The 72,089-nt window shown below is 41.3% G+C and overlaps 1 protein-coding gene across 1 annotated transcript; it reads right to left on the reverse strand.

The window, feature by feature from the left end:
• Nucleotides 1-6,841: 6,841 nt before the first annotated feature.
• On the reverse strand, nucleotides 6,842-41,423 carry klhdc8a (kelch domain containing 8A). Its single transcript, XM_034236555.1, has 7 exons — nucleotides 41,243-41,423; nucleotides 39,193-39,403; nucleotides 28,633-28,797; nucleotides 24,859-25,074; nucleotides 11,720-11,821; nucleotides 10,349-10,497; nucleotides 6,842-8,746 (listed from the first exon to the last, which is right to left on the reverse strand). The coding sequence occupies exons 1-7, from the start codon at nucleotides 41,405-41,407 to the stop codon at nucleotides 8,693-8,695; spliced, it is 1,062 nt and encodes a 353-aa protein (XP_034092446.1). The 5' UTR covers nucleotides 41,408-41,423; the 3' UTR covers nucleotides 6,842-8,692.
• Nucleotides 41,424-72,089: the final 30,666 nt, after the last annotated feature.

The following is a 72,089-nucleotide window of genomic DNA, read 5'->3' on the forward strand; positions in this document are numbered from 1 at the left end:
TAGTGCTAAATGCTGTCGGACGTGCACCGGAACGAACGTCACCAGAGGCGGATTTAGGATTGTAGGAGATCCGGGGCTTAGCCCAGGAGTCGTTGGGTTGGGGGGGGGGGGGGGGGGGGGGGTGCAGGGGTACAGTGCTATTTTTTACAAGTGGGGGGTGGACCGAACATCCTTTAGGGGGGTCGCAGGCTAATGTCCCACAGTGGCTGCCTCTCTGGTGGACTCCGGTACTGCACATTACTCCCGAGACGTTATAAATTATTTTTTTTACATTTTTAAATTTTTTTTTTAAGTGAAACATCCGGGGCTTTTCAGAAAACATCCAGGGCTCTATTTATAGTGCACTGATGATGAAGACTTCTAGACATGAGGAACTGCCGCCAACACTGAATACGTGATGTGGACCATAAATATATCAACAATTAAACAACATCTTCCATTTCTTTTCACACAATACGTCTCCTTGCAGTATCAACACTAATTCGGCTGACTTTTATATTTGATCCAATTAGTAGATAGTCTGTATGTACACCATAATGGTGTACAGCTGATAGAAAGGGACTTTTTTGTAGTTTTTAAAGATATTACTGATTTTCTGAACTACCTTTCCAACTCCTCATGCAGTTGACTGTTACAGGTCTATACAAGTTCATGGTACAATGCATAAGCTTCACATCGAGAGACTGAAACTGTATTTTCCTTTACCGTTCTGTTTTAATTTCACAATAAAGTGAATAGTCATATTATGTTTGATATTATTATGTTTTATTAACTAGACCACTGGTTTTTTAAACCGCACCTCCTAGTGGTTAAAGTACGTTATTGAATTTAGTTGTTGAATAAGTTATATTTGATGAAAACATTTAAATATTAAGAGTAGCCTACATACAAAATAGGGGTCAATGATAGAAATATAGAATAGAAAATATTAAGAAGATACTGTAGTGATCTCTACAATAAAACAGTTTAGTGCAGGACGTCCAAAGATATTAACAGGAGGATGTGCAAAACAGACAAACCGATAAGGCTGCATTTTTACTCAGGTGTAACTAAAGTCTGATTTAAGGGTTGTTTATATTTCACATCATTAATCAGAATCTGCAAAATAACACAAATAAATGTAGTGGAGTAAAAATACCAGGTTAACCTCTGAATTGTAGTGGAGTAGAACAAAGTAGTACATGCTGCTGTAACAAAAACATTTCCCAACTTGGGATCAATAAAGTATCTTATCTTAAGATGATCGATGGCTTCTGCCATATTTGCTAAATGTGCATCTGAACCTTGACAAGTGCATGTTTCAGGCTTATCAATTAACAACAGGAGGGGTCACAGACATAAGACCAGCTGTTAAATAAAGCTCTTCTGACCTTCGCTGTCATGTGGGTATATTAATGCTGCCCATTATGGACACAAGCAATTTTCACCCATGTATTAATTATATGTTTTAAATTTGATAACACCAATATGTTTCGTATCCCCTAAACCTCCAGGGATGTATACAGTTTAATACTGGCAACTTCTAATTGTGGGAAATACGAAAACGTCTTTTACAACTACAATTCCCAGTAGAGACGTGCCATAGAACATGTTGCGAAACACACGCATGTGTAATTCTGGGGGGGGAGGGGCTGGGCTGGACCCGTCCAAGTCCAGTTTTGGACAGTCTGGCGTGGTTCCATTCCATTTCAAAGAGCTGTTTGACACTCGGCGTAACCTTGTCGCACTGCCACTCCAACATCCAATCACAGAGCTTGAGGGCTAATCACGGGGTTTGTAAAGCAAGGCGGATGTTGTAGTCCCAAACGATAGCTGGGGATTCTGGGTAGTGTAGTGTCTTCGGAAACTCTGTAGTGTCTAAACTCCGAAAAAACTATTTGTTTCTCCGAATCGAAGGTTAAAGACTGTATATAATGACTATTTTGCACATCCCTTTCAAGATTTCAAGATTTTCTAAGGTTTATTGACATATCATATAGGCACACAACTATGGTGTAGTTATGCATTGAATGAAAAACTTGGGTCGCAGGTTCCTCAATAGTGCATTACAAGACATCTATCAATATTTGTGCATACCTCCAGCAATGTTAACTATGTTGAAGCACTTATTTTAACTGATATTATACATATGTATTATACTCTTATAAGATGTATGTAGATATTTCATCTCCGGCCTTGTCAGGTATTGAACAATCAATAAATAAAGAACACAGAATTATTAAATATAAAACACAGAATTTGTGTGATTATACTAAATGATTTACAAATAAACACCACTGCATATTTACAACTGTTACACATGCTGATGTAACGCAAATGTTTCCAACTTGGGATCAATAAATATATCTTATCTTAAGCTGATCGATGGCTACTGCCATATTTGCCTCTGAACCTTGACAAGTGCATGTTTCAGGCTCATCAATTAACAACAGGAGGGTATGCTAACGTAGGCTATCTATGCCACAATTTTAGATGCAGATTTTGTTAAACTAATACGTTTGCGCTGTGGACCAACACTATACATTGACGGGGAAGGCGGTAGCAATAAAGATAACACCATTAAACAGTTACACAACATAACAGAAATAATATCGATAGCAGCGTCCCTAGCAACAAGTAGTTAATAATAATAAAAGACATTAAGAAAAAGGCATTTAAACAGTCATTAAAAAGCAACACAATATACCTGCATTGCATTACTCTAAACGTGTAATAACGTGCTTTAACCAGTAGGTGGTTTGGGTTAAAAAGCTGTCAAGTTTACAGTGTTAACAAAATAAAATATACTGCTGTTTCTGGTTTAGTTTACGACGGATATATGTAGTTATTGTTTTGATATTTGTAACACAAAAGCGATGGAAAAACCCCACAGCAACACAGAAAAGAAGGTCTTAACATGACCCAGCGGTCTAGTAGTTAATAAAAAACAATAATAACAAAACAAAATATTACTACTAACTTTATTGTGAAATTCAAACTGAACGGTAAAAGAATAGTTTCCGGTCTATTCTGAGCCCGATCTCTGTAGATAAATAAAAATAAAGAACTACGACAGATGTGTAATATATTTAATGCAGCCGAACCATTTATTACAATGCATTCATGTGATGACTTTCAAAGAGTAAAGCAAGCACTGCTGAATAAAGTATGATTTGATCTTTTACGAAACGTTTTTTTCCATATGGAATGCAGTTGGAGGTCAACCAATCACAGAGCTTGAGAACTAATCACGGGGTTTGTCAAACAGAGCACATGGTGTAGTCCTAAACGATAGCTGGGGATTCTGGGTAGTGTAGTGTCTTCTGCCAACCTTTACTCCGAAAAAATATTTGTTTCTCCGAATCGAAGGGGAAAAATACATAAGCATTGCACACAATTTAAACCAATCAATGTTGTGTAATTAACAAGGATAATCTGGTGTTTTTGAGTCGATGAGTAGTGCCAGATATCACTGTAAAATCAATCGACAGTAAGGGGAATACTTACTTCCGGGTGTACAATTCTCCGTTATCCAATGGGAATGGACGCTCACATTGCCTTTTGGGCAGCCGACACAAACGAATGCCGTGCTTCCATGAGCGTCAAATCTCGCCGCAGATGGGAATACATTGCAATCAGTTGAAAGCTATTTGCGTCCCTTTATGAAGCTGAAGGAGCCTAGGAGCGTCACAACTGCACGCCACGGGACCCTGACCAAACGTCGCTCCTGGACGATTATGGAGTGAGAGTGTGTTGTACAAATGAATTTTAGTAAAGAAATCAGCTGGGGAAGTTTGATGGTAATACCTATTGAGCCATACATCTACACTTCAGTAGCACACCAAACTTTCCAAATGTGTTACTGAGTATATCAGACCGAGGGTTTCATTCAGATTGTATTCATAGCCAGATGTATGTAGCATCTCATCATATAAACTCGGAAAGAAATGTATTTTTTTATGAATAAAGAAATGTCCCTCCCAACAACAATATTGAACTTGATTTCATTCAGATTACTGTAAGAAATTCTAGTAAATTAGCATACATTTAATAAGATAATGCGTCATCTGCATATTTAAACTTTAAAAAAAAACATGAATAAAATAATTATCTTAATGGTGCGATATCAAAATATCCATAATTTATTTGTCTTCTGCCTCATTCAGATGTACTGCCTCCCCATACACAACTCACATATTGAATACAGTTTCTTCTATGTAATGCATAACCAACAGGTGTTCACTGTTACAGTGTAACATAGTGCTATCTCAGTGTGATCAATACAATACACTAGAAATGATTGAATTTAAAATCAAGTCCCATTCAGTGTTAATTGCTTTAGTACAAATTGTGTTACAGTACATTTTAACCACACATTACTCATTTGTTGTGAGTTTCTGCTAATGTTATTTAAGTATATACAAATATTGCAGTCTTGTCATTAAACTTAATTAAAATACAATGTTCAAATCACACTTTTTACAAATGCAATCACAAAGATAAACACACGAAACGAGGGATGCACGATATACATGAGCAGATAATACAAAATCAATATTACTGTGAACGAGCAAGATTGCTTTCATTATCTTAACAAGCGTTGATAATTAAAGGTCCCCTATCATACTGTTTTTCATCAATATATTAAAGGTCTCATATATATACAGAACCTGTCTCTGAAGTGTTTGGCTCCAAACACCAAACAGATCATTGCAGCATTACCCATAATCCCCTCTGTTTCAGCCCTGTTTCCAAAGTGCTGATTCTCTGTCTGTTACTTTAGATGAAAATAAGGAGCCCCTCCCCACGCCCCTCTGAGAGAGATTTGGTTACAAATAACTCAATGGTGCTCTAGGAGGAGATTCAGGTGATAAGGGGGGGGGGGGGGGGGGGGGGGTTACCTTGGTTGCTGACTGGCTAATGGTTACACAAGACAACACATCGTTATGACATCATAAAGTGGCCAAAATCTGATCAGCTCGTTTTCAGAAAAGGTTTTTATAGAAATGGATCAAAAAGAGAGAGAATCTTTGTTCCTGAAACTTTCAGAGTCTCTTTCCACAGAGAAGAGACATGAAGAAGGGGGCAGATGTTGATGTAGAAGAGACATGAAGAAGAGGGGACACATGTTGATGTAGAAGAGACATGAAGGGGGAGAAGAGGGGACACATGTTGATGTAGAAGAGACATGAAGAAGAGGGGACACATGTTGATGTAGAAGAGACATGAAGAAGAGGGGACACATGTTGAGTAGAAGAGACATGAAGAAGAGGGGACACATGTTGATGTAGAAGAGAACATGAAGAAGAGGGGACACATGTTGATGTAGAAGAGACATGAAGAAGAGGGGACACATGTTGATGTAGAAGAGACATGAAGAAGAGGAGGACACATGGTGATGTAGAAGAGACATGAGAGAAGAGGGGACACATGTTGATGTAAAAGAGACATGAAGAAGAGGGGAGGACACATGTTGATGTAGAAGAGACATGAAGAAGAGGGGACAAACATGTTGATGAAGAAGAGACATGAGAAGAGGGGACACATGTTGATGTAGAAGAGACATGAAGAAGAGGGACACATGTTGATGTAGAAGAGACATGAAGAAGAGGGGACACATGTTGATGTAGAAGAGACAGAAGAAGAGGGGACACATGTTGATGTAGAAGAGACATGAAGAAGAGGGGACACATGTTGATGAAGAAGAGACATGGAGAAGAGGGGACACATGTTGATGTAGAAGAGACATGAAGAAGAGGGGAACATGTTGATGAAGAAGAGACATGAAGAAGAGGGGACACATGTTGATGAAGAAGAGACATGGAGAAGAGGGGACACTGTTGATGTAGAAGAGACATGAAGAAGAGGGGACACATGTGATGTAGAAGAGACATGAAGAAGAGGGGACACATGTTGATGAAGAAGAGACATGAAGAAGAGGGGACACATGTTGATGAAGAAGAGACATGGAGAAGGGGACACATGTTGATGAAGAAGAGACATGAGAAGAGAGGGGACACATGTTGATGTAGAAGAGACATGAAGAAGAGGGGACACATGTTGATGTAGAAGAGACATGAAGAAGAGGGGACACATGTTGATGTAGAAGAGACATGAAGAAGAGGGGACACATGTTGATGAAGAAGAGACATGAAGAAGAGGGGACACATGTTGATGTAGAAGAGACATGAAGAAGAGGGGACACATGTTGATGAAGAAGAGACATGAAGAAGAGGGGACACATGTTGATGTAGAAGAGACATGAAGAAGAGGGGACACATGTTGATGAAGAGAAGAAGAGACATGAAGAAGGGGGACACATGTTGATGAAGAAGAGACATGGAGAAGAGGGGACACATGTTGATGAAGAAGAGACATGAGAAGAGGGACACATGTTGATGTAGAAGAGACATGAAGAAGAGGGGACCATGTTGATGTAGAAGAGACATGAGAAGAGGGGGACACATGTTGATGTAGAAGAGACATGAGAAGAGGGGACACATGTTGATGTAAAGAGACATGAAGAAGAGGGGACACATGTTGATGTAGAAGAGACATGAAGAAGAGAATGAAGAAGATGGGGACACATGTTGATGTAGAAGAGCCATGAAGAAGAGGGACACATGTTGATGAAGAAGAGACATGAAGAAGAGGGACACATGTTGATGAGAAGAGACATGAAGAAGAGGGGACACATGTTGATGTAAGAAGAGACATGAAGAAGAGGGGACACATGTTGATGAAGAAGAGACACTGGAAGAAGAGGGGAACATGTTGATGTAGAAGAGACATGAAGAGAGGGGACACATGTTGATGTAAGAAGAGGACATGAAGAAGAGAGGACACATGTTGATGTAAGAAGAGACATGAAGAAGAGGGGACACATATTGATGAAGAAGAGACATGGAGAAGAGGGGACACATGTTGATGAAGAAGAGACATGAAGAATAGGACTTTGCATAATAGGTGACCTTTAATACTTTATTCTGATTTGGACATTTAAGAGGTCTGCTAATATTCGCTAGCAGACAGTTAAGGATGTTGCCTGAGGGACTACAGTATGTGCAGTCATATCAATCCGCAGAAAGAAGTCCGGTCAATTTAATGTCAGCTGTGGACAACAAACATTAGTTTACTCACAGTGGAATACTTTGTGAATACACATCTTTATATTCGTGGAGGGGCTATGGCTGTGGCTCTGTCTCTCAGCCTAGGATGGATATTTGTATATATTTCTCATGGTTGATTGTAATCAATCCTATGATATATTACTTTAAAGGTGTCTTCTGTGTTGTATTTGGGTCACTAGTGACATTTGTTAGCCCCATAGGGCAACCTAAGGGTGGGCGATAAACTGTCCTCAGTTGAGAAAACTAAAACAGAACAAGAGAAGATACTGGTTTTAAACTCACTATGTACATTTTACACTTATATTTAATTAAAATGCCATTCCTCACACACTTAATGTACACAATATCCTGCTTTATATTGTGCTTAATGCAAACTGGTATTTCAACATGTATATTTTCAACTTTTTTATTGCCGTTTTATTTCTATTTTGGGACGTTTACATTTCTTATTTTAATTTCTCTTATGTGCAATGCCTTGTTTTTGTGTTGCTGCAACGCAAGCATTTCCTAAATCGGGTTCAATAAAGTATTTCTAATCTTATCTTAAAACAGCGAGCTAGACGTCAGAGAAATCTGCAGAAGAAGACAGTCAGGAAGTCTCTCCCTTGATCTTCCTTAGCAACGGTCATTATTTTGCCTAGCAGCGGTGTTATATCGAGTATTAACAACCTCTGAAACGTCCAATTGGCCAATCAGAGTCGAGTATTCAACTAAGCCGTGTAACAATACAAAGTAACTGAATCAGGACTTGTTAGATATGGTTATGTCAGAGCTTTCTAATCTTAAATCACTCGTCTTTGCTCACTACATCTTAGCCTTTCTAACCCTCTTTGTGTGCATTCACTACACTTCATGCTCTTCTTTAATGATGTAAATAAAGTCACCAGTCATGAGAAAACAGGTTATCATTAGTATTGGCTGAAAACGATCGTGCATCCCTTCACAAAACCAAACATGAAATGCATATTATTCCGTCAAACAGGTCTTCTGTGTATTTTCTGTCTACAACACTAGACATACAGGCTACAAAATAGTTGCAGTGGCTCAGTCAGTGGGGGCTTGGACTGTGAGCCGTAGGGTCGCCGGTTCAAGTCCCCGACCAGTCCTAAATATGGAGTGTGGACTGCTACTTGGAGAGGTCCCAGTTCACCTCCTGCCCTGCCGTGGTGCCCTTGAGCAAGGCACCGGACAACCCCCTTCACTCCGGGTGCTGTACAATAGCTGCCCACTGCTCCTAGTACTAGACTCCTGGCACTGGATGGGTTAAGAGCAGAGAACAAATGTCACTGTGTGTGCTGTGTGCTCTGCATGTGTGACCATTACAGAGGGGTTCATCCCTCCCAATTCTATTCTATAGCTCCTCCTCCATGTGCACTGCAACGTACATCGTAGAAGTACTCAAAGTATCCGGAAACAACTCGTTTGAAGAAAGAGCCAGCTCCTCCATTGTGCATGTGTTTGATCCAGCAGCGGCCAGCAGGGGGCGCTGTCACCTCTCATATTACCGACACTCCCTCCATGTCTCTCTCCGTGCTTCCCATGCGACCAAAGACAGTCTGATGGCTGGTGTCCATTACGGCAGGCTACAGATACTCTTCTTCCTTTACATACAGGATCTCATGGGCTGAGCTGGGAACCTGGACGAGAGACAGAGAGATCATTCAGAGAGGTTTAGGGAGTAAGGGATCACATGTATTGGGATTATGTCATTCAAAAAAGGTAGCTGTAGATGTAATCAGATTATATATTTGAAATGGGGTTTACTAGCAGGATTACAGTCTGAGTAAAAACCAGAGAGCAGATAGTGTTTGTTGTAAAGGATCAGATGTTCTCTCTTCTCTGTGAGCTGTTCTGTTCTGTAGGAAAATACTTTCAGTCTGAATCTCTACTTCTACTTCCTGAATCTGCTTCATGGTTTCCACTTTCTTTAACCATTCATTTGGCCTTCTTCATGGATCATCATTAGTGACCACTTGTAAACCACTTTCCTCTGTGTCATCACAATTAAGATATCCAGAGGGGAGTATTGGATTACATGTAACGGTTTTATGTAATCAGGATACAAATAAGCAACTGTATTCCCTTTTAACTAATCAGATTACTGTTATACTTCCAGACATTGGGGACTATTAGCAGGCTTAAAATGTTAGTCAAACCTAAAAAGACCATCTAGTGTTTGTTGTAAAGGATCAGATGTTATCTCTTCTCTGTGAGCGGTTCTGTTCTGTAGGATAATACTTTAAGTGTGAATACTTCTACTGCCTGAATCTGCTTCATGGTTTCCACTTTCTTTGCTTCATTTGTTCTGTTTCTAATTCAGCAGGTGAACCTACATGTTCATAAAGTAGTGTGTGTGAGCTTAACTGTGTGTGTTAAACTAAAACGGAGCATTTTCTGTCAGCTCAGATTTTAATTCTGCTTTTTTAAACTAGTATGTGCTCATGTTTCAGTGTTGGTGTGTCGGCTTCATGAGAGGCAGGTTTTCTTTTTAAATAATGACATTTTTGATCCTAAATATCTCGGTTTCTTCTTTTCTAAGGTCACATTGTTCTGTTGTCTTATATAATACACTATATATATTTGTTATATAATATTACATTGGCTCTTCTTTTTCAGGGGTGAGCTTTAATATAAATGTAACTCCCGTTCTTCCTGTGTTGTCTGGAGAGGAGCGGGTCATAGGTCAAATGTGGCCGCTCTGACCTGTGAAGTCTAGTAAAGCAAAACAACAGAATCCAAGTTCAGCGAGCCATCTGCAGTTCATCTAAAGACCTTCAGAGACTCCTGGTGTACTTGTTTAAGTAAGTGTGGCTGTAGTTGTGTGTATGTTGTAGCAATGAATTAAGAACAGCGTCATATAAATGCCTGTTACATTACATTTGAGCAGCAATGATAATTCAACTTATATTGATAATCACCAACTATTTTGATTCATCTTCAAAGTGATTTATTTTTTCCAAAATGGCACAAAATGTTTTTTTTCATTGCATTTGACATTGAGTTAATCCAAAAGTAACGCAAAGTTACATTATTTTTATATTTTGACACTTAGATTGTAACACAGTAACCCTCCTAACCCTGCTCAGTGCTCACAGCTGTGGATTGATGCGACAATATGAATAAAAGGTCAACTGTGGGACACACTGAGCAGGAGCACCTGTCGTTGGTGATATCTTTGAGTAAGTATGAACTGCTAATGTGTGAGTAAATATTTAATATCTGGGAGCAAATGTATATACCTGGTTGACGCCCCCCACCACCAGCAGGCGGTCTCTGATGACGATGGAGGAGGTGGAGCATCGGGGGGAGTTCATGGGAGACAACGTCTCCCACTTCTTCTTCTGAGGGTGGAAGGCCTCCACTGTGTCCAGGGCCGAGGGCTCGTGACCTACACACACACACACACACACACACACACACACACACACACACACACACACACACACACACACACACACACACACACACACACACACACACACACACACACACACACACACACACACACACACACACACACACACACACACACACACACACACACACACACACACACACACACACACACACACACACACACACACACACACACACACACACACACACACACACACACACACACACACACACACACGTACTTTTAAAAGTGAAACATTGGAGGTGTCCTTGCAGGTTGAAGTCAGCAGAAGTCAGCATTGACCCGTTCACACACATTGTAACACTAACACACATTCACACACACTTTTGGGTTAGGTATCTTTCCCTAGGACACATCAACATGTTGTCTTCAGTGGGGATCAACCTCTCTTGTAAATGTACGACTTTAATCATGGTAATTCTTTTTTTTCAGACAGACGTCACATTACACACTTCCCCCGGCTCCTTAGATTGTCCCTTATAGGCTGTGGTAGTTTACTGACTGGGATATAGGGTATTTCTCAGGTGTCTCTTTCAAAGGAGATCTTACAACAAAAAGGCATCCGTTTTTATTTAATGCTGCAAACCTTCCCACTGGACTCAGATGTTGCATTTGTTATCACATACATTTACTCGTTAAGATTAGACAAGATTGAACTAGAATCTTTATTGATCCCAAATTGGAAAATTGTTTATTTGGGATTTGTTTTAATCTTACATTAACCTTCCTGTTGTCCCGGGGTCAAATTTGACCAATTCCTGCATGTTTTTATGTCAGAAAAAAGGGTTATTTCATATAATTGCCACACAAATACTTTGGTATCCTACTGCCTACTTTGTAAGATCATTTATTTCATATAATTATGTGTTTTGTTTAAATATATACAGCATCTGGTGTCATTTTGTGCTGCCAGTAAAGAAATGAAAATGGTTTCAAAACAGTATTCTGACTACATCTTGTAATATACCAGATGAGTCATCAAGAAATGTTCATAACATTCCCTTGTTTGGCTTTAACTAACCTAAACATTTAGGTTTGGTTCTGTATGAATGAGATCTATCGACTATTAATTCCAAAAAGAGAAGTTAACCTTGTGTTATTGAGTTGGAAGAAAGTTGGCTTTAATGTCCCAACACAGAAATGGGGGATGATTTATTCTATCATCTTAATAAACCGTCAAAGTATCTCTCACCCAGTCCTCCCGCCACCACCATGCGTCCTCGCAGGAAAGCAGAAGCAAAGTCAGCTCTCTTCGTCTTCATCGCCACCGTCTCCTCCGACTTCAACCAGCAGCCTGCGGAGGATCACACACCACAGCTGAAACGAGCAGGAGTGTGTGTACTGTTGTAGTATGTATCATTAAGTCTCATTTAAGTATGTAAACGTCCTTCTTTTATTTCCTGCAGTTTGAATGAACCAGTCCTAACGTAAACTAGGGCTCGTTCCCAGGCTTTAATACAAAAGACTGGCCACCTTCTGTTCTCTTGCACTCGACAGACAGGAGGACCGTGGTCAGGCAAATGATCATCCGGATGTTACCTGTCTTATGTCCCCTTTGTTATCTGCTCTCATCGGCATAAAGTCATTGCTTTTCTGTGTAACGGGGTCAGATTCTGCTACATCAGTGGTACAGGATAGATAAGTCCACCACTTTGGTCTAAGCTTGTATATTTGATCTTTTCTTACCAGAAGGTGATTAAGTGTGGAATTTCCACCACAGGTACAAGCTCATAAAGTTAGCGAGGTCAGAGGAACTGTGGAGCTGAGCTTGTTTTCAGAGAGAAATGAACACACAGGCCAGCTGCAGCTAGGACACTACACACGCACACACCTGGCAAGGACACAGGAAGGGTATACCGAACACTGAGCAGCAGCAGACAGAGAGGGGGCAGGCAGGAGTTGGAGTTAGGGTCAGAATATTACAAGACTAATGTTGGCTTGTGAGTGAACTTTAATCTAAATGTTACTGTAGTGCATCCTGTGTTGTCTGGAGAGGAGCGGGTCATAGGTCAAATGTGGCCACTCTGACCCGTGAAGTCTAATAAAGCAAAACAACAGAATCCAAGTTCATCTGCAGTTCATCTAAAGCCCTTCAGAGACTCCTGGTGTACTTGGTAATTATCAGACTGTGAGTGTAGTTGTATGTAAGTTGTTGTGTTGATTTAAGCACAGTGTAATATAAATGTTACATTTCAGCAGCAATGACTATTCGATTTATATTAATAATTGCCAACTATTTTGATTCATCTTCAAAGGAATGTATTTTGCACAAATGGCCCAAAATGCAGTTTTTAGCTTCTCAAACATACCATTTTAAAATGTGCTTTGCTTTCTATAATATTAAACTGACTTTTTGACTGACCGCTAACCAAAGTGATTGTTGGTCACAGCACCAGCGGAACCTATTTGGACTTTCATTTTGAAAGGTACATCAACACACACACACACACACACACACACACACACACACACACATCACACACACACACACACACACACACACACACACACACACACACACACACACACACACACACACACACACACACACACACACACACACACACACACACACAAAGATAGTAGAAATTCTTAGTGTCAGTGACGGCTTTTGGTTTTTGTGTGCTGGCATTGATCGTAAAGTGCTGGGTGTTGATAGTGTTTGCTTAAAAGTTAGGTTATAAAACAACGCCACATGTAGTTTTTGTAATTGTTATAGTATTTCAAGGTATCAGATTGCGTTTCCATCTTTGTTCTATACTTTGACTGGAAAGGGGATAGCAGGAATGCACCCGGTGCTCAACGTTCACAGCTGCTCACTGACTAACCCTTTCTAATACTTTAAGACTTGGCATTAGTTTGAATCGCCAAAACAAGAAAGATCCAGCAAAATAAGTTGCACCAAAACATTTTCTGATCCCCCAGCAGCTGATAACAGCCAATAAGGAAGCTCCACTGCTGGGAATTGAACCACACAGGTGCAGGGGAGAGCAGGTGCCTCTTCTTATCCACCACAAAACAGCTATTGGCAGTTTTAATAGCAAAATATCCAAAGCCAAAAAATCAGTCAAGTCGCAGGTGTGGAAGCCATTTCAATTTAAATGTTATCTCTCTAATTACCTGACGCTTATGACCCACATGAAAGACGGTTCTCCAAAGACCTAATGCGGTCAGAGTGAAGGTGACATTTCCCTTTATATCCAGAGCTGAAGCAACCGAGGTGATACAAGGGAAATTGAGAGAGATATAGTCGTTCTCTTTCCCGAGCAGACTCTGCAGAGGTTTTTTTACTTCTAGCTTTTGTTGCTGCCAAGTGTTGTTTATCTGAAGTGAGACCGGAGAAAACCATGACACGGGAAGAAAGATAACTTAATTAGGGAGCGAGGGAGAGAGAGGGAACAAGAAAGAGAAAAGAGGAGAGAAAAAGCACAGAAATGTCTCTCGTTATCTTCCTCTCCTTGTTATTCATCCTCATTTATTTCCAATCCTTTTCTTAAACAAAGGCAGAGACAACAAGGTGAAAACAGACAATAGACGGAGAGAGAAGGAAAGAGGGATTATCAGCCAGACGGTGATTCCTCCAGCAGGGTGGAAATGAACAGACGGGTTTTCTTTTCCAGCCTGGTTACACTGCAGATAACAGACCACAGCTGGATGTCCACTCTGCTCTTAACACTGCAGATGTGAGATGTTAACTTGATTAGAGGAGTTATTTGGTGGTGAAAAACAGAGCTGCACTGATTTCAATGTGTCTGTAGCATTGTGTTTCCAAATGTAAGATGTACTGAAAGTTGCCATGCAATGCTTTTTGTGTTAAACGAGTAAAAGGTTGTGTATTACCTGTTAAGCCCCGAGCCGGGTTTTCAGGTCTCGGGCTCGAAAATGACATTCCCAGAACAAATGACTATAACTTCACTTCTAAAAGGGGTACATTAATAATCTTTGTTCTCAAAGTAATGATAAACCTGTGAGTTGGATGTAGAAAAGTCAGAATCAATATAGATTTATTTTTATTTTAAGTAAATTCAGATTGAACATATTAAAAAAATATAAATTATTGTGTCCGTCCAAAAAAAACATTACTTATAGTGAAAACCACCCTTGAATGATGGGATGGTAGACTAAAAGCTTTAGGAATCCAAACTATAACATATAATAAGTACCCTGTATCAAGATTGATGCAAAACTAGTGAAGTTTGACCTTTTTAGAGAGGTTTAGCAAAAGAAAACCCACCTCTGGGTGGATTTTCCGTGTCTCTGGAACCCATTGGTCGATTTTGGTGATTGACATCTCTTTTGAACCGTTAGAGCCAATAGAATCGAAGGGGAGGTTCCACATACACACACGTTACCATTGAGGAGTGAGAGTGATGCGCAAAGTACGAAAAAGCATCTGATGGTGAATCAAAACATGTTAATTGCAAAATAGATAAGTGGTTGGAGGGTCACCCCTTACCCTATCTAGCCATCAAGTATTGAGTACGCATTAGAATAAAGTAATTTATTAAAATGGATGATCTATTAATGATGATTGGATCTAAAGAGATGTTGGATCTACAAAAAAATCCTGCACTTTGAATCTGATTTCACTTCATACTTAATACTGAAAAAGTGAGATATCATCTATTTGGCAGTGGCGAACCGTCAAGGCCTTCAAGGTATTCATAGAATACCCTGGAACACTCAGATAAAACAAAAATCGATTTACTTATATAAATAAAAATGTAATTAAATGTATATAAAATGAATAAATGAGAATGGTATCTGTGTTGTTGATCTGTAATATTACAGTGTTACGTTGATTTGTTTGTCCTTCTCGGACCATGCACTACGCATTTCAGTGGTTTTGTGTTAGAAAAGAAAGCAACCAATCAGATCTTGTTCTGGGTCTCTGGGTAGAATATCCTTCACCAAGGTATTCTACATCCTTGATCGAATGCCCTGGCCATTGCACTGAATGAGAGCGTACGTTTGGACTGACAGTTTGATCAACCAATCATATATTGATTTGTAGCCAATGGGCGTGTTCTTTCAGAGTTCCCCTCGGTTTCAGGGTGCTCTAGAAGGCCCGCTAGTTAACTGGCTCGAGACAGAGGATCCAGATGAATGCGACGAAGCAATTCCTGCCGTTTTATTGTTTTTAACGTTGAAATGACAAGTGCAACAGGTGAAGATGAAGTTGTTGCGGAATTGTTGTGAGTACCTTTTTCAAGACGACCATTCAGTGAAAAGACGGACATTATAATGCCGCGGAGGGGGGGGGGGGGGGGGTGTGTCTACAGAAGGTCCAGTTGTGATAGACACGGTTCGCCACTGCTATTTGTTTCCATTTAGCGGTCAATGGACAATAAACTACAACATGAACGTACAAAGTGTGTGCAGGATGGAAGCTAATTCCTTTATAAACAGTGCGACGGTCTGGACGTTGCTTTTTAAATTACCGTTGTGTCAACACATCACACTGCAGACTTATCATCGGGTCCTCTGAGAGAGAGCGACTGCGAGCTTTATTCCTATTTACTTTGGAGGGATTACACACGTCTTTGCACCAAGATTTTCTTTTGTGCGATGGAGGGAAAACACCAGCACGCTTTATGCTGCTCTGGAGGGAGACAGAGGAGGAGAATAAAGTGATGGAGAGGCAGAGAAAATACAGAGAGAGAGAGACAAGAGAGCGAGGGAGATGAGGCGATTCTCTGAAGACGGGCTTTGTAGACATTTCTTCCACAGCTCGCCTCTGTAATTGTCCATTGTGATTAAAATGAGAAGAGGATGGTGATTGCTCCTCTGTCTCTGATGGATCATTTCTGTCTGCCATGTGAGCTGACCACACTGGACAGAATCCCTCTATTATTGTGTGGCATTTTCAATAATCACACATTGGCCCTTAGCGATGGCCAAAACAAAAGCACATTTGCGCTTTTCTCATTTCTGCTTGATTCCTTCTGCTTTGAGGTATTTTGGGCAGTTTTTAACGTGGGAATACATTTATTCCTAGTTGGTTCCAGAGGGATTGCATCATTTGTGGTTTTTGTTTCTGTTGCCTGAGATGCCTCAGAGAAGCTTCTGATGTCTTTGTATTCTGTTTTAGAGACAGTAAAAGCAGAATAATTTCAGTTGTTGACAACAGAAAATCCACTTTAGAGGGATGGTTCACCCAAATTGGCAAAAAAAGTATTCCCATCTTGTGCATTTCTGTTTTAGTTTCAGCATCTGAGAAAGCATGAAGATTAGATGCAGTTTTCCGACACAATAGGCGCGTTCACACCGCAGTAATTTTCCCACTTTAGTTCCGAAATGTTGCGTTCACACCAAAAAAATCTGGAACTAAAATTAGTTCATGAGAACCTTTTCCCCCCCTTTTCCGTCCCTGCTAGAGAGCAGGGACTTTCATGGGGGAAAATGGTTCCTATTTCTGATTGGCTGGGCGGATTGCAAACCACGGCCCCGTAAAACTCCCAAAAAGTTTTGTGAAGCCGCCATTTTATTTTCCTCGCATTAGCATTATTAGCATTAGCATTAGCACATCGCACAAACGCAGAGAGACTAACTTATAATAATAATAATAATACATTTTATTTCTATAGCACTTTTCTTGAACCCAAAGACGCTATGGCAACACAAAATAAAACATGTGACGTCAGCAACTTCATTTGCCTAATCCTCCCTCAGGGATTTATTCCGGTGTGAACGCGATCTGTACTTAGTTCATGAGAACTAAAGAGTTCTCATGAACTAATGTCTGATGAACCTTTGTGGGAAAAGTACTGCAGTGTGAATGCGCCTAATAAGACTATAAGTGACATACTGTATAACTGAGTCACATAGCAAATTCAGTTTTGTTTCTGTCCCTTTTAACTCTCTTCTTACAGATTAAGATTGAGTGCTCATGCTCTCCATTAATACTCACTTTATCTTGTTTTTGGAACTGTCAAGAAGTCAAACTGTATGTATAGCATATAAGTTTTAATGCAAATAAACACAACAAGAACATTTTACATAGCGGCCAAACAGTGGCACTACCACGTCCTACAGTCCTTGACTCATTGGGCCCCAAATACTAACACCTATTGACTTACATTAGGAAAGAGACGTCTGTAAAGTGGATAATAGAAAATAAAACGCAAATCAACTTGCCAGGGCGAACACTTGAATAGCTCTTATTTAAATCATTAAGGTCTAAAAGTCGTAAAATGTGCTACAAGCTGAATTTGTTTCCCTCTCCATTCATTCAGCTTATCAGACACTGGCTGTGATGCTACGGTAACGAATCGGAGGCTAAAGAAAAACTCAACCTGCACCCATGGACAGCCATGGAAATGCACCAGCCATTGAAGCAAATGTTCATAGTGGCCAAACCATGGTACTACACTTTGATGTCAGTGTAACGTCATAAGGCCCAAAATACTTCTTCCCATTGACTTACATCGGGAAAGAGACGTCTGAAAATCAACGTATAATTATTCTCTAATTGACTATTCAGCACGAACACTTGAATAGCCCTTATTTAAATCAGTAGGGTCCTAAAGACCCAGAGTTATATTCCCTCTACATTAATTTGACTGAGCCCAGAGTGACAGCTTGGATGCGGGGCTTAAGGAAAACGCAAGTACACGTGACTGGTTGATCCGGGTACTTTTCAAATCCACAGTCAATCCATTTTGGGCTTTATGCTCCACTGAGCAACTTTCCTCAGACACTTTAATGACCTAAAAACTTGGACAATTAAATCCACGACTATCTGCATCGTTACAACAAGAAGAACGGATAATTCCTTCTCAGTAATTTGCATAAAGCCCATTTTTCATTCTGTGTTAATTTTCTTTTTCACACTTGCATCTTCACTTGTTGCCACCTGCCCACAGCGCCAACACACCAGCTAACAGGTGCGTGTCTTAATACTGCAGATATGGAATGGAACAGTAATAGAATATCACTGTGTGACAGCAGATTGCATGACTGTGTGTGCGTGTGTGTGCGTGCGTGTGTGTGTGGGGGGGGGGGGGAGATATTGCTGGAGATGGATAATAAAGCAATCTGTTTTCTGGATCTTGTAATTTAAAACGCTCCCCATCCCCTGCCCTCCCCCCGCAGCTCATCTCCCATCTCATCTCCACCAAAATTAGATTGGAGAAACGGGGTACGGCTTCCTTGTGTGTGTGTGTGTGTGTGTGTGTGTGTGTGTGTGTGTGTGTGTGTGTGTGTGTGTGTGTGTGTGTGTGTGTGTGTGTGTGTGTGTGTGTGTGTGTGTGTGTGTGGATATGTGTCAGTGTAAGAGTGTGTTAGTGTGTATTGTGAGGCATTCTTTCCCTCTCTGTCTCCTACACAAGGCAAACTTTCAACAGCATTATCATACATTAACATTATCACTCCCACATTCTGCTTTTATTTATTTGGCTTTCCAAATAACCTCTCCCGACGTGTGACCGTATCTCCGGCTGTCTGAAATGACTTATCGATTCTTGCTCTACCAATTTCTCCTTCCGGTCCCTCCTCAATTTGTTCACCTGTTACTTTTGGGGGTGCCTTTGCAGGGCAGACGGAGAAGTCATTTCACCTTGTTGTGGAACACAGTGCGTGCACAGAATTAGGATGAGAGCCTGTGTGGGTGGAACACCATGTATCATGCTGAGGTTAATGCTAACAGATGCTTTGTCTGACAGCTAAGTGGCTGCTGTTAATAAGAAAGACATTTAATGCGTCCTTATCTCTTTCTACACTGACAAGCATCTATTTACTGATTGGAAATTTGATAAACAGGGATTTTAATTTATAATTGTATAGGATAAGCAAAGCGAGTGAGATAGGATAATTTAGAGATGTATTTTTGTGCGTCAATACTCGTGATTTATTCTGCTCATTTTCAGCTTCATATCAGTATGTAGTGTCTCTACTTTAAAGAGTCCTCTCCTGCTGATGTTCAGGTGTATATCAGTATGTAGTATCTCTACTTTAAAGAGTCCTCTCCTGCTGATGTTCAGGTGTATATCAGTATGTAGTGTCTCTACTTTAAAGAGTCCTCTTCTGTTGATGTTCAGGTGTATATCAGTATGAAGTGTCTCTACTTTAAAGAGTCCTCTTCTGTTGATGTTCAGGTGTATATCAGTATGAAGTGTCTCTACTTTAAAGAGTCCTCTTCTGTTGATGTTCAGGTGTATATCAGTATGTAGTGTCTCTACTTTAAAGAGTCCTCTCCTGCTGATGTTCAGGTGTATATCAGTATGAAGTGTCTCTACTTTAAAGAGTCCTCTTCTGTTGATGTTTCAGGTGTATATCAGTATGTAGTGTCTCTACTTTAAAGAGTCCTCTTCTGCTGATGTTCAGGTTGTATATCAGTATGTAGTGTCTCTACTTTAAAGAGTCCTCTTCTGTTGATGTTCAGGTGTATATCAGTATGTAGTGTCTCTACTTTAAAGAGTCCTCTTCTGCTGATGTTCAGGTGTATATCAGTATGTAGTGTCTCTACTTTAAAGAGTCCTCTTCTGTTGATGTTCAGGTGTATATCAGTATGTAGTGTCTCTACTTTAAAGAGTCCTCTCCTGCTGATGTTCAGGTGTATATCAGTATGTAGTGTCTCTACTTTAAAGAGTCCTCTCCTGCTGATGTTCAGGTGTATATCAGTATGTAGTGTCTCTACTTTAAAGAGTCCTCTCCTGCTGATGTTCAGGTGTATATCAGTATGTAGTGTCTCTACTTTAAAGAGTCCTCTCCTGCTGATGTTCAGGTGTATATCAGTATGTAGTGTCTCTACTTTAAAGAGTCATCTCCTGCTGATGTTCAGGTGTATATCAGTATGTAGTGTCTCTACTTTAAAGAGTCCTCTCCTGCTGATGTTCAGGTGTATATCAGTATGTAGTGTCTCTACTTTAAAGAGTCCTCTCCTGCTGATGTTCAGGTGTATATCAGTATGTAGTGTCTCTACTTTAAAGAGTCCTCTCCTGCTGATGTTCAGGTGTATATCAGTATGTAGTGTCTCTACTTTAAAGAGTCATCTCCTGCTGATGTTCAGGTGTATATCAGTATGTAGTGTCTCTACTTTAAAGAGTCCTCTCCTGCTGATGTTCAGGTGTATATCAGTATGTAGTGTCTCTACTTTAAAGAGTCCTCTCCTGCTGATGTTCAGGTGTATATCAGTATGTAGTGTCTCTACTTTAAAGAGTCCTCTCCTGCTGATGTTCAGGTGTATATCAGTATGTAGTGTCTCTACTTTAAAGAGTGCTCTCCTGCTGATGTTCAGGTGTATATCAGTATGTAGTGTCTCTACATGTCTCCATGCTCTAATGTTCAAAAAGCTCTTTATTTTTCTCATACTCCCTGTGCTGCAGCACCTCTTTTCACCCTCTGTCTGAAACCAGAGCCCAGTCTGCTCTGATTGGTTAGCTGGCCGGCTCTGTTGTGATTGGTCAACCGCTTAGAGATGTCCCGCTGCTTAACCAACAACCTGGCTCCACAATGCACCTGGACAAAGGTGTGAAATTCATGTTTGCTATGCTAGTGTCACATGGTGAAGTATTTTATTTGGTTTATTTATTGTATGTGTTGTAAAGTGTGTTTTTATACTTTAATTTTCAGTTAGATTTTATGGAACGCTTTAATGTTTAAATATTTATTGTGATTTTTGACATGTTTCAATTTCACATTGATAACGATTCATGGCATGCTTTTATTATTACATGTCTTACGCTGCGTCATTTCAACGGACTGACTTCCAGCTTGTTGATTACATGACAAACACCTGGGAGCCAAGATGAACATGGTGTGGACTTGCATTCATATATTTGAAGTATTTTAAACAGTTGTGTAATATTTAATACTTCATTTAAACTGGTTTAGTCAAGTTTACATGCACTGACAATATATCATTTTTTAAACTTCATTTGAGTATTTGGCCCCTTGATTGCCCAGTGTTGCTTTCTACCCAATAGGATCTAACCAATGCAGTGTCACATGAGGTGTGACCTCACTTGAGGCCATTAATCGGGCTTTATACAATAATTCAAATCACATAATATGAAGTAGTTCACCCTAAGACCTACACGAAGAGTTCCTCTTTAATGTATCCGGCTTGTTTAACCGCCCACTACCGCAACATATCTGGAGTGTTGTTCATCAATAAATATCTGCCCAGAATCACACATTATAATTTTTACATTTCTGTATATGTACGAGTTTAACAAGCAGGTTTTTTTTAAAGTCAGGTTGCCGTTTCCTCTTGCTTTCACTCTATATGCTAATCTTACCAAAACTATGTTGATGTTTGCAAGTATTATGATAATAAAGTTCAATTTAATCTCTCAATCTCTTCTCCCTCTGCAAAAAAGCAGACGTGAATATTTCCTTAAATGTAAAACCATACCTACACTTTCTTCTTTGGGGGGGTTCAGGGGTAAAAATCCTCTCTAGAATATGCAAGCGTCATCTTTTCAACATGAACCACAACACCTGATCATTTACAGTCTGAGGTACAGAGCTGCATAAAAAGCAGTATTATGCAGTGGCGTTTTTATATGTACAAAAGTGGTGGGGCACAAAAAACGTAGATGTCTATATATAAGCTTCTGCAGTGAGGTTCATGGCTGGTGAGGCACTGGCACTGACTCTTCAGGTACAAATGTTATATTTTGACCTAAATCAAAATATAATATTATTTTCAAAAGCTTTTTTTGTCTGATGCTTCAATTAATTTTAAACAGACAGTTCAACAAAAGGATACCCAAAAAATGTAATTGTATCATTTAAATATTGAATTGTTCTCTCTTAGTAAGATCCCATTTTCAATCAAATTGCAGTCTTACCTTGACTTGAAGATGAAGTCCATTTGCCTATCCCTCTGGACAAAAATCTCTATTACTTTTTTGTAAAAGTCCTCCTTATCTTCTTGTAGTTTCAAAAGTCTATCATAAATCTAATCAATAGATTTATGATTCGAAAATTATAAAAGTAGGATAGACATGTGGATATTATCCGGCTGAACAAAACGTGCATTTATCTAACAGCTACGTTTCCCACAGACCTTATTTTGAGCTATTTTCTAAAATCCTATGGAGAAATCTCATTGCTTTTTTGTCGAGGGAAGCCATGCGCAGCTTTCTTCCTGGTTTTAGGATGCGTCACTGCAGCTCTCTCGTCTCCACACCACACCACACTTTTCGCGGCACAAGTACTTACAGCCAATCAGCTCTGAATGATGTGAGATGACGTATGGTGGGGATGGGAGCACTATGCCCCTATGGTCATTATTTTTTTGCCACACACATTAAATAGGAAAATACTCTGAGCATGCGCAGTGTAGTTTTTACAGTCACCGTTCACTTAGACAGTGAGAGGGAGGGGCAGGATCGGGTTTTGTCCCACATGGCTCTAAACAGCTAAATAGGCACACACTGTAGACACTAATTAGAAGAACACAGACTAAAACAGCAATGTACAGACGAATCAGATGATTAAACATGATCTTAAAATATATTTTTTTATTTTTTTTTTGCATTTTTTTGTAATCATTATTTGTAATACTTTCTGCTGACACTAGGTGGGGCTGTGCCCCACCTGCCCCTAATGACCAGTCGCCACTAGTATTATATAAATGCTTCATCCCCTCCTGAGAGTCTATCCTCATTCCAACTCCTCACTAAAGTCACATCCTGCTTAAAGGCAGTGAAATAAGTCAAGATGGCATTTGTTGTAACTGCAGTTCCAGCTGGGTGTTTTACACATATTTCCATGCTATTAATTCTGACATATTTGGAAAATTTCACAGTATCCTAACAACCCTCTCCGTCACAAAGCATGTGTGTGTGTTTTACATCAGGTACTCTGTCAAAACACACACACACACACACACACACACACACACACACACACACACACACACACACACACACACACACACACACACACACACACACACACACACACACACACACACACACACACACACACACACACACACACACACACACACACACACACACACACACACACACACACACACACACACCACACACACACACACACACACACACACACACACACACACACACACACCACACACACACACACACACACACACACACACACACACACACACACACACACACACACACACACACACACACACACACACACAAGTGAAGATGCAAAAACACACAAAGAATGGAGTGTGGAAAAGAAAATTAACACAGCATGAAAAATGGCCTCGGAACAATTGTAAAAAGGTCAGCTTATGCAAATTGCTGAGAACAAATTATCCGTTCTTCTTGTTGTAACGATGCAGATAGTTGCGGATTTATTTGTCCAAGTTTTGAGGTCATTAAAGTGTCTGAGGAAAGTTGCTCAGTGGAGCATAAAGCCCAAAATGGATTGACTATAAAGTACCCGGATCAACCAGAGTCTTAAAGGGCCCATAGAGAATGTGTACTTGAGTTTTCCTTAAGCCCCACCTCCAATCTGTCGCTCTGGGCTCAGTCCAACGAATGTAGAGGGAATATTTGAGAAATATAATCAAGTGTTAAATCAGACTTTAGTTCCACCTGGAGTAAATTCACAAGCTACCCTGCAGTATACAAAGTCATTCAAACTAGCTATACCTTTACCAGCTTTGAGAACACTTTCATGATCAATCATTATAAAACATATCATATATATTATTCTGAAATGGACCAATCTGCACAACGACTACTTTTACTGTCGCTACTTTCACTATATTTTGATGAGAATACTTTTCTACTTTCACTTGAGGAACATTTTGAATGCAGGACTTTTACTGTAACAGAGTATTCCTACACTCTGGTACTTCTACTTTTACTCAAGAACAAGATCTGAGTACTTTTACTCAAGTACAATATCTGAGTACTTCTACTTTTACTCAAGTACAACATCTGAGTACTTCTACTTACTCAAGTACAAGATCTGAGTACTTCTGCTTTTACTCAAGTACAAGATCTGAGTACTTCTACTTACTCAAGTACAAGATCTGAGTACTTCTACTTTTACTCAAGTACAAAATCTGAGTACTTCTACTTTTACTCAAGAACAAGATCTGAGTACTTCTACTTACTCAAGTACAAGATCTGAGTACTTCTACTTTTACTCAAGTATAAGATCTGAGTACTTCTACTTTTACTCAAGTACAAGATCTGAGTACTTCTACTTTTACTCAAGTACAAGATCTGAGTACTTCTACTTTTACTCAAGTACAAGATCTGAGTACTTCTACTTTTACTCAAGAACAAGATCTGAGTACTTCTACTTTTACTCAAGAACAAGATCTGAGTACTTCTCCCTCTTCTGCTATTATGAAATGATACACGATAAAGAGACGTGTCTTCGTACCTTGGTTGGTGTCAAAGATGTTGACGTTCTTGGTGAACTTTGAGCTCTGGTGTCCTCCCTGCCGCAGTCCTCCGAGCAGACACAACCTCCCGTTTACGTCCCATAGCACGCCCCCATATGAACGTTTACAAGGCATGCTGGGTAACGTAGTCCAAGAGCGCGTCTCTGCATCAAACACCTCGAAGGCCTTCACTGGTCGCTTACACTGCCGGCCGCCTGAAAGATTATAAGAAAATAAAAGTAAAATGGTATTGACATTTTGAGGAATACTTGTTAATGATCAACAGCCATATTGTTTAAAGGTCACCTATTATGCAAAGTCCTCTTCTTCATGTCTCTTCTACATCAACATGTGTCCCCTCTTCTTCGTGTCTCTTCTACATCAACATGTGTCCCCTCTTCTTCATGTCTCTTCTACATCAACATGTGTCCCCTCTTCTTCATGTCTCTTCTACATCAACATGTGTCCCCTCTTCTTCATGTCTCTTCTACATCAACATGTGTCCCCTCTTCTTCATGTCTCTTCTTCATCAACATGTGTCCCCTCTTCTTCATGTCTCTTCTACATCAACATGTGTCCCTTCTTCTCCTTGTCTCTTCTACATTAACATGTGTCCCTTCTTCTTCATGTCTCTTCTACATCAACATGTGTCCCCTCTTCTTCATGTCTCTTCTACATCAACAATAGAACTGTCCTTAGGGAAGCAGAGCGGAAACGGTGGAAATCCAAACACCATGACGACCTCCTAACCTATCAGGCTCTCCTCTTTCTCTGCTTCGATCTCTCAGGCAAAAAGCACTTTCTTTCAAGATAAGATCCAATCTTCCTATTCCAATCCCAAAAAACTATTCTCCTTCTCCACCCTCTTGGACCCTCCAAAAGCCCCTCCCCCCTCCTCACTTCTGTCAAGCGACTTTGTTAACCACTTTGAAAAAAAGGTTGATGATATTCGCTCTTCTTTTTCTGACTCACCTTTACTCACCGCTGGGTCACCAGACCCTCCTTCCACCAACACACTTACCTCCTTTTCCCCTCTCTCTCCAAGTGAGGTTCTCACCCTCATTACCTCTGCCCGCCCTACCACCTGTCCTCTGGACCCTATCCCTTCAAACCTCCTTCAGACTATCGCTCCTGATATTCTATCCGTTTCTCACCCATTTCATCAACACTTCTCTAACTTCTGGTCACTTTCCAAACAGTCTCAAGGAGGCAAGAGTAAACCCTCTCCTAAAGAAACCCACTCTCAACCCGTCTGATGTTATAAACTACAGGCCTGTCTCTCTCCTCCCGTTCCTGTCTAAATCACTTGAACGCGCTGTCTTTAAACAACTCTCCTGTTATCTCCATCAGAACAACCTTCTGGATCCGCACCAGTCTGGTTTCAAGGCAGGTCACTCCACAGAAACTGCTCTCATTGCTGTCACGGAGGAACTGCACACTGCCAAAACTGCATCCCTCTCCTCTGTCATCATCCTCTTGGACCTGTCTGCTGCATTCGACACGGTGAATCATCAGATCCTCCTTCGCACTCTCCAAAAACTTGGAGTTTCAGGCTCTGCACTTTCCCTCCTCACCTCATACCTCAAAGACCGCACCTACAGGGTAACTTGGAGAGGGTCTGAGTCCCACCCTTGTCAATTAACTACAGGGGTCCCTCAGGGCTCTGTTCTTGGTCCCCTCCTCTTCTCCTTGTACACAAACTCACTCGGATCAGTCATTAGCCCGCATGGTTTTTCTTACCACTGCTACGCTGACGACACCCAATTAATTCTGTCCTTTCCCCGCTCAGAGACCCAGGTCGTCGCACGCATCTCTGCTTGTCTAGCTGACATCTCTCAGTGGATGTCTGCTCATCACCTCAAGCTCAACCTTGACAAGACTGAGCTGCTCTTCCTTCCGGGAAAAGATTGTCCCACTCTTGACCTGAACAATCAACATCGGCACCTCAGTTGTTTCCCCGACTCAGACTGCAAGGAATCTGGGTGTGACCCTAGATAACAACCTGTCCTTCACTGCAAACATCGCTGCTACAACCCGTTGCTGCAGATACACGCTTTACAACATCAGGAAGATACTGTCCCCAGCTGACCCAGAAAGCGACTCAGGTTCTGGTCCAGGCTCTCGTCATCTCACGCCTAGACTACTGCAACTCCCTCCTGGCTGGTCTACCTGCATGTGCCATCCGACCTCTGCAGCTCATCCAGAATGCAGCGGCTCGTCTGGTCTTCAACCTTCCTAAATTCTCCCACACCACTCCGCTCCTCCGCTCGCCTTCACTGGCTTCCGGTAACTGCTAGAATCCACTTCAAGACACTGGTACTTGCGTACCATGCTGCGAATGGATCTGGCCCCTTCCTACATCCAGGACATGGTTAAACCGTACACCCCAGCACGTGCACTACGCTCTGCATCAGCCAAACGACTCGCTGCGCCCTCGCTGCGAGGGGGACCCAAGTTCCCATCGGCAAAAACACGTGGGTTTGCTAGTCCTGGCTCCAAGATGGTGGAATGAGCTCCCCATTGACATCAGGACAGCAGAAAGCTTGCACATCTTCCGGCGCAGACTGAAAACTCATCTCTTTTGACTCCACCTTCGAGCGTTAGAACTATTAACGAAGCACTTATATACTAATAAGGGACTGGCTTATCTAAAGCCAGTTGAGTAGCACTTGAAATGTTTTGGCTCTATGAAACCTGATGTACTTATATGATTCTGTTTTCTTCAAGGTTGTGTCTTCCTGGTCGAATGCACTTATTGTAAGTCGCTTTGGATAAAAGTGTCAGCTAAATGCAATGTAATGTAACATGTGTCCCCTCTTCTTCATGTCTCTTCTACATCAACATGTGTCCCCTCTTCTTCATGTCTCTTCTACATCAACATGTGTCCCCTCTTCTTCATGTCTCTTCTACATCAACACGTGTCCCCTCTTCTTCATGTCTCTTCTACATCAACATGTGTCCCCTCTTCTTCCATGTCTCTTCTACATCAACATGTGTCCCCTCTTCTTCATGTCTCTTCTACATCAACATGTGTCCCCTCTTCTTCATGTCTCTTCTACATCAACATGTGTCCCCTCTTCTTCATGTCTCTTCTACATCAACATGTGTCCCCTCTTCTTCATGTCTCTTCTACATCAACATGTGTCCCCTCTTCTCCATGTCTCTTCTACATCAACATGTGTCCCCTCTTCTTCATGTCTCTTCTCCATCAACATGTGTCCCCTCTTCTTCATGTCTCTTCTACATCAACATGTGTCCCCCTCTTCTCCATGTCTCTTCTACATCAACATGTGTCCCCTCTGTGGAAAGAGACTCTGAAAGTTTCAGGAACAAAGATTCTCTCTCTTTTTGATCCATTTCTATAAAAACCTGTCTGAAAATGAGCTGATCAGATTTTGGCCACTTTATGAAGTCATAACGATGTGTTGTCTTGTGTAACCATCAGCCAATCAGCAACCAAGGTAACCCCCTCCCCCACCTTATCACCTGAATCTCCTCCTAGAGCACCATTGTGTTCTTTGTAACCAAATGTCTCAGAGGGGCGTGGGGAGGGGCTCCTTATTTTCATCTAAAGTAACAGACAGAGAATCAGCACTTTTGAAACAGGGCTGAAACAGAGGGGATTATGGGTAATGCTGCAATGATCTGTTTGGTGTTTGGAGCCAAACACTTCAGAGACATGTTCTGTATCTGAGAGCTATAATATATTGATGAAAAACAGTATAATAGCTTAGGGGACCTTTAATAAACAAACCACAGTGGGATGTGTGTACCTGCCACGTAGAGCTTGTTAGCCAGCAGGTAGGTGTTAGCATCGTAGCGCGCGGTGGGCATCGGAGGAAGCAGCGCCCAAACGTCCTTTCGAAGGTCGTACTGCTGCAGGATGCTGCGAGGGAGCAGGTCAGCACCCATCCCCCCCACTGCCAGGGCACGGCCGTCTACACACACACACACACACACACACACACCACACACACACACACACACACTCACACACACACACACACACACACACACACACACACACACACACACACACACACACACACACACACACCACACACACACACACACACACACACACACACACACACACACACACACACACACACACACACACACACACACCACACCACACACACCACACACACACACACACACACACACACACACCACACACACACACACACACACACCACACACACACACACACAATGTTCAATAAAAGCAAGGATTTTATGGATTTCATTTAAAAATGTGAATTATCTTCACATCACAACTTCGTTAAAAAGGCCCTATTGTGCTTTTTGGGGGTTTTCCCTTCCCTGTAGTTTCTATAGGTTCTTGTGCATGTAAATGGTCTGCAAACTTAAATTCCTGTGTTCCCTCCAGAGGGAGTTACTCAGGCAATCAAAGCATGTAAACAGGTTACTGTAGAGGCACAAAAGAAAATACTAATATGAACCTGAAAATGAGCAAAATATGTCCTCTTTAAAATGAGTTGGAACAACAATAACAGCAAGATCAACAACAATGAACTCGTGAAAGACGAGATGGAAACGCCTCCTTGGCACTTTGTTTTTATGTAGTGTTAGAAATCTGCAAAGCTTGGAGAGTTGGCTGAGAAGTTTGTGACGAAGCAGAAGAGTGTGACAGACACGGGAAGGACAGCTCGTACGGCAGCAGAATAATAAAAACGCAGGAGTCCGCGTCTGGCACTTCGGCATAACACCTCCAGCATAAGAATTGAAGTGGGAGAGGGTTTCGACACGAGGGAGAAATACAAGAGAGGAGAAGAAGAGCTGCAGGGGAACATTGTGTTTTTCTTGATACATTTTGTCTCAACCTCGATGCATCGACGTGGCATACATAACTAAATGGAATAACCCCATTACCAAAAGCTCATTATCCTATATCGGGAAGATAATGATTCTACAAATGTCAACAAAAATTGCATCATTAGGCCAAATCTGTAACTGACTATCCTGAAATACCAGGTTAGTTTTAATTGGGTCCTATCGATCACTTTTGTCAGACTATTTGTCTGTTTGGATGAAACGTGAGAAAAAGGCCAAGAATTGAAGACTGGTGATAGAGATTGAGAGCGTGGTTTTTACGCGGCCAATAAGTGTGTGTACATCATCTATCTGTGTTCCAGCAGACATGACAGATGCAGCGCTGAACACACACACATCCACGGCAGAAGACGCACTCTCTGACTGCAAACTGTGAACAATCGTGAGCCCACAACACATGGCTCCTTTGAGGTCGATTTGGAAAGCTGACTTGGCTACAATTTAAGTTGATTCAACAGTTGTTTGTATTGTTGTATTTGTATGTGTTCAAAAAGACATTCCTTATCTGAGAATACAGAAACACACCGTACAGTAAAATGATGATATGAGAAACATAACACAAACTAATCTCTGATACATTTAATGTCAGGTTGGTTAAAGTCACTGAATACCGTACTCATGACAGAATATTCTATACAACATGCAAGCTTAAAGGTATTTCAAGTAATGGAGAAGTCACGAAACATAACACATTATCATCAAACAGGACATATTCTGCACATGTTCAGGTTCATATTAGTCTCGACTGTGACATGTCTCCTTTAACCTGTTAGGCCCTGAGCCTGTTTTTCAGGTCTCAGGCTCGAAAATGACATTCCCAGAACAAATGACTATAACTTCACTTCTAAAAAGGGTAAATTAATAATCTTTTTTCTCAGAGCAATGATAAACCTGTGAGTTGGATGCAGAAAAGTCAGAATCAATATAGATTTTTTTAATTTTAAAGTAAATTCAGATTGAACATAGTAAAAAAAATTAATAAAAATAAATGTACTTATAGTGAAAACCGCCCTTGGATGATGAATAGTAGACTAAAAGCTTTAGGAATCCAAACTATAACATATAATAAGTACCCTGAATCAAGATTGATGCAAAACAAGTGAAGTTTGACCTTTTTAGAGAGATTTAAAAAAAAAAAAAAACACTTCTGGGGTCATTTGGGTGGATTTTGCCATCTCTCTGGCCCCCCTCGGTCGATTTTGATGATTGACATCTATTTTGAACCGTTAGAGCCAATGGAATCGAGGGGAAGTTCCTAAAATCCATCTAAACATTACCCATTGGTGAATGAGTGATGCGTAGCCAGATTGACCCGGAACCGGAAGCTGCGATACACTCTGGTGGCTATTATTAGCAGCTAATATGAAATCTCCGTTTTTGACATAAAAATGGAATGATCAGCGACGTGCAGTCAGGGGAGGCAGAGCTAGTAGGCTTGTTTGAGACAAGCGAGACCTGTGCGAGACCTGTGCAGTTGCGATCAACGTCTTGCTAGTGCGTTGCATGATGGTTAGTCATTTTGTCCGACTTGCTCTGGAGGCTCGCCTACATGAGACGTTGAAATCTCGCGGGACAAAGACGCCCGCAGCCTTGAGAGCGAGGCGCGGCGAGGCGGCGCAGTTGCTCTCCACGGGCTGCGGAAGCGAAATGCTTGATGGGAAACGGCTCGCTGGTATCTCGAGCTGAGCGCTCATTGGTGGTTTTTACCACGTGCTGCTGATGAAACTCTCCAATTGGCTCGGCAAAAGTTTGTTGTTGTTTTGTGTCAGTTTTACGTCGCCACATCCATTCACATTTTTCATCATTGTTCCACAATATTTATCATCATTAAATTAATATCTATATATTTTATACTATACTGCTTACCGTTTTCATACTTTATATATCTTAGCATATTCATACACACTGTTCATACTGCTCACAGGCTGATATCTAGTGTATTCATACCCCTCACTGTTTATTCATCATTCAATTCATTCTATATGTTATTCTGTAGATTGTGTACATTACTTTCCACTTTACTGCTTGTTGCACCTGGTTAGAAGCTAAACTGCATTTCGTTGTCTCAGTACCTGTAATCTGTGCAATAACAATAAAGTTGAATCTAATCTTGAGCAGGAACAAATGTATTTACCTAGTACATATCTGACATTAACGATTAAACACATGTGTGCATTCTTTATAAATGCAAACCGAGTCAAGCCGACTCCGGAGGTGGCGGTATGCACCTTAAAGTTGTTTGCAATCCGCCAAATAACCGAGAGAAGAAGAAGAAGAAGACGAAGCCGACTCCGCGCTGTCCGACTTCAGGCGAGCTGTTTGAGACCTCCCCGGGCTGCGATCGGCTATTCTCGTCTACTTTCGAGGCGAGCCGCAACGCGTCTCAAACAAGCCTACTGTGTGGTGAGGTGAGGCACAGATGAGCTCTGCCTCACCTCAGAATGCGTCACCTCACAGAAACTGTCTGGAAAGCGGGCCCTAAGCGCATGCCTGCACCATCTCACTGTATGTCACCAATGTAATGTTTGTAGATCCCTTTATTACATTTATCCTCGCCATCCATAGTCTCTAAATAACTTATTTCACGTATATATGATATTTAGGCTCGCTGGTCTCATCATACAACGGCAATGAAAAAAGCACCAGGGGAGGCAGCCATAACCTCTGCCGCACTGAAGGGGGCGCAAGTGAGCCCACAGGTCCTTGTTGCTACTGTTATTCTACGCAGAGACGGTATACGCGAACAACAAACTAGACTTTTGAAACTAGAGGAAGATAAGGAGGACTTTTACAAAAAAGTAATAGAGATTGTTGTCTAGAAGGAGAGCATGGACTTCATCTTCAAGTCAAGGTAAGACCCCAATTGTAATGAACATGGGATCTTACTAAGAAAGAACAATCCAATATTTAGATTGTGGGTATCCTTTTGTTGAACAGTCTGTTTGAAATGAATCGAAGCATCAGACTAAAAAAGCTTTTGAAAATAACAGAATATTTCGATTAAGGTCAGAATATAATATTTGTAAATCTGACTCTGAAAGAGTCAGTGCCTCACCAGCCATGAACCTCACCGCACGTCACTGGGAATGATGGATTATCAATAATGTTTTCAAAGTGACAGACACATTGGATTAACCTATGGATTAACTTTCAGCAGCGTTTTTATCGTTTTAATGCCATTGAAGACGACTTTTGATCAGAATAACAGCTAAGGTGAGACGATCTCCCGTGAATGCTCCGTAAAGCTACGTGTTGTGATGTTTGTGTTTGCTTCCCCTGTCGCGAGTTCTGATCGCTCAGTGGTGATACTAATACCTATAGAATCTGTGGAATCTCATCTTTAATCTGATATCTTGTATGCGCAGCTACGATAAGTAATAAGGGTATTTTTACCTTGGGTTCTGTGCTAAGCGTGTTAGCATTTTTTCGCTCAGGGTTCATTTAGACCAGGGGTGCCCAACCTTTTTTGAACCGAGAGCTACTTTTAAAATTGCCAGGCTGCCGAGATCTACCAGTCCAAATAGAGAGGCGTAGTTACTGACAGCCTACTACCAGGTAAATACACACTTCTACGTATAAAACTGACCTTTGTACGATTAATACTTCATAAAATACTGCAGATCCTTTATATTACCTCTTTCTAATCTACACACATACAAGTATTTAACTGAAGTTAGACAACAGTGTTGTTGAAACAGAGTTGGAGTTTATTCACACGTCACTACAGTGGGTAATGTTTTCAAGAAACATTGAACAGTGCTGCCACATATGACACAGGAAAAAAGAAAAGACTCTGAACCCTTTCTTTGCCATTATATAAAATAGTGTTGCTACAAAAGTATAAATTAGGCTTACTAATAAGACAACTCAGATCTGAAGCTACACAGGAATCTGCTGCCAAAGTGCAATAAAAAAGACAAAATTAATAGAATCAAACCCTTTGTTTGTTGCATTTTAGTAGATTATAAAAATAAATGCCTTTAAAATAGGATGCAAGCAACACTAGTTTCTTAACCTGAATTGATAATAGACTATAATCAATTTAAACAGAACAGATCTGAATGTTTGCATTCTTATACCATTTTGTATAATAATTATAATGAATAAGTCCAAACTAACTAAAACTTACAGCTGATTAATAACGGTATCTAACTTGAGTTTTTATTATATCAAAAACCTGTTGAAATGCTTCTGTTATTTTCAGTGTTGTGCTAGTTACTGAAAACCAGTAACTAGTTACCATTACTAGTTACTTCATTTCAAAAGTAACTCAGTTACTTTACTAGTTACTTAAAAAAAATAATTATGCTTTACTGTGAAAAGTAACGTTTTAGTTACTTACAAAAACGGCTCCCATTAATTATTCTCCAATGCAATAACAGTACTGAAATGAAGGCTATAACGATAGCCTTCATTTCAGCACTGTTATTGCATTGGAGAATAATACAATCTGTTGATCAACTTGACATGCATTATATGCAATCTGGATTGCATCGATATTAGCTGGCTTTCCATTTTTGTATATTCTTTCTCCAGGTAGTTGGAAAAAGTTTCCGTCCCATATGCCGTGTGCCGCCCGGACATGCTATCATGCTAACTAGCTCCCTGAAAGCGGGTGACTCCACTGTAGCAATAGCCTGCATGTGTTCTACAACATACCGTGCAATGGCTTTATCGACTTTTCCCTGGCCAGCAGTCCCTTGGTTAAAATCCAGCCGCTGTTGCTTAGGTGGAGGTGGAGTGGCGTCGGCTGAGTCTCTGTGGTCTTATGGCGCGTTTCCACTGCAGCGGGGTAGCCCCGTTTAAGCGTCCCTAAGAGTCCTCGCTCTGGCCTCGGGCTGCCTTGCTGGCCGGCCAAGGCCGTGGCGTATTTCCATTACAGTTTAGGACCTGGGGTAGCAACGCAGTGTCGGCGGGGCGATCGGCTTTGTTTTTGTTCACATTTCGAGTTATTCCGTCGAGCTCCCGCTGGATTTGATCATCCCCAATGAGATGTAGGAACGTCGTCACCTCCTCGGTCGACCACGGTGTGCTTTTCTTATTAGACGTAGCCATTTTTGTAGCTCATCCGTTTACAAAATGCTGTTTATAAAAATGCTGCAAGTTTGCTTCTAAATATATATGCGACGCTAGGGATGAACTCGCGCGCAATCTTGTGACGATTCTCTCTGACCAATCAGCAGTCGAGAGTGTTGACGTCACTAGTTCAGCCCTGGCCCTGGTCTGAGGGAACCACGATTTTATGAGGCCGGAAAAAGAGGGAAAAAGTACCCGCTGGCCGGTACTAGGCTATATGGAAACGCCACCAAAAACCGGCCTGGCCGCTTGAGGACGGTTAAGGACGCTTAAACGGGGCTACCCGCTGCAGTGGAAACGCGCCATTAGCTACTAGCTTCGTCCCAGCATGTTGTTTTTGCAGATGTTTTAAGAGATTTGAATTACTGGTTTGGGCAGTAGATAGGCTCTTTGACCCGCCAGGACACAACTTACATTTAACTAAAACGTTCTTTTCTTTGTGCTCGACAAAAGTGAAATAGTGAGAATATCTCCAGGTGGAGAAACTAGACTTGAGCTCCGCCGCCGCCATGATAGTCTTGTTAGTAAACAACACAAACACGCCCACAGCCCGACTCTCCGCATGTGACACAGGAAGTATCTAAGTACATTTACTCAAGTACTGTACTTAAGTAGTTCTCATCTCTGTTCGCCTGGCTGTTGACTATATAAAAAAAACAACGGTGTTACAGTAACGCGTTACTTTGTAACGCGTTAGTCCCAACACTGGTTATTTTTACTGTCCCCAAAAAGCGCGTCGGCAGCCTGCAGGAAAGCTTCTTTCACAACTTCGCCGTCTTTGAAAGACTTCATGTGTTTCGCAAGAACGTGACTGACACGATAAGATGCTCTGGTAGCAGCCTTGCTCTTGTTGTTGGGCCTGGTGAAAATGGACTGCTGTGCATTTAGCAGTCCTTTCAGGCCCCTCCCCTTTTGGGAGCGTAGGGCAGAATTAGGAGGGAATTCCGTCTCGTAGCGTTTGTGCACTGTTTTGAAATGCCGCTCCTAAATTACTCTTCTTCGATAAAGCCACGCTCGCATTGCAGATGAGACAGATGGACTTTGAATTGGAATAGATACAAAAATAATCATCCTCCCACTCGGAGTGAAAATTATATATTTTGGGCTTTTTTGCTTCTGCCATAATGGCGGTCTTGTGTGTGTGCGGACTGTCACTCCTGTTGACACGGACAACGTCAGCGAAATAGTGCCCACTGCCCACCAGCCACGCCCCCACACATGGGGTCACGCCGGCCAATCACAAAGCTTTGGTGCGTTCAAGTGCATTATTCTGGCACGGGAAGATTATGTTATAGGACATTAACGATAAAACAGAATATTGTTGTTCTATTTTTAGACACATCTCGCGATCGACTGGTTGGGCACCCCTAATTTAGACGCTTCTTGTTTTTAAATATTAAGATGCCCTGAGACACAGTTTCGTGAAAAAACACCCCGTAGCCCCCTGTACAGGGGGCTCTCGGCTTAACAGGTCCATGTTCAAAAAGCTCTTTATTTCTCTCATAAGGCGCATTCACATTTCCCACAAAGGTTCATGAGAACTCTTTTGTCGCGTTCACACCAAAAAGAGCCGGTACTAAAATTAGTTCATGAGAACCTTTTTACCCCCACGAAAGTCCCTGCTAGAGAGCAGAGAGCTGCTAGAGAGCAGGGACTTTCGTACGGCTCTCTTGTGAGAAAAGAGCTATATTTCTGATTGGCTGGGCGGATTGCGAACCACGCCCCGTAAAACTCCCAAAAAGTTTTGTGAAGCCGCCATTTTATTATCCTTGCATTAGCATTATTAGCATTAGCATTAGCCCAGCGCAGAAACGCAGAGAGACTAACTTATGGCAACACAAAATAAAACATGGGAGCGGTGGAGATGAGGAGGTGTCGGCGTTCTGGCGATTTACTCGGAAGGCTTCAGTAGAAGCTGCTGGGAGTCCCAGCAGCTTCTACTGAAGCCAGTCCCCAACTCCGGGGACTTCCGGCCGGGGACTTTGGGCGGCAGTATACGCCGTGAAGTGGTTTGCGGCCTGCCAGTAAACCCAAAGCAGAAGAAGAAGAAGTGACGTCAGCGGCTTCATTTGCCTAATCCACCCCCAGGGACTTATTCCGGTGTGAACGCGATCTGTACTTAGTTCATGCGAACTAAAGAGTTCTCATGAACTAAGTTCTCATGAACCTTTGTGGGAAAAGTACTGCGGTGTGAATGCGCCTATACTTCCTGTGCTGCAGCACATCTTTTCACCCTCTGTCTGAAACCAGAGCCCAGTCTGCTCTGATTGGTTAGCTGGCCGGCTCTGTTGTGATTGGTCAACCGCTTAGAGATGTAAAGATATTATAATACACAGGGCTTGAAATTAAAAGTGAGCTAATGCTCTGGATTGTTTCAGTATTTCCTCTGCTTTTACTTTTGATGCAGTCCTGCTGAATAATGTAACACATCTGCTGCTGCATCATAAAATATATTTGGCATCATCAATAACCCATTTGATGTTTTTATGCATGTGACATTGGGAATAGTTAAATAAGTCACATATTGGAATGAGATACTCTGATTGTTCTTGGACACATTTCCTCATCAGAAGAGCTTCTCCTCTGATAGCTGTCTGGAGTTGGAGATATGTTTTTTTTTAAAAGTATTGTTTGCTTTGAGTTTTACATTTAGCGATTCTTATGTTTATGTGCTTTTATTTATGTCTTAATGTGTGCATATGTACAAATGTGTCTATTGATTGTGTATATATTAGGGATATAACGATACCCAAAACTCACGGTACGATAATATCGCGATAAAAAGTCCACGGTACGATATTTAAAAATGTGATTTTATTTTTTTGTAATTGAATTTGTTTTCTTTATTAAATAATAAATCTGATTTGTACAGCATTTTAGTAGGATAGTAGTATTTTAAAGTGTCAACAATATAATAATCAGACCCTGCAATAGAATAAATCAAGTCTCACTTTAGTTTTTCAAGTAACTCAACTCTAACTCACTCACTCACTCACTCACTCACACACTCACTCACTCACTCACTCACTCACTCACTCACTCACTCACTCACTCACTCACTCACTCAGCGTCATCAAGGTTATCTTTTAGGAATATGAGCATGTCCACATTTCCAGGTAGAAGCTGGGATGTTTGGGCGTTTGCAATATCCCCTGCTGTGGAAAAAACTCTCTTGCTTGGTACTGATGTTGCTGGGACAGAGAGATATGCTTTGGCCATGGGTGACAGCAGTGGGTCAAACTGTGCATTGTCTCTCCACCACTTCAAAAACAATACAGTTGTTGCCAAGAAGGTGAGGCTTATTGACAGAGATATAAATATACTGTTGGTGCTTGTCAATGTCTCTAGGTGTGTACATGTAGTCCTGTAAATACGATGTCCTTTTGTGTTATCTGTTGTTTTATGTTCATGTTGTAACCTACTTGCTGCCATGTTGGACAGGTCTCCCTTGAAAAAGAGATTGATGATCTCAATGGGACCATCTGGTTGAATAAATGTTTAAAAAAAAAAAAACATTTAAAAAGAAAAAAATTTTTTAAATCGCGGTATATTTAGTCAGTCTCACGACGGTATTGAGACATCTATTTACCGCGATATCGCGATATTCGATATATCGTTACATCCCTAGTATAGATATATATATATCTATATATATATATATAGATATATATATATAGATATATAGGTCAGGGTTCATACACTTTTTCACCAATGATTTTCAATGACTTAAAACATGACTCTTTCTCAGCGGTACCACTGAAAATAGTTTATTTTAACATGGAACAGGAAAATAAGGTCTGCATCTGAAACATGTTGTGCCTATCTAAAACAAATCAAATAGTAGGCTTACTAGCTTCTACTCAAATCAAACTCAAATCTCTCACCAGCTAAATACCTCGTCAGTTAAATGCCATTTTACGTTTCATTATTATACGATACAGTATTTATTATCATTATAGAATTACTATTTCGGCGATTAGATAAAATATAAATTATATTTGATGCACCTTTAGTTACATTTCCATGACTTTTCCAAAACGTTGGGAAAAATATTGTTTTCCATAACTTTTCCAGGGCCTGGAATTAGCATTTAGAATTTCCATGACTTTTCCAGGTTTTCAATGACCGTAAGAACCCTGATAGGTATATCAATATGTGTATATATCTTTGTTATTGTATTTGGGATTGTGGGAAACGGTATTTCGATCTCTCTGTCTGTACACATAAACTGAAAGATTGACAATAAAGTTGACGTTGTGTTTAGGACTTCTGTTTCCAACCAATATAACTGTCTACCCACACAGCAAATTGTAAAGATCCTCACCTTTTTGGTCTCATTCATGCCAACTTTGCAAACACCTTGGTACCACACAGTTGCAATAAGGACATGTCTTACCATACCTTTCACAGTGATGGACACCCCCATCAGGGCCTCCCTCAGCGTGCTCCTCTTCCTCCACTTCCCCTCCTCTGTGTTGAACATCTCCACCACCTTCAGGGGGCTCTGGTCCTCTCCCACTCCCCCCACCACCAGGATCTGTTTCCCCAGCACTGCCACAGCGGCCCCCGCTCGAGGGGTGGGCATCTGGGGCAAAGTCATCCATCGATCCCCCTGCAGACATTCAGACAGAGCAGCATTCCTTGGCTTAACATTTGTATTTCCTAGTTGTGCCCCTCCTCAGCGCTGGGATTTGCTTTATATATAGAGCTCATTTGTTTCCAATTATACTTATTCATATTGCCCCCCTCCCACTCTCCCAAAAAACATCCCAACTCCATGTTCAAATTACAAAGCAAGACTCAAACCTTCTTCAGAAAGGCTTTTGATCTGTTGTTGTTGTTTAATGATGTTCATGATCTTTTAAATAATATTCTACTTCATTTTGAAAGCAGACGGGGACATTGGGACAGATTTACTTGAAGGTGGTCTTTCCCTTGGTTTTACATTTGTATTTATTAGCTGTGCCCCTCCTCAGCGCTGGGATTTGCTTTATATATAGAGCTCATTTGTTTCCAATTATACTTATTCATATTTGTTCCATAGCGGCCCCCTCCCACTCTCCCAAAACACATCCGCTACTGCACCGATCTGTTCAAAAAGCAAATATAAACTCACTTCTTCTGCTTTTGATCTGTAATTGTTGTTGTGTTTCGTATATTTTAAGTTTGTTGTTTTAATGATTATTTAAAGGTCCCATGTCATGCTTTTTCGGTTATTACCCGTCCCCTTGTGTGTTATGAAGGTTTTTCTGCATGTAAACGGTCTGCAGAGTCACAAACCCTCAAAGTACACCCTGTCGAACACAGAGAAGACCTGTCTATGCTGCCCCAGAACGCCTCGCTGGAGATTTCTCTTGTTCTTCCTGGTCATAGTGACGTAACGGCTCCTCACACTATACTCAATCAGCCTTAACTTTTCTCAGCCACGGCTGTGAGTGTGTGTGTGTGTGTGTGTGTGTGTGTGTGTGTGTGTGTGTGTGTGTGCTCAGGCTGAGTTTCACCGTGTCTCGCTGTCTCGCAGACCCCACGCAGCAACCAGGAAACGACACCAGTAATCCAGCTCACACTGTCCGCTCCTCGAGCCTCAAAGGGCGGAGCAGCGAGCCCCGCAACGTCCCGCCAACACGGCACCCAGACCCCACGCAGCATTCCCATCTGTTTGTCATTACTGGTGTCATTTCCTGGTTGCTAACCAACGCCATTGTAACACATAATCACTGATGTCCCGCTGTAACGGTGGTGGACTCATCAGAACAGAGTGGGCGAGCTGACCAATCAGAGCACAGTGGGCTCACAGGGAGGGGGGGCAGGAGCTCCAACAAAGCGTGTAGGACAGAGAGTGAATACACATACTATACAGAGATGCTGTTTGAGAAACCAATGTGAGTTTGGAACATTGAACAATGTAAATCTATTCTAGTAGACCTCAACAATGGAATTATGATCAGTAGAAATGGCCATGACATGGGACCTTTAAATAATATTTCAATACATTTTTGTGTCTTTAAATACCTTACAATGTGCTTTACTGTATAAGAGAAATGCTGTTACATTTTTTCTTAATTAATATTATTAATTATTATTATTTGTATTATTATAATTATTTCTTTTTATAATAATAATAATAATATATATTTGTATTTATTTCTTATTCTACTTCTTCTTTTATAATAAATATTATTATTTATTTTATCATTAGTAACCCTGTCTAGGGGGGGCGTTATATATATATATTTTTTTTTTTTTAAATAGTGAAAATGTAAATGCAGTCGCTGTAATGATGGAACCTTTTTGTTGGTTTGCCAGGTTTTAGGATTTAAAAACAATAGAATTTGACTGTGTGTGTTTATCACTATAATGCTTTGTTGTTGTTTTTCAGAGTAATGCAGTGTCTCTCCAGTGACACATCAGCTACAGACGTGTCAGTGAAACATCCGATAGCGTCTTATACCTCGGGGGAGTAGAGCTCCAGGGCGGGGGAGGGTCTCCCCACGGCGTCGCAGCCCCCCAGCATGTACATCTGCCCCCCCACCTCACACAGGGAGTGGTACACGCGCCCGCTGGCCAGCCGAGACAAACTCTGCCAGTGGAACTCGTGAGCCGAAGGCACCGCCATGACCTCGACCCCCGGAGGAGACTGGGATGAAATCAGGATTATCAGAGAATGTAATGCCAGGATGTTATATTTAATATATACATAATTCTGTAAGCCTTACATGTCGAGAGACAGGGGGTGTTTCTCAATGTCGAATAAAGCTGCTCCAGAGCCACTATTTCAAGCAGACTGCGTCATCGAGTGCCGCCGAAGGACTGTTCCAATGTCCAGCATACTGTACTTGGAATACTACCGAGCCCGGCGTACTTCGTTTGGAGACATTTCGAGGCTGCACATGTGTAGACTCCGTGGTCTTAAAATCCCCACAATGCTTTGCGCACGGACCAATTTCCCCAAATCTGTGGCGGAAAATGTAAGGTGGGGCCTCTCGTATGACGCACACCTGCACACTTGCTCGCCTGTTCCACTCTTTGTTTTCCAAATACCAGGAAGGATTCTTGCCTCGCTTCTGAAGCAAGACGCTCAAAAGACATGTGCTACCAAGCAAGCGTACTCGAGATTGAGAAACACCCGGTAGGTCTCGGCACTCAGGAAGTGATCAGTCACATGTGACCACACAGTGGGTGATCAGCAGAGGTGGGAAGTAGTGGAGTCCAAATAAGTTGTTACTGTACTTAAGTACATTGTTCTGGTATCTGTACTTTACTCGACTTTTCACTCTGACTTCTTACATGTTGAACTCAAATACCTGTACTTTCTACTTCTTACATGTTGAACCCAAATACCTGTACTTTCTACTTCTTACATGTTGAACACAAATATCTGTACTTTCTACTTCTTACATGTTGAACACAAATATCTGTACTTTCTACTTCTTACATGTTGAACACAAATATCTGTACTTTCTACTTCTCACATGTTGAACTCAAATACCTGTACTTTCTACTTCTTACATGTTGAACCCAAATACCTGTACTTTCTACTTCTTACATGTTGAACCCAAATACCTGTACTTTCTACTTCTTACATGTTGAACACAAATACCTGTACTTTCTACTTCTTACATGTTGAACCCAAATACCTGTACTTTCTACTTCTTACATGTTGAACACAAATACCTGTACTTTCTACTTCTTACATGTTGAACACAAATACCTGTACTTTCTACTTCTTACATTTTGAACCCAAATACCTGTACTTTCTACTTCTTACATGTTGAACCCAAATACCTGTACTTTCTACTTCTTACATGTTGAACCCAAATACCTGTACTTTCTACTTCTTACATGTTGAACCCAAATACCTGTACTTTCTACTTCTTACATGTTGAACACAAATACCTGTACTTTCTACTTCTTACATGTTGAACACAAATACCTGTACTTTCTACTTCTTACATGTTGAACCACAAATACCTGTACTTTCTACTTCTTACATGTTGAACACAAATACCTGTACTTTCTACTTCTTACATGTTGAACACAAATACCTGTACTTTCTACTTCTTACATGTTGAACCCAAATACCTGTACTTTCTACTTCTTACATGTTGAACACAAATACCTGTACTTTCTACTTCTTACATGTTGAACACAAATACCTGTACTTTCTACTTCTTACATGTTGAACTCAAATACCTGTACTTTCTACTTCTTACATGTTGAACCCAAATACCTGTACTTTCTACTTCTTACATGTTGAACCAAATACCTGTACTTTCTACTTCTTACATGTTGAACTCAAATACCTGTACTTTCTACTTCTTACATGTTGAACCCAAATACCTGTACTTTCTACTTCTTACATGTTGAACCCAAATACCTGTACTTTCTACTTCTTACATGTTGAACACAAATACCTTGTACTTCTACTTCTTACATGTTGAACTCAAATACCTGTACTTTCTACTTCTTACATGTTGAACCCAAATACCTGTACTTTCTACTTCTTACATGTTGAACTCAAATACCTGTACTTTCTACTTCTTACATGTTGAACTCAAATACCTGTACTTTCTACTTCTTACATGTTGAACTCAAATACCTGTACTTTCTACTTCTTACATGTTGAACACAAATACCTGTACTTTCTACTTCTTACATGTTGAACACAAATACCTGTACTTTCTACTTCTTACATGTTGAACCCAAATACCTGTACTTTCTACTTCTTACATTTTGAACCCAAATACCTGTACTTTCTACTTCTTACATGTTGAACCCAAATACCTGTACTTTCTACTTCTTACATGTTGACCCAAATACCTGTACTTTCTACTTCTTACATTTTGAACCCAAATACCTGTACTTTCTACTTCTTACATGTTGAACCCAAATACCTGTACTTTCTACTTCTTACATGTTGAACACAAATACCTGTACTTTCTATTTCTTACATGTTGAACACAAATACCTGTACTTTCTACTTCTTACATTTTGAACCCCAAATACCTGTACTTTCTACTTCTTACATGTTGAACCCAAATACCTGTACTTTCTACTTCTTACATGTTGAACCCAAATACCTGTACTTTCTACTTCTTACATGTTGAACACAAATACCTGTACTTTCTACTTCTTACATGTTGAACACAAATACCTGTACTTTCTACTTCTTACATGTTGAACCCAAATACCTGTACTTTCTACTTCTACATGTTGAACCCAAATACCTTGTACTTCTACTTCTTACATTTTGAACCCAAATACCTGTACTTTCTACTTCTTACATGTTGAACCCAAATACCCTGTACTTTCTACTCTTACATGTTGAACCCAAATACCTGTACTTTCTACTTCTTACATGTTGAACTCAAATACCTGTACTTTCTACTTCTTACATGTTGAACTCAAATACCTGTACTTTCTACTTCTTACATTTTGAACCCAAATACCTGTACTTTCTACTTCTTACATGTTGAACCCAAATACCTGTACTTTCTACTTCTTACATGTTGAACTCAAATACCTATACTTTCTACTTCTCACATGTTGAACTCAAATACCTGTACTTTCTACTTCTTACATGTTGAACTCAAATACCTGTACTTTCTACTTCTCACATGTTGAACTCAAATACTGTACTTTCTACTTCTTACATGTTGAACACAAATACCTGAACTTTCTACTTCTTACATGTTGAACTCAAATACCTGTACTTTCTACTTCTCACATGTTGAACTCAAATACCTGTACTTTCTACTTCTTACATGTTGAACTCAAATACCTGTACTTTCTACTTCTTACATGTTGAACACAAATACCTGTACTTTCTACTTCTCACATGTTGAACACAAATACCTGTACTTTCTACTTCTTACATGTTGAACTCAAATACCTGTACTTTCTACTTCTTACATGTTGAACTCAAATATCTGTACTTTCTACTTCTCACATGTTGAACACAAATACCTGTACTTTCTACTTCTCACATGTTGAACACAAATACCTGTACTTTCTACTTCTTACATGTTGAACACAAATACCTGTACTTTCTACTTCTCACATGTTGAACTCAAATACCTGTACTTTCTACTTCTTACATGTTGAACACAAATACCTGTACTTTCTACTTCTTACATGTTGAACTCAAATACCTGTACTTTCTACTTCTTACATGTTGAACTCAAATACCTGTACTTTCTACTTCTCACATGTTGAACACAAATACCTGTACTTTCTACTTCTCACATGTTGAACTCAAATACCTGTACTTTCTACTTCTCACATGTTGAACTCAAATACCTGTACTTTCTACTTCTCACATGTTGAACCCAAATACCTGTACTTTCTACTTCTTACATGTTGAACTCAAATACCTGTACTTTCTACTTCTTACATGTTGAACACAAATACCTGTACTTTCTACTTCTTACATGTTGAACTCAAATACCTGTACTTTCTACTTCTTACATGTTGAACTCAAATACCTGTACTTTCTACTTCTCACATGTTGAACTCAAATACCTGTACTTTCTACTTCTTACATGTTGAACCCAAATACCTGTACTTTCTACTTCTTACATGTTGAACTCAAATACCTGTACTTTCTACTTCTTACATGTTGAACTCAAATACCTGTACTTTCTACTTCTCTCATTTTCCAAACAGCTGGTTCCTTTAGTCTGAATGTGTGTTTGATGCGTGATCATTATTCTTTAGAGTCATTGCGTGCCTATTGATTTGAACACGATCCGTGTATCCATCATTTCCTGGTCTTCTCTAAAGAAGAGGGACCGATGGAAACGTTGTCATGTTGCCGTTGTTCAGCATGGAAACATTCATTAGCTAACAATGACATTATTGTTCTATTAATATAAAGGGAGGTCAGGTACTCTTTAAAGCAGCTGCTAGTTATGGGTACTTTTTACTGAAGTACATTTCAAAGCCTCTTTACTTTTACTTGAGTAAAGTAGTTTAGTCAGTACTTCTACTTTTACCAGAGTATTTTTAAACACGAGTATCTGTACTTCTACTTGAGTAAAGGATGTGTGTACTCTTGCCATCTCTGGTGATCGGTGATCTGGTCAGGGGTCAGTTGTCTCATGACTAAACATGTATTCATCGTAACTAAAGCTCTCTTCAGTTTGAGTAGTTGCACTCGGCTGTGGAGACATTGCTCTTCATGTTGTTTGCCTCTTTTGCAAAAGATGAAAGAACCAGAAAGACATCTCTTTGACTAGTTAATATCAAGAAATCTCCACCACAAGGACTCACCGAGGGAGGGGCCCAGCCAGGAAGGGTCTGGAGGAGGAAGATGGAGGAAGTGGGAGAGCTGGGGAGTCAGGAGGGGGGGAGGGTCTTTTACTGGGAAAGGTGAGCTGTGGGAAGAGTGGGGATCAGTTCGAGGCTGAACGCTCCTCTGTCTGGGGAAAGGTCCGATGGTCTGCCCCCCACCCCCACTACTAGGGCCCTGGAGGAGACATGAAGAGAAATGATTAAAGGTCCCCTATTGTTGCAAAATCCTCTTCTTCCTCATGTCTTCTTCTACATCAACATGTGTCCCCTCTCTTCATGTCTCTTCTAGTAATATGTGTCCCTTCTTTCATTCTCTTCATACATAAATGTGTCCCCCTCTTCTTCATGCTCTCTTCTACATCAACATGTGTCCCTCTTCTTCATGTCTCTTCTACATCAACATGTGTCCCTCTTATTCATGTCTCTTCTACATCAACATGTGTCCCCTCTTCTTCATGTCTCTTCTACATCAACATGTGTCCCCTCTTCTTCATGTCTCTTCTACATCAACATGTGTCCCCTCTTCTTCATGTCTCTTCTACATCAACAGTGTCCCTCTTTCTTCATGTCTCTTCTACATCAACATGTGTCCCTCTTCTTTCATGTCTCTTACTACATCAACATGGTCCCCTCTTCTTCATGTCTCTTCTACATCAACATGTGTCCCCTCTTCTTCATGTCTCTTCTACATCAACATGTGTCCCTCTTCTTATGTCTCTTCTACATCAACATGTTGTCCCCTCTTCTTCATGTCTCTTCTACATCAACATGTGTCCCTCCTTCTTCATGTCTCTTCTACATCAACATGTGTCCTCTCTTCTTCAGTCTCTTCTACATCAACATGTGTCCCCTCTTCTTCATGTCTCTTCTACATCAAACATGTGTCCCCTCTTCTTCATGTCTCTTCTACATCAACATGTGTCCCTCTTCTTCATGTCTCTTCTACATCAACATGTGTCCCCTCTTCTTCAGTCTCTTCTACATCAACATGTGTCCCCTCTTTTCATGTCTCTTCTACATCAACATGTGTCCCCTCTTCTTCATGTCTCTTCTACATTCAACATGTGTCCCCTCTTCTTCATGTCTCTTCTACATCAACATGTGTCCCCTCTTCTTCATGTCTCTTCTACATCAACATGTGTCCCCTCTTCTTCATGTCTCTTCTACATCAACATGTGTCCCTCTTCTTCACTGTCTCTTCTACATCAACATGTGTCCCCTCTTCTTCATGTCTCTTCACATCACATGTGTCCCCTCTTCTCATGTCTCTTCTACATCAACATGTGTCCCATCTTCTTCATGTCTCTTCATACATCAACATGTGTCCCATCTTCTTCATGTCTCTTCTACATCAACATGTGTCCCCTCTTCTTCATGTCTCTTCTACATCAAAATGTGTCCCCTCTTCTTCATGTCTCTTCTACATCAACATGTGTCCCCTCTTCTTCATGTCTCTTCTACATCAACATGTGTCCCCTCTTCTTCATGTCTCTTTTCATCAACATGTGTCCCCTCTTCTTCATGTCTCTTCTACATCAACATGTGTCCCTCTTCTTCATGTCTCTTCTACATCAACATGTGTCCCCTCTTCTCTTTCTTTCTACATCAACATGTGTCCCCTCTTCTTCATGTCTCTCTACATCAACATGTGTCCCCTCTTCTCCATGTCTCTTCTACATCAACATGTGTCCCCTCTTCCTCATGTCTCTTCTACATCAACAGTGTCCCCTCTTCTCATGTCTCTTCTACATCAACATGTGTCCCCTCTTCTTCAGTCTCTTCTACATCAACATGTGTCCCCCTTCTCTCATGTCTATTCTACATCAACATGTGTCCCACTCTTCTTCATGTCTCTTCTACATCAACATGTGTCCCCTCTTCTTCATGTATCTTCTACATCAACATGTGTCCCATCTTCTTCATGTCTCTTCTACATCAACATGTGTCCCCATCTTCTTCATGTCTCTTCTACATCAACATGTGTCCCCTCTTCTTCATGTCTCTTCTACATCAACATGTGTCCCCTCTTCTCCCATGTCTCTTCTACATCAACATGTGTCCCCTCTTCTTCATGTCTCTTCTACATCAACATGTGTCCCCTCTTCTTCATGTCTCTTCTACATCAACATGTGTCCCTCTTCTTCATGTCTCTTCTACATCAACATGTGTCCCCTCTTCTTCATGTCTCTTCTTACATCAACATGTGTCCCCTCTTCTTCATGTCTCTTCTACATCAACATGTGTCCCCTCTTCTTCATGTCTCTTCTACATCAACATGTGTCCCCTCTTCTTCACGTCTCTTCTACATCAACATGTGTCCCCTCTTCTTCATGTCTCTTCTACATCAACATGTGTCCCCTCTTCTTCATGTCTCTTCTACATCAACATGTGTCCTCTCTCTTCATGTCTCTTCTACATCAACATGTGTCCCCTCTTCTTCATGTCTCTTCTACATCAACATGTGTCCCCTCTTCTTCATGTATCTTCTACATCAACATGTGTCCCCTCTTCTTCATGTCTCTTCTACATCAACATGTGTCCCTCTTCTTCATGTCTCTTCTACATCAACATGTGTCCCCTCTTCTTCATGTCTCTTCTACATCAACATGTGTCCCCTCTTCTTCATGTCTTCTCTTCATCAACATGTGTCCCCTCTTCTTCATGTCTCTTCTACATCAACATGTGTCCCCTCTTCTTCATGTCTCTTCTACATCAACATGTGTCCCCTCTTCTTCATGTTCTCTTCTACATCAACATGTGTCCCCTCTTCTTCATGTCTCTTCTACATCAACATGTGTCCCCTCTTCTCATGTCTCTTCTACATCAACATGTGTCCCCTCTTCTCATGTCTCTTCTACCTCAACATGTGTCCCCTCTCTCATGTCTCTTCTACATCAACATGTGTCCCCTCTTCTTCATGTCTCTTCTACATCAACATGTGTCCCCTCTTCTTCATGTCTCTTCTACTCCAACATGTGTCCCCTCTTCTTCATGTCTCTTCTTCATCAACATGTGTCCTCTCTTCTCATGTCTCTTCTACATCAACATGTGGTCCCCTCTTCTCCATGTCCTCTTCTACATCAACATGTGTCCCCTCTTCTTCATGTCTCTTCTACATCAACATGTGTCCCCTCTTCTTCATGTCTCTTCTACATCAACATGTGTCCCCTCTTCTTCATGTCTCTTCTACATCAACTGTGTCCCCTCTTCTTCATGTCTCTTCTACATCAACATGTGTCCCCTCTTCTTCTTCATGTCTCTTCTACATCAACATGTGTCCCCTCTTCTTTCATGTATCTTCTACATCAACATGTGTCCCCTCTTCTTCATGTCTCTTCTACATCAACATGTGTCCCTCTTCTTCATGTCTCTACATCAACATTGTCCCTCTTCTTCATGTCTCTTCTACATCAACATGTGTCCCCTCTTCTTCATGTCTCTTCTACATCAACATGTGTCCCCTCTTCTTCCATGTCTCTTCTACATCAACATGTGTCCCCTCTTCTTCATGTCTCTTCTACATCAACATGTGTCCCCTCTTCTTCATGTCTCTTCTACATCAACATGTGTCCCCTCTTCTTCATGTCTCTTCTACATCAACATGTGTCCCCTCTTCTTCATGTCTCTTCTACATCAACATGTGTCCCCTCTTCTTCATGTCTCTTCTACATCAACATGTGTCCCCTCTGTGGAAAGAGACTCTGAAAGTTTCAGGAACAAAGATTCTCTCTCTTTTTGATCCATTTCTATAAAAACCTGTCTGAAAATGAGCTGATCAGATTTTGGCCACTTTATGATGTTATAACGATGTGTTGTCTTGTGTAACCATTAGCCAGTCAGCAACCAAGGTAACCCCCCCCCCCCCCTTATCACCTGAATCTCCTCCTAGAGCACCATTGAGTTCTTTGTAACCAAATGTCTCTCAGAGGGGCGTGGGGAGGGGCTCCTTATTTTCATCTAAAGTAACAGACAGAGAATCAGCACTTTTGAAACAGGTCTGAAACAGAGGGGATTATGGGTAATGCTGCAATGATCTGTTTGGTGTTTCAGCCAATGAGAGACAGGTTCTGTATATATCTGAGACTGTGATATATTGATTAAACACAGTATAATAGGGGACCTTTCAGTGTTGCTGGAGATTCAGCATTTTCTGTTGAGTCAGAGTCGACACACAACGATGTAAACAGCTACAGAAAATATGTTTCAGAGGGCATTTAGGAAACAACTCATCAGCAGGGGTGCAAAGTAAGTACCGTCTGTTTGTCTCAAATGTGTTTACATATTAAAGTAACCTATAGACTGTCAATTCATCTACAGACCGACATGTGGATAACCAGCTAATGGCTAACCATGAGCATCCATGGTCCAAAGGTCCAACAACAACACCCAACTAGTTAGAATAACCTTGCTGCTGAAAATATGACTTCTGCTCGTCAGATTAGTTTTAGTAGACTTAGCACTCATTAAAATAAATCATCCAGCCTTGGAGCTACATGTCCATCTCGTCTTTTTTCAGCAGTAATTGCTCAGTGAAAATTCTAGATTGTCACACATAGAAATGTATAACATACTTTTGCAGCACCGTATGGAAACGTGCAAGAACGGCCGAAACCTTCATTTGCATTGTTTCTGAATCTGCAGCCCTTTCCTCCTGATGGAAGTGGCAGCACATCGTAGTATCGTGACAACAAATAATGCACCTTTCCCTTTAACGCTCCATCACTTTGCCCTTGTGTAACTTCTTTGTGAACGAACCACCCTCCTCCTCCTCCTCCTCCTCCTCAGATGTGGAGTCTAGAGGAAGCCGACTGACACCATGTCTTTCATGTCTCAACTTCCCTCTCTTGTCCTTTTGATGCGTCGCTGTTGTTTTTTCCCTTTGTCATCCCACAGGAGCTTTGTTTCCTGCATGTCACCCACTTCTCCTGCCTACGTAAGGGTTAGAGGAGGCACAGGGGAGGAAGTCGGTCTGTGACGTAACTACATCACCTCAAACGCCCCCTGGATCCCTGTCACTGCACAAAGTCAGACGTGTGTTTCAAGGAGGTCACAGACACCAGATCTAAGAGTAAATGTAGCGGCTGTTAAATTAGCCAGCTGTGATTTAGCACTCGGCAGTTCATCCTCTAAAGCTTCACATCTCTCTCCCTCCTTTTCTGTCTGTCTTTTTCCCGCCACCCTTTATCCACCTGTCCATCAACCTTTGATCAACTCAGGAATAAAGGGACGGTGGGTTGAATATAAACACAAGACTGTCCTTCAAAATAACCCCCCCCCCCCCCCCCCCACCCACCACCCTCGTTTTAGTGTGCAACGGGTAGGTTGTCATAGCAACAGTAAGGCTTTTCCCAAGAGGCGCAGCTTTTATTTTTTCCTTTCTCGTGCTCATGATTGCTTATCGCTTGGTTTGTTGTTAGAAACAGCTTATGAAAACGGATGAGAAGCAAATAAAAGGGCCGGCTTTCCTATAGGCTGACCCTAGGCTGCCCCCCGACCCCCCCCCCCCCCCAAACCCAGTGTGCATTCATTGCAATCTGTAACCGATTTGGTTCGCCCCATTGTTTTTTTTTTAATTAACTGCTCGAACAGCTTGAGATCAACAGTAAGCCCACCAGCATCATCTGAAGTCATTGGCAACCAGCAGGCCTCCAAGTTGAAACTTTTAATTAGGTTGCATAGTTACTCTCCCCCGACTCCCTGTGCGCGGGGACCTTCTCCAAACCTAAAGCTCCTTTCATTAAACGAAGCATAATGAAGTGCGGGTTAATTTCATGTCATGTTTTAACACTCATTAGTGACTTATCAAGCATGAGCATCCATCAAAGTTTAAGTGACATCAGTTATGATCGACGGGTTGTTGTGACGGAGGAACATCGGACTATGCTAACAGTGAGATTGCAAAAGCTAACCTGAAGCCAAAGCACAAATCCAGCCGCTGATAAGGTTACAACAAATTGAAATATTCAAGATGGCTGAACTGGATCCAGCCATGTGAGGTAATCCCTCGTTAGTCAGACCTGGAAGGATTCAGGCGTTACTCTTCAGTCGGGAACCAAATATTATACATGTTTTTTTTATGAAGTTGTTTTCAGAATTAACACGAATACGATTCCAGATAAATGTACTTTAGGTCAAATGTATTTGAAGTTGTTGAATAGATAGACTTAGATGGTAAACCTGTTGACAATTTCCATTTCAAATGCTTCCAATTGGCCTGAATGGATGCATTCCTGTACGTTCGTTAGCATTAAAGCTGCATGATACGTGATTTGCTCTTTGCTTACAGCGTGATTTTGGCCACAGTAAAAACATAGGGGTAAAACAGCGAGTTTTGTTTCTATGATTACGTCCACTGTTGGTGCCACACACAGCTTTCATCTGATTGGTTGCACGACAAAAAGTAAATGGCAACGTCAGCACAGAGCTGTTTTACCGCTAGTCATGTGAATGCACCTTTAGGGTCCTCAGGTTGATTATTTTCATTTCCTCGCTCCTCGGTCTCACCGGAAGTTGATTTGTCTGCGACATCTTGAGTAGCGTCCCAATGGCCTTATTTCTGCCAAGGAGCGATAATGGAGGAACCACCAGACCATCCTCCGATGAAATCCAGACACTTGCCCCGCCCCCTTACTGTGTATCGCTCACTGATTGGGCGAGGCACTGATCTGATGCTTCTTGACATGAGAGCGGAGTGAAGAAAACACATGAGCCTCACGGGAGTCACTCCTCAGTTTATACCGTGTTTTGTTTCAATTCATGTTTCATTTAGTTACAAATATGTGATATGTCTGAACAACAAAGTGGTCAAAAATCATTTTCTTCATTTATTGGAAACATTTTCATGATCGCTTTTTTCGTTTTACATTTTAAGAATGGCGTTTATCTTTTTTGAGAATGAGTTCTTATTTGATTTAATGTATTTGGGTCTACAACAGATGATACAAATGTTTGTGTCAGTAAATGTGTGCTAACAGAGGCGGGGGTGTGTGTGGAAATAACGGAGACAGAGCTGCTGTCAGACGATCAGCTGTGCAGCGTCATCACAAACGGACGTGGCTTCACGTGACGCTCCGGAGGAAAGGACGTCCCATTGCTCTTAAAACTCATTTCCCTGCTTCTCGTGGTTTCCTTGCGTCCCTCCATGCTTCCCTGGTGGGAGGGACTAGTCGCAGGGAAACGACGCAAGTGAGGGACGCAAGGAATCAATTTAATCGACCTGAGAAGGACCCTTAGAGTGAATCAGTCTTGTGTCTTGAGGCATTAGCGAGAGTTAAAGAGGAACGCCCTACAGGTTTTACGAGTCAGCCTTAGTTGTTGCTATATTTAAGGAACACATAAGGTGGTGGTTTTGAGCTAAGCAGCTATCTCTGTGGTTGAATTCATGCGTAAGCTCTAAAGAAAATGCACTTCTTCGACTGGCAACTTGAAGATGGCTCTGAAAGAAGTAAATTGTACATATGCCACATATTTACATCGTGAAATACGAGTGGTAATGGCCTCAATAGCACATGTTCCCCATTCATGGCGAGTGTAGGGGTGAAATTGGATATAACTCACCATGAATAATATATATGCTTATAGTTATGCATAATTAAGTGCATGGTTGCTTTGACTTACAGGTGGGTAATGTCACAGGTCACTAACAGGAGACCCAGGCCTGCCGTGCACTTCCTGTTTGTGTGTATCTGTTTTCCAATTTTTTTAATTATCCAAGATGGCGATGACCAGATTCCCCCATTAACAGTTTCACAAAAGATCTTCAGAAACCTACGGGTGAATTAACAGAAAGCATTCCCATGTTTTACACAGGCTATGGTTTGAGTTCACACTTGGTTGCTCACAGTTCGTAATCGATGTCTGAAGAAACAAGAAAAACCTTCACAAAAACCTAAAATATGAATTATGCCTCAATAAAAGATAAGGTTAAATATGACTCAGTTGCATTTGAAACCTCTCTTGCATCACAACAACAACAACAATGAGAACCAGAGTGCAGCTAGCTAGCCACGATTAGCATGAAACAGAAAGTGTATCAATGGTCACCGATGGTGTCTGTTTCATCGAGGGACTGAGAGACACATTTCCATCGTGATGGCAGCTTGTTGTTCTATGTTAGAGAACAAATATCACACTACCAGTTTGAGTACATACACACACATCTAGGTCGTTTCCACAGCAACCAATGCAGAAGGGTACAAGAAGCCTGAAAACACTAATCTGACGCATATCGAGCTACACGACAGTCCTATACATCAGATCTGTGATACAGGATCTCGTCTGAAATAATCCACAAGTGAGAGGAGGCTCTCCGATGAACACTCAGAAGCACGGAGGTGTGATCATTCTGCAATAAAAAAAGAAACTGATGATGTTGTAGGGTCTGGAGACCACACATAACAGGGAGGCGATGTGGGGAGTGTGCAGTTTGAAAGACGAGGGTGTAAAGCAGACAGAAGGGGTCTAATGAAAGTTGTGCTGTTGAGTTGCATTGTGGGAAATAAAGGATGCTGCATTTTGGAAACTAAAAGTCAGGATATATTTTTCCCCTTGGTGATTCATTATTGGTCTTTGTTATCTGTCCCTTTAGGAAGACGAGGAAGCTGGGTCACCTTTTAAATGCGGACAAATTTAACGAGGAAGGTTTGTCAAACAGTAAAACAACTTCTCCTACAGCACAACAACAAATGCTCTTGGGGGATTTTGGAAAGGTCTGGAAGGTACGGAAGAGGACGAGGGCCACAAGTTTTGAATTTTTATTTTATTCTGTGAATAAAGTCAGATTTCTTAGAATAAAATGTCGTACCGAAGTCCATAGGAACCATAGGGACTTGGCTTGGGAACCTGAAGGGAAGTCCCCGAAATACCAAGTGCTACAAGGTGTCCCTGCAGCAAGGCACCGTGCCCTACACTGCTCCTAACTCCAGGATGGGTGACATGCATTATGCAGTGGCGAACCGTCAGGGCCTTCAAGGTATTCAGACCCTGGAACACTCAGATAAAACAAACAAATAATCGATTTAATTATATAAATAAAATGTATATAAAATGAATAAATGAGAATGGTATCTGTGTTGTTGATCTGTAATATTACAGTGTTACGTTGATTAGTTTGTCCTTCTCGGACCATGCTCTACGCATTTCAGTGGTTTTGTGTTAGAAAAGAAATGGGGGCGCGGCGGCGGAGGGTGTGTGTGTCTACAGAAGGTCCAGTTGTGATAGACACGGGTCGCCGTCAAATACAACAATAATTCTGACTTTTTTCTCATAATTCTGATTTAAATCTAAGAATCCTGGGATTAAAGTCCTAATTCTGTAAAAACATTCATTATTCTGATTTGATTCCCAGAATTCCAATTTCTTGTAATATTATTTTTAAAAAGTTGGAATTCTGACTTTAATTTCAGAAATCTTACTTTGATCTACGAAAATTCAAAACAGTACGAAATCTGACTTTTCTCTCAGAGCTTAGAGCAAATATCGTACTTTTGGTCAGATTTAAAAAAAAATTATAATCACATGTGGCCGTTAGCCTATTTCGTAGTAAGGGGAATCAAACCGAAAACATTTAAAAAGTGCACTTTTGTTTGCAGAAATAGGTGGTTTGAAGTATGTGAGTGAACTACTCCTGTGCTGATCTGCATTAACAAGTCTTTTTCAGCTTGCTTTTCTTACAGGATTATCTGCGTAAAGTCCTGGGAATTGGCAAAAAAACTCTCTTCATGGAAATACATTTGCAATTTTGGTTTGAAATTAGGAAGACCATAATCCTGGCTACATTTTTGCACATTAAAGCTTGCAAAGCAATCCTTACTCTTCTGTATGTCTTCCTCTTTCCCTCAGCCTCCTTCACTCTTCCTCTCCTCTCCCTCTTACAGCTGTGATTTGGGTAAAGGCTTCAATATCCCACTCCAGTTTATTTTTAGTGCAGTGACCTATTTTCATTATTTAGAGGTCAGCTGAAACACCTGGTGTGCTTCGTTCTGGTAACAGCTGACCCTCTCTCCCTCTGTAGACGCTTCACCGGGATCATTTATTGACTTGTATTTAATTAGTCTGCAGTATTTGAAAAGAGCATCTGTGCTGCAGTCTGTAGCTGACCTCAGGACTCCGCCAGAGTTGCCTGAATGAATTAGTCCATGTGTGTGTGCGTGTGTGTACTGAATCTGGATGTGTGTCTTTGTGGAAGTGTATGAAAATGCAGAAGAAGGTACCTGAGCTTAATCACACAAATACAGATTTCACATTGGCCTGGTTTTAACAATGCTGGATAAATGCCCCAGGGCTCAGACTGCACTTCTGATACAATCACTTCAGTTCTGGCTCATGCTACCTTATCTGCTCTGAAGTTCAGCTCCTGTGTGCTAACTACCTGCTGTTGAAACAAACCCATTTCACTCAATGAGGAAGAAAAACAACTTGGCAAAGTAAGACAAAGAGAAGTGATGACACAGCATCGCTACAGGCTCCTGGGTAAATAATCCGGGGCAATTTGATTTGAATAAATATGTTTTTCATTTTTCTGTTCACTGAATCCACTGCGGTTCAGCCCATTGAAGTACTGCATATATAGTAAATGGACTGCGTAGAGTGGTAATAAGTTAGCATCTTACCATTTCCTGCTCCCTCGTCTCTAAATCAATGGTTTCCGAATGTGTTTGTGGTTAGAAGCCTGAAATAAGATTCGTGGTTAACATAAGCTGAATAAATGTTTTTGTTCTACGACATAACATATGTCAGTAAATACTCCACTCGGGAATATCCAAAATGTATATGCCATAAAAAAACAGTGGTTGTTGACAAGTGACTAAATATAATCACGCCGAAGATTAGCCACGTTTAGCTAAAGCTACCAGGTAGCTTTTTCATAGCCTAACGTTAGCTTTTTATTTCTTCCGATTGCATTTACACTTCAGAAATCAATAAGTGGTGTTAATATTTGCCGTGGTGTGCTGGGGTGGAAACACAAACACTAGGGACACTGGCAGGCTGAACAAGCTCGTGAGGAAGGCTAGCTCTGTAGTGGGAGTACAACAGGACAATCTGGAGGAGGTGGCAGAGGGGAGGACGAGGAGGAAGCTCGACAGCATCCTAGAGAACCCCTCCCACCCACTCCACGCAGAGCTAGTGAAGATGAGGAGTACGTTCAGCCACAGACTCATCCCTCCACGACAACGCACCAAGCGCCTCGGACAGTCCTTTGTGCCTGGAGCCATCAGGCTGCACAATAAGGGGTTAATGATGAAAAAGAAATACAATTAAATCACTGGTCATAAATATACACTGTTTCCACAACCCATGCTAACATATTATTAGTAGTAGACCAAAAAGGTAGATAGATATGTCACTATATGTATCTATCACTTGTCACTTTAACTTATTCCGTACTTTATAACTTAGATGACCAAATATGTATATATGCTGACAGTTATTTTACTCTTATTTTTACTCATCTCCTATTTTATAGTCTTTTATTATTATTATCATTTTTTCTTGATTTAATTTATTTTTGATTTTATTAATCTGTGTGAATCTTTGCTGTCCTGTTTTTTCACGCTTACCCTTAACTGAATTTCCCCTCAGGGATTAATAAAGGTTCATCTTATTTTATCTTATATGTGGAGATTAACCTGCTCAACAAAACGTGTTAAGTATCATTAATGTGTGATTTCCACAGAGCCTAGTTTCTGCAATGTACCGAAATCCAAAGGCGAAATCCCATTGATGTTGTTCCGGGTGTCCCTTGTGGTGCTAACTTACGGGTCAACCTACAAATACCTCATCAACGCACTACTTTATTTATACTGTATTGCACTTTTCCAGTCTTTGTGACCCGCCAGCATTTACCCATTGAGAGGCTGCTATACAAGGAGCCACCTGCTCAGGGCGACTAACTTCAATCCACACAAAGTTGGCCATCGCGAGCAATTTGGGGTCAAGTGTCTTACCCAAGGACACATCGACATGTTGACTTCAGGGGCTGGGGATCAAACATCCGACCTACCGATCTAAAGAGCTAGAGACAACAGTGTTCGCTTCTATCCTATCAAAGTCTTCTTTACACAATTCCTCACCTACGTTTTTTTTCGACTGGACCACAACAAAGAATAGGCCAGCACTACAAAAGTCTGTCACTGAGTCACTGAGAGACTGACTGTACAGCATGAGTAGTACATTGAGTGATAGAGTTACACCATGGTCCAAGTGACTGGTAGCATTACATTATCGGCCGTTGATTGCTAATGAATCGGCGTGAAAGCGTCAAACTTCGTTCTTATATAAGAGATACATAGGTGCAAGAGCTCAGAGGAAAAGAGGAATCAGCAGTAAAGTTGTCAGGTGGTAGTACATGTACACTGTATGTTTCAGTTTGTATATAAATACATATTTTGGCTCCCCAAGACTAACATTTGAGGCTGTGTGCATGTTCATAATTGTCATGGGATGTAACCTATGACTGGTCCATTCAAAGCAACATTACTTACACAACATCACTAAATAAATAATCCAGAACAACACATTGCTTGGTTTTATTCTTGAATTTCAATAAATCAAAGTAATCCTCAATTGTTGTCTCAATCGTAGCTTCAATGTCTTCTAATGTGATCTGTTTCATAAAAAATGCTCGGGAAATTTCACATGTAAAGTATTTTGGCCAATGCTCAGAAAAATATATGTTTATCGCCATTCCAGTCTAAAAATACTGTGATATATCTTTTCTTGATATCGCCAAGCCCCACTTTCAACTTCTTTGGAACTAAAAGAAGAAATATTGGCAGTGAGGTCTAACATGTAAGAAGAGAGGACGTAAAGAACATTTCTGAACTTCCCTAAAAGACGTTTCATTGACAGGTGAAGTGTGGAGGATGAGCCGAAACACTGAAGCAGAGAGAAGCAGTAACGTGGAGCCAGAGTAAAGGAGAACATTACTTTAGGATAAGATTTACAGGACAGGAGGGCTCATTTCCTCTGCTTTGCTTCAGACCAGCACAGTATGACATTTACACTGCCTATTAGCTGTAGAAGCCTCCAGATGCAGGAGCTTCCATTTCCCCGTGTGAACACACGGTCCAGTCTATAACACCCTACACACTGAGCCTATCTGGATGTCAGGTCCTCGGCTCAGCTCTCCTCAGCCCAGTGAATCTCCTCCTTGTTTCCAGCTGCAGAAACCACCCCCGGGCAGCTCTGAGATCAGCTGAAGCTCCGGGTTACCTGGCTGCTCCGACAGATATAATGGCCCAGACAGGATTAGGAGGATGTGCTGGATTAATAGAGCGGAGCAGCAGCAAGCTAAAGTCGTTTTTTTTAAGATAGCCGAAATTGTCAGATCCTATACGCAAAAGTTAGAGTCATAGGCTTCTTCTTTTGCTCACAGTGCTCTCCCTTTAGTTCAGAATGAGAATCGGAAACAGGTTTATACGCAGGTAGGTGGACACGTACGAGGAATTTGACTTGGTGTCGCGGTGCATACATAAAAGTAAAACAAAAATTAAAAACACAGATAGAGAACTATTTTAAGAACACTATAATAACATAAACAAATAATAAAAAAGATAGCAGTATTTACATGGAATAAAATATGTGCAGTAATACAAAACAAATATTGTTAGTAACTGACTATGGTCATATATCTCAGGCTGGCCTCATATACAGTAGGGCAAAAAAGTATTTAGTCAGCCACCAATTGTGCAAGTTCTCCCACTTAAAAAGATGAGAGAGGCCTGTAATTTTCATCCTAGGTACACTTCAACTATGAGAGACAGAATGGGGGGAAATAATCCAGGAAATCACATTGTAGGATTTTTAATGAATTAATTGGTAAATTCCTCGGTAAAATAAGTATTTGGTCACCTGCAAACAAACAAGATTTCTGGCTCTCACAGACCTGTAACTTCTTCTTTAAGAGCGTCCTCTGTCCTCCACTCGTTAACTGTATTAATGGCACCTGTTTGAACTCGTTATCAGTATAAAAGACACCTGTCCACAACCTCAAACAGCCACACTCCAAACTCCACTATGGCCAAGACCAAAGAGCTGTCAAAGGACACCAGAAACAAAATTGTAGACCTGCACCAGGCTGGGAAGACTGAATCTGCAATAGGTAAGCAGCTTGGTGTGAAGAAATCAACTGTGGGAGCAATTGTTAGAAAATGGAAGACATACAAGACCACTGATAATCTCCCTCGATCTGGGGCTCCACGCAAGATCTCACCCCGTGGGGTCAAAATGATCACAAGAACGGTGAGCAAAAATCCCAGAACCACACGGGGGGACCGAGTCAATGACCTGCAGAGAGCTGGGACCAAAGTAACAAAGGCTACCATCAGTAACACACTACGCCACCAGGGACTCAGATCCTGCAGTGCCAGACGTGTCCCCCTGCTTAAGCCAGTACATGTCCAGGCCCGTCTGAAGTTTGCTAGAGAGCAGTTAGATGATCCAGAAGAGGATTGGGAGAATGTCATATGGTCAGATGAAACCAAAATATAACTTTTTGGTAAAAACTCAGCTAGACGTGTTTGGAGGAGAAAGAATGCTGAGTTGCATCCAAAGAACACCATACTGTGAAACATGGGGGTGGAAACATCATGCTTTGGGGCTGTGTTTCTGCAAAGGGACCAGGACGGCTGATCCGTGTAAAGGAAAGAATGAATGGGGCCATGTATCGTGAGATTTTGAGTGACAACCTCCTTCCATCAGCAAGGGCATTGAAGATGAAACGTGGCTGGGTCTTTCAGCATGACAATGATCCCAAACACACCGCCCGGGCAACGAAGGAGTGGCTTCGTAAGAAGCATTTCAAGGTCCTGGAGTGGCCTAGCCAGTCTCCAGATCTCAACCCCATAGAACCTCTTTGGAGGGAGTTGAAAGTCTGTGTTGCCCAGCGACAGCCCCAAAACATCACTGCTCTAGAGGAGATCTGCATGGAGGAATGGGCCAGAATACCAGCAACAGTACAGTGTGTGAAAACCTTGTGAAGACTTACAGAAAACGTTTGATCTCTGTCATTGCCAACAAAGGGTATATAACAAAGTATTGAGATTAACTTTTGTTATTGACCAAATACTTATTTTCCACCATAATTTGCAAATACATTCTTTAAAAATCAGACAATGTGATTTTCTGGATTTTTGTTTTTCTCATTCTGTCTCTCATAGTTGAAGTGTACCTAGGATGAGAATTACAGGCCTCTCTCCTCTTTTTAAGTGGGAGAACTTGCACAATTGGTGGCTGACTAAATACTTTTTTGCCCCACTGTATATAGAGTTTGGGAAAAAAACATTTTGAATAGGACATTTCATGCCTTGAAGCTACATCAACTGAAAAGTTCATACCCAGGTTTAGTTCATTGCCATCTCCATAGAAACAAGCAAGGGTTCATATCATGACATTCATGTACTAAATATGGCCACAGGCTGTATCTTAATGGGTTTCTAAATTGGTTTTCCCTTTCCTGTAGTGTCTTACAGTATATAGGTTGTTGTGCATGTAAATGGTCTACTAAGGCTACAATCCCAAAGTTCCCTCCAGAGGAAGTTTCTCTCCCACTCTCTTTACTGTTTACTGAGTTTTTATGATTTACTAAACTGACAATCTTTTTTACTTTAAGTGACTTTTTAATTTATTTTTAAGATTTATTTTTGACACTACTAATGGAAGATTTAAACATCACTTTAAATCTTCCATTTAAAGTGATGTTTAAAACTCAGTTAATGGGCTCATTCACTGGAGCTTCCACAAACAACAATCAACTTAATTATTACATTCAAATGATGTACATTATTCAAGTTTACATTCACTTTGGAGAATAACACGGGAGAAATGAGCGGAAGCGCTCTCTTTTCCTCTCTCTCCCTCTCCCTCTCTCTCTCCCTCTCTCTCTCCCTTCTCTCTCCTCTCTCTCTCTCTCTCTCTCTCTCTCTCTCTCTCTCTCTCTGTATCTCATGCAGCTCACTAATCCAGTAATGAGTGACCCGACAGTGAATAATAAATATATTTATAACTAGTGTAGCTTGTTCCAGAGGTAGATCAAATAGCTAAGTGTGTTAGGTCTAACTCTTGTGTGTTTCGCTCCGCTCACCGGTCCGGCGGGCGGAGCTGCAGGATTTCTGCTTCACACACGTTGCATACCGCTATTTTACTGTCTTTTTCGGACACCTTCAAATAATGCCAGACTGGTGAAGCCATGTTGGCGAGCTTGTTTTGCCACACAGAGAAAAGTGTCATGTATTTTACGTCATGCGATCGGCTCTCGCGATCGGCATGTTTAGAGAGCACCGATCGATCGGTAGAGAGAGAGTATCGGCCGATCTCGATCGGTGACCGATCGATCGGAGCATCCCTACTACTAACCCTAACCCTTAACTGAGGGTGTTCCTCAATGTCGAGTAAAGCTGCTCCAGAGCCACTATTTGAAGCATACTACGTCATCGAGTGCCGTCGAAGTACTGTTCCAATGTCCAGCATACTTGGAAATCTACCGGGCCCGGCGTACTTCGTAGCGAGAAATTTCGAGGCTGCACATGTGTAGACTCCGCGGTCTTAAAATCCCCACAATGCTTTGCACACGGACCAATTTCCCCAAATCTGTGACGGAAAATGTAAGGTGGAACCTCTCGTATGACGCACACCTGCACACTTGCTCGCCTGTTCCACTCTTCGTTTTCCGAATGCCAGGAAGGAAGTGACTCGTCCTATCTGTCCTAAACACCCTGTCACTTTCATTACTTTTTTATGTTTTATGTATTACTTGTATTTAATACTATAATATGCTTCTTAGTTAGCATTAACCTGTCTTTGGCTCTCTTCTGCTGTAACAAATGTAAATGTCCCCTCTGTGGGACGAATAGAGGTATTCTGGTTATTTTCCCTCTCTGAAACAAGTACACACTAAAACAGAAAGTGCAATGTCAGAGAGCGCGTGACGAGACAAGACTTACGTGACTGTAACTTAACATGACATGAGTAAACATAATCCTTAAATCTAAACATGGACATGTAAACTAAACATGAAACATTTACTAGTCACCTGATAACTAACAAACTAGACATGACATGAGTAAACAAGAACTGAACAAAAAATGAACATACTTGGCGTGATGTGCTTATTTGAGTGTGTAATGTATGAAAACAATTCAACTTTTCACTTTCTTTGCCATTTTTTGGGGGGAAATATGATCATCAGTGCAAGCTTAAAGTCTCTCAACCAAGAAGAGGGAGCCCTCTGAGCTGAGCTGACCTCTGGATCAAGATCTGGATCCCTCTGCCACCAGAGAGCAAACACACCCAATGGCTGTTCCCTGTGCTAATCTTATCTCTACTGTGCACACACCGGGTGCTATCGGTAATGAATCCCCATCAGCAGAGAAGAGACTCTGTGGTGAGGAGGAACAATGCAGCATAATATTGTTTTCCACAGCCCGGAGCAGGGAAATTACCTGCTGCTGTCATTAGAGCTTCTTTTAGCCGGCCGCTCTCACTGCCAATGCCGTCATTTACATATTTTACATGAGATTGAGATGGCAAAACGCTCCGGCCCAGCTGCTCCAGAGTCTGTAATAGTGCTGATGGAGTGAATTAGCCGGCTAAATCTGGTCCAGGTCCTGTAATGAGGAAGCTGAGACGAAATAAGTTGTGGCTGATTGTTGGCCGGGGCTGTTGTGGAGCAGTTGGCGCTTCTCTTATCTGCTATAAAAGACAAAATAGCTCTGTTTCTACCAACTCCCCCCCCCCCCCCCCCCTCTGGCTTGGTGGTGTAGCTGTCCTTATGTGTATCTTTTATTTGTGTGTCGCTGTGTTCGGCTGACAGATGCTGTAAAAGTGAGCACTCTGTCACCGTAGCAACTCAAGTGTGTGTTATGTAAATGAGGAGAGAGCTGAGCGGTCGTTTCTTTCTCTGGGTTTCATGTAACATGGTCACACTGACTATCTATCAGCCTGAGGACTTACATTGGGATGCACACACTAAGTAACAAGGATGTGATGGAGGAAAGAAACACCGAATTCAAATGACATGCCAATTTGAAGTGTCAGCATTACTTACTAGATTCTTTATAAGGTGAATTTATAGTCAGCATGATAAGCTACGGCAAGCTGAACGTGTCAGATCCGACTTAAAACTTAAGGGCTGCTTTTGCTCGATGTTCAATCCCTTTATTTATTTTACTTTTAACGATAAATGCAATTAACCAAAAAGATACAAACTCAGACCAGAGAAAATGCAGATAAAGTTGCTCCACATGAAACATGTCAGTAAATGTCCCGCTCCCTTTCATTGGCCATAAAAACAGTGAGTAACTAAACTACTAAACGTCATCACGCCAAACATTAGCTGCCTTTAGCTTAGCGGCGGTGATGTGAAGTTATGCAACCATGGTTAATTAAGCAATGGCTCACGACAGGCCGTGGTATATCACAGCTAAGGGGCGTGGTATATCACAGCTAAGGGGCGTGGTATATCACAGCTAAGGGGCGTGGTATATCACAGCTAAGGTGCGTGGTATATCACAGCTAAGGGGCGTGGTATCCCTTACATGCTTCCATCTTAAGCTTTGTTAGTTAGTTAGTTTCGTAACGGACGTAATGTAACAGTTGTAACGGTTGTAGCTTTGCTCAGACGCGGAGGGATACTGACTTGTTGTGAAAAGTAACTACAATTCTAAAGGAACTTATAAAACGGACAAGTCAAATCAAGCAATCTCATTGGTTCTTAGCCGTGATATAATAAGCGTATATCATGGCTAAGAACCAATGAGATTGCTTGATTTGACTTGTCCGTTTTATAAGTTCCTTTATAGCCTAACGTTAGCTTATTTTAGCATTTACACTTTTTAGAGAGAGATCCCTTGATCCCTGGTCTGCCTACAAAAATACTTCATTACAGAGAGTGAGAAGACGGTTAGGACAGGGGAGGTACATCTTCTAAGGCAGGGGTTCCCAACCTTTTTTCCCAAGAGCCCCCCCAAATGACTCCTGTTGGAAGTTGCGCGCCCCCCCCCCCCCCCCCCCCACACACACACACAAGGGGGGGGGGGCGCAACAGCGGTAATTAAAGTTTCAAAGTCTCAAATGCTACAACTACTGTCACAAACTGGATGAATGTGAAGTATGTTGTTAAAGGAGGATGAAAGCGTAATTAAGGAGCACTATTGGAGTGATTTTGATGGTTATTGGACTCAGGATTCATTCATTTGGATTCCCGCTGTATGAAGAAATTAAAGGACGGCACAAGTGGAAACAATTCACAAAGGGATTAAACTATTTAAAACACATGCTCAAAGTAAGCCGGATTTTGCCGATGTGTTTATGTGGATTCAAAAGTCGTAATAATCTACAAAATGGAGGAGACCGATCTGATCGGAGCAACTGTGACAAATAATCCAACTGAAACCGGCATGGACAATGACTATGTTTTAAAATGCGCTTATCCAGAAAAGCCCGGTTTGGACACTTTACGGGCAGAAGAAACATTTCTGTTAAAGAAACAATTATACATTTCTGTCTTTTTATGCCTTTAATACTAACTTCAATTTGTATTCAAATGAATCAATCAATTATTTTTTATATTTGATTGTAATGTAGAGACAAGGCTTTTAGTGACAATCATGTATTGCGTTACAATTATATGTACAAATATATCTTTGGCGCGCGCCAGGTTGGGAACCACTGTTCTAAGGTATATGATATCATTTCAACAACATTACCTGTTTTATACCTAAAGATGAGCTTGTGTTTCTTGTTTCCTCTCATTATTTGCACAATCCCAACTGGCCATCTTAGTCTGCACACAAACACGGACCACATTCACTTTCTTTTTTTGGACTGGACCACAACAAAGAAGAGACCAGCACTCCCAAAGTCTGTCGCTGAGTCGCTGAGAGACTGACTGTACAGCATGAGTAGTAAAGCTTTCAGTATTAGCTTCAAATAAGCCAAACCATTATAAGTGCTGGTGCATTAGTTTCGAGTTCTCCAGCTCCTCCACTTACTGGCATTTTGTGGTTAGCTTTTGCTGGCACTGTTTGCAGTGGCTTTCTAAAATAATGCTGGGTGAAAGCCTTGGATGATCACTGACTTAAAGTCCAAGTTAAACCACCTCTTTTACACTAAAAGTACTTTTTTGCCAAGAAATGGAACATGAACACAATCAAATTCAGTCCGTTTTGACACACAGCTAGACTGTGGGATTCATCCAATCCAATCCACTTTATTTATATAGCACAGTTTAAAAACAGAGGGTTTGCCAAAGTGCTTCACAATTAACATAACATTATAATAAAATATAATATTACACGAATAGATAAAAAGCACACATAAGAAAAGATCAAAAAGCATACATAAGAATAAATACAAGGCACATAAAGGCTATGGAAAGACAGTAAAAGCATACAAATAGGTATGACACAGCTCAGACTGGCTGGTAAGCGAGGGAAAAGAGGTGGGTTTTTAGGCGGGACTTAAAAACTTCAAGAGTGGGCGACAATTTAACCTGAGGGGGCAGGTCGTTCCAGAGCCTGGGGGCTACCGATGAGAATGCTCGGTCTCCCCTGGTCTTTTTGTTTGTTTTTGGGACTACAAGCAGCAGCTGATCAGCCGACCTCAAAGCCCTTGAGGGGGTGTACACCTGTAAGAGGTCGGAGATGTACTCTGGGGCCAGCCCATTAAGAGATTTAAAAACAAACAATAAAATCTTAAAATGGACTCTAAAATGGACAGGAAGCCAGTGGAGCGAAGCCAGAACTGGTGTGATGTGGTCATCACACCAGTTCATCACATGAATTACATTACATGTCATTGAGCTGACGCCTCTATCCAAAGCGACTCACAAAAAGTGTAATTAACCAAAAAGATACAAACAGAACAAGAAAAATGTAAATATGTTTGCTTCAAATCAGCCAAACCACTCCAGCTACTCATTTTCTACTGTTAGCATTTAATGGCTAGGACCGTTAGCATTTGCTTTTTCAAATATGACTTGATGAAAGCCTTGAGATGATCTCTGACTTAAAGTCCAAGTTTTACCCACAATATATATATATAGACCACACTGATGGACGGACATCCTAATGAGATTAAATCTGAGGAGCAGCTGAGAAGCTAATCAGAAGACTTGGCCGCAATTTGCATGTTGCAAGATCAGGAGCCATGGAGACAAGACGGAAATAGATGCAGGCGCTTAGGAATCAGCAAAAACATTATGAGAGCTGCGAAAACACAAAGCTAGATGCAGCCTTAAACGTGATGTAACATGCTTTGTTACGCAAGAACAATGTATAGTGAGGATCCACTGTACTCTGTAGTGTCCCTGAAGCACAACCCCCCCCCCCCCCCCGACTTGTATATTCAGGGCATAGTGGGTCTGCTGCCTTTCACTGTGTAGGAGTTGAATTAGAGTGAGCTGATGTACTGTGGCAGTGCTGTGAAGGCTTGAGCGGAGAAAAAAGAGCAAAGGAGGAAGGAAGTGAGTAAAGAGAGAGGAGGGGGAGTAACAGTGGGAGAAGTTAATGGATGGAGGATATTACAAGGAGGTGATAATGAGAGGGAGGGGTAGCTTACTAAGGGATAGAGACTGGGTAGCAATGCTAACGGGTTATGTGGAGCACAGGCTCGATTACAGAGGGGAATTAGGGACATCTTAATCCCTGTGGCCTTATAAGTAATTACTGTGTGATGGAGAATGGTGAGACCTTTCTACTGTCAGCAGAAATGGAAATAACTTCCACTGCAGTACGAGTGTGTGAGTGTGTGAGTGTGAGTGTGTGAGTGTGTGAGTTTCCCTTTTTAGATGTGCAGTAGACTTTGGAGGGAACATTTGAGCAGAGTGAGGGCGTATTTTTCCCTTAACTTCTTCTATAGGTGTTGGTTTAAGGGTGGGTTTTAAAGTATCTGTGGTGAACATAGTGTGTGTGTGTGTGTGTGTGTGTGGTGTGGGTGTGTGTGTGTGGTGTGTGTGTGTGGTGTGTGGTGTGTGTGTGTGTGTTGTGTGTGTGTGTGTGTGTGTGTGTGTGTGTGTGTGTGTGTGTGTGTGAAGACAGCAGGAGGTCTGGACACTGTTTTCAGCCCCGCTTTGATATACCTGCGCTGCGGATACACCGTTATAACCTGGCTGCTTGCCTGTAGTCTGCTGCAGTATAAACACATTCACATTGTTATGTTGAGCAAGAGATGGATAAACACAAGCATACTTTGTCCTGTACTCCAATAGTATATGAGAATACCTCAAACAAAGCCTGACAAGTGCACAGCCGGGTTTAGTGGAATGTCATCTGCATAGAAAACGTCAAGAGTTCATACAATGAAAGAGGAGAGGACTCTTTAAAGTAGAGACACTACATACTGATATACACCTGAACATCAGCAGGAGAGGACTCTTTAAAGTAGAGACACTACATACTGATATACACCTGAACATCAGCAGGAGAGGACTCTTTAAAGTAGAGACACTACATACTGATATACACCTGAACATCAGCAGGAGAGGACTCTTTAAAGTAGAGACACTACATACTGATATACACCTGAACATCAGCAGGAGAGGACTCTTTAAAGTAGAGACACTACATACTGATATACACCTGAACATCAGCAGGAGAGGACTCTTTAAAGCAGAGACATTACATACTGATATACACCTGAACATCAGCAGGAGAGGACTCTTTAAAGTAGAGACACTACATACTGATATACACCTGAACATCAGCAGGAGAGGACTCTTTAAAGTAGAGACACTACATACTGATATACACCTGAACATCAGCAGGAGAGGACTCTTTAAAGTAGAGACACTACATACTGATATAAACCTGAACATCAGCAGGAGAGGACTCTTTAAAGTAGAGACACTACATACTGATATACAACTGAACATCAGCAGGAGAGGACTCTTTAAAGTAGAGACACTACATACTGATATACACCTGAACATCAGCAGGAGAGGACTCTTTAAAGTAGAGACACTACATACTGATATACACCTGAACATCGGCAGGAGAGGACTCTTTAAAGTAGAGACACTACATACTGATATACACCTGAACATCAGCAGGAGAGGACTCTTTAAAGTAGAGACACTACATACTGATATACACCTGAACATCAGCAGGAGAGGGACTCTTTAAAGTAGAGACACCACATACTGATATACACCTGAACATCAGCAGGAGAGGACTCTTTAAAGTAGAGACACTACATACTGATATATACCTGAACATCAGCAGGAGAGGACTCTTTAAAGTAGAGACACTACATACTGATATACACCTGAACATCAGCAGGAGAGGACTCTTTAAAGTAGAGACACTACATACTGATATACACCTGAACATCAGCAGGAGAGGACTCTTTAAAGTAGAGACACTACATACTGATATACACCTGAACATCAGCAGGAGAGGACTCTTTAAAGTAGAGACACTACATACTGATATACACCTGAACATCAGCAGGAGAGGACTCTTTAAAGTAGAGACACTACATACTGATATACACCTGAACATCAGCAGGAGAGGACTCTTTAAAGTAGAGACACTACATACTGATATACACCTGAACATCGGCAGGAGAGGACTCTTTAAAGTAGAGACACTACATACTGATATACACCTGAACATCAGCAGGAGAGGACTCTTTAAAGTATCTACCCATACTGAGTCTCAATCTGATTCATTCTTCTATTATATTAGATTGCTGAAAAGTGCACAGTGAAACTGCATTAAGGTTAATATCATACTGTTTAGAGTTTTGATTGAAAATTGAATCGCTCTGCAACACCTAAAGGAAACAACTGCCTGCATACACACTGCTCCTTAATGATTTCTTTTTTACAAAGCCTCTCTGCAATCTTCTTGATTCTTTCAAAAGGGCCTCCAGTGTTTGTTATTTCTCCTCAGCCTGAGTTACCTGAATAAACATTTCCTTGAGGATGTATTTTCATTGTTTGCACATGTTTTGTGCGGATTACATTAATAAATTATTCCTATTGGCTCTTTGCTCACAGGGATTTTGGTGCATTTGCATTGGCATGGTTACTGTAATTGTCCTCGGTCCTCTTCCACTATCTGTGTGTCCTTGGAGCAGAGTCAGGGCCCCGCCCTCGGTGAAACATCGCGCCATAGAGGACAGCAAAACACAAGAGACTCTAGCACTGAGCTGAAAGGAACAAGTTCCATAAATAATGTAAATAACATTAAAAAAGAGTCTAATTTTGCATTTTTGTTTAGTTTATGGTGTGGTGCAGCGGAGAGAGACAGCGGAGAGAGACAGCGGAGAGAGACAGCGGAGAGAGACAGCGGAGAGTTCGGTGTTTGGAGGCCGCTGCCCTCGTTGCGTTGTTGTACATGTTGTAAAAACACCAGTGATGTTTTCCATGAGGCTAGTGGTTAATTTGCCAGCACGACTAATCCCGTAACAACATTCATAGTTTAGCAAGTAATGTCTTAATTCACAGCTTTGATATGAAGCAGAAACAACTTTTCAACTTATATAAGCACAGGGGCACATTGCTCAGAAAGTACGCCAGAAACGAATGCAAGTCACTGTTCTGTACTGTCAATCAAAGAGTGACTTTGGAGAGCTACTGCCAATGCCAGAATTTGAAAGTGTCACTCACCTTGTCAAGAAGGAGATGGCCCGTCATCCCACCAGCCCTGACTGACAGCACTCCCAACTTTGACAGCAAGGAGAACCAGTTTGTTAGAGTTATGAGAAAAATGAGCAGGCTAACGTTACCCTGAGGCCGCCATCGAACCACAGCGGTTTGACATAACGTTTAAAACTATGCTGGGCAATTGACCGAAATGGTATGAATAAGTGTGTGTGGAATATATATATATATTACGCAAATGTCCAGGTTCATATCAGTATGTAGTGTCTCTACTGGGACATGTCTCCGTGTTTTAATGTTCTCTTTATTGTCCTCATACTGCCTGTGCTGCAGCACCTCTTTTCACCCTCTGTCTGAAACCAGAGCCCAGTCTGCTCTGATTGGTTAGCTGGCCGGCTCTGATGGGATTGGTCAACCGCTTCAAGATGTCCCGCCCCTTAGCCTCACGTACAATGTATTGGAGCGCTGGCAAATTGAAGGGCCTGTGTCATTATGTTCCGGAAGTAAACAAAAGGGGTCGTTTCAGGTGGGAGAGAAACTCCATCTTTAGTAGTAGTAGTATTCGTTTATTTGTCCCTGAGGGGAAAATGGGTTGCAGCACATCACAAGGCATTTAAAAAGATAAACATGCATCACTGACAACAACATAGACACAGATTACAAATAACAAACGTTAACAAAACAGATTTCGGCAGACATGACAATTTGCGAGAGGGGGGGCAGTGCCCGACCAGCTGGGTAAACAGTGCGTCCTAGCCATCATTGATTCAGGAGTTTGATGGCTTGTGGGACGAAAGACAGCCGAGATCTGTTCTTTTTAAACAGAGGGGCACGATATCTCCGCCCTCAGGTCACTCACAATATCGTGTGCCATTTTTAAAACTCTGTCCTTGTATAAGCTTTCTAAACCAGAACATTAGATTCCTGACACTTTACTGGACGAGGTTACGGCCCTCCTGACTGACTTTGTCTGTGCCTCAGTGCCGTTGCCGAACCAGCATCTGATGCCGAAGGAGAGCACACTTTCAATAAAAGCAAGATAAAACATCTTAACCATTCTGTTGCCGACGTTAAAAGACAATCATTTACTTTCTCAGACCAAACATCCCATCTGAGCTTGTGGTCAAGCACGACACCAAGATACTTGTACTCAGTGACTCATTGTATCAGGGTTCATACACTTTTTCACCAATGATTTTCCATGACTTCTCCATGACCTTTACCTAATTCTCCATGAGCAAACAAATGACTCTTTTCTCAGCGTACCACTGAAACATTTGTATTTTAACATGGTAAGCTAGAAAATAAGGTCTGCATATGAAACATGTTGTATCTAAAACAAATCAAATAGTAGGCTTACTAGCTCCTATGACTACCACTGTGGACTAGAGCGCGTGAATGTAAA

Source organism: Gymnodraco acuticeps, unplaced genomic scaffold, assembly GCF_902827175.1.
Source record: "Gymnodraco acuticeps unplaced genomic scaffold, fGymAcu1.1, whole genome shotgun sequence".
Lineage (NCBI taxonomy): Eukaryota > Metazoa > Chordata > Actinopteri > Perciformes > Bathydraconidae > Gymnodraco > Gymnodraco acuticeps.

Excerpts from the sequence above, each read along its gene's own strand:
- klhdc8a (XM_034236555.1), bottom strand. The coding sequence starts at position 41,407 with ATGGCGGTGCCTTCGGCTCACGAGTTCCACTGGCAGAGTTTGTCTCGG. Across the intron at positions 28,798-39,192 it reads GGTGTCCATCACTGTGAAAG|ACGGCCGTGCCCTGGCAGTG; the intron begins GTATGGTAAGAC and ends GTGTGTGTGTAG. Across the intron at positions 11,822-24,858 it reads CATCTTTGACACCAACCAAG|GCTGCTGGTTGAAGTCGGAG; the intron begins GTACGAAGACAC and ends GATCCTCCGCAG.